Source organism: Bidens hawaiensis, unplaced genomic scaffold, assembly GCF_021521415.1.
Source record: "Bidens hawaiensis isolate Kalapana, Puna unplaced genomic scaffold, B.hawaiensis_p1.1 tig00019670_1, whole genome shotgun sequence".
In the NCBI taxonomy this organism is placed as follows: Eukaryota; Viridiplantae; Streptophyta; class Magnoliopsida; order Asterales; family Asteraceae; genus Bidens; species Bidens hawaiensis.
Window position 1 is genome coordinate 44,116 of NW_027492986.1, and position 72,089 is coordinate 116,204.

The 72,089-nt window shown below is 36.8% G+C and overlaps 2 protein-coding genes and 3 pseudogenes across 2 annotated transcripts; 3 read left to right on the forward strand and 2 right to left on the reverse strand.

Moving 5' to 3' along the window:
- Window positions 1-4,034: 4,034 nt before the first annotated feature.
- On the forward strand, window positions 4,035-4,508 carry LOC143558897 (zinc finger A20 and AN1 domain-containing stress-associated protein 1 pseudogene; annotated as a pseudogene).
- A 2,624-nt stretch (window positions 4,509-7,132) lies between these two features.
- Window positions 7,133-7,631, forward strand: LOC143558898 (zinc finger A20 and AN1 domain-containing stress-associated protein 1 pseudogene; annotated as a pseudogene).
- Window positions 7,632-28,628: 20,997 nt separating this feature from the next.
- On the forward strand, window positions 28,629-47,263 carry LOC143558909 (kinesin-like protein KIN-UA). Its single transcript, XM_077047647.1, has 17 exons — window positions 28,629-28,809; window positions 42,711-42,811; window positions 42,908-43,030; window positions 43,129-43,533; window positions 43,622-43,766; window positions 43,858-44,007; window positions 44,089-44,177; window positions 44,252-44,455; window positions 44,522-44,740; window positions 44,820-44,951; window positions 45,035-45,176; window positions 45,255-45,347; window positions 46,189-46,314; window positions 46,399-46,524; window positions 46,609-46,752; window positions 46,831-46,959; window positions 47,051-47,263. Exons 1-17 carry the CDS (start codon window positions 28,629-28,631, stop codon window positions 47,212-47,214), a joined length of 2,673 nt encoding a protein of 890 aa, XP_076903762.1. The 3' UTR covers window positions 47,215-47,263.
- A 4,404-nt stretch (window positions 47,264-51,667) lies between these two features.
- Window positions 51,668-52,879, reverse strand: LOC143558899 (AT-hook motif nuclear-localized protein 18 pseudogene; annotated as a pseudogene).
- A 7,733-nt stretch (window positions 52,880-60,612) lies between these two features.
- LOC143558900 (ATP-dependent Clp protease ATP-binding subunit CLPT2, chloroplastic-like) lies at window positions 60,613-63,984 on the reverse strand. The gene is made up of 5 exons (XM_077047640.1): window positions 63,843-63,984; window positions 63,733-63,771; window positions 63,005-63,114; window positions 60,950-61,129; window positions 60,613-60,854 (listed from the first exon to the last, which is right to left on the reverse strand). Exons 3-5 carry the CDS (start codon window positions 63,081-63,083, stop codon window positions 60,697-60,699), a joined length of 417 nt encoding a protein of 138 aa, XP_076903755.1. The 5' UTR covers window positions 63,084-63,114; window positions 63,733-63,771; window positions 63,843-63,984; the 3' UTR covers window positions 60,613-60,696.
- Window positions 63,985-72,089: the final 8,105 nt, after the last annotated feature.

Here is a 72,089-nt window from a genome sequence, read left to right on the forward strand (position 1 = left end):
TTTAATATTAAAAAAAATACTAAACAAGTTATTATAGATAATGTTTGAACTTGTAGGCTTTTAAACACTAAAATATAATATGTTATTATCAATTCATCACTAGTTAGATTTGTTCGATAAATGGTCTAACATACGCTACTTAAATCCATTGCTCAACCAATGTTCAATTCAATATTTGAAAAGCTCAATATTCTGATCGACGATCAATTCAATATTTAAATAGTGATCAACTGTATAAGAGATCATATCACTCTCATATAGGGCTGTAAACGAACCGAACGAACACGAACAAGGCTTTGTTCATGTTTGTTCATTAAAAAAATAATGTGTTCATGAACGGTTCACGAACACTTACCGAACGAGATTTTATGTTTGTGTTCGTTCATTAAAGAAATTAATGTGTTCACGAACACAAACGAACACAAAAAAAATCGGCAGAGCCTAGAGATCGAGACCGGCGTATTCATCAATGTGGATAATGAAAGCCTGTAAACAAATCGAATGAACACGAACAAGTTAGGGCATGCTGGTGTTGGATCATTTACTTTAAAAGAACACGAACACTTAATCGAACAAATATTTATGTTCATGCTCGTTTATTTAAAAATGAACATTTGTGTTCGTTTGTTTAAAATCTAAACGAACATAACTTAACAAAGATAAACGAACATGTATGAACAAATGTAAATGAACACAAATATAAACAAACTTAAATAAACACAAATTAACAAATATAAAACCTTTAAGCAGATACCTTTCCATATGGTATTTAATAATTTTCTATTAATACATAAACGAACATAAATAAACAGACATAAATATACGTTCATGAACATAAATGAATGAACGGAACATGTGTTTATGTTCGTTCGTTTAATTAAACAAACACAAATTTTTTGTTCATGTTCGTTCGTTTATTAAATAAACGAACTTCCCGCCGAACGGTTCACGAATAGCTCACCAAACGTTCGGATCATTTACAGGCCTACAGTCTCATAAGGTCACGTAAAGCTCATCATGTGATGAGGGCATCATGGAATTGCTTTGCATGATTAGGGCTATAAACAAGCCAACTTGTTAGTGAGCTACTTAATATACACTCAAAAAAAAAGTTCTCAAATCAGACCAATTAAGCTTAATCGAGCTAACGCCTAAATATAAGCATTCTTAATAAACGAGCCCGAGTCTCACATATCTAACTCAAGCTAACTCACGAATCTAAAAAAGCCTATTAGTTATATACTTTTTATTCAATATATTTAATATGTACTTATTAAATAATAAATACTATATATAAAATTATAATAAAAAACAAATGAAATAAATATTGCATTTTACAGAAAATTATAATTAAAGTATTAGGTTATTTGATTTTAACAATCCCAACTTTTACCAATGCCCGAGATTAATCCCGACTCAGGAAATGTTTACAGGTCGTCTCAACTTTGAACGCGTTATTCTCTGGCAAGCTCTTACTAACTAAAAAGTAACTTTGTTGGCTTTTTGATTACTTGGAAAATATGTATTGGACTACCAAAGTGTAATACGCTTAAAGTCTGAGACTGTCTGTAAATATCTTATGAGTCAAGATTATTCCCGACCAATAGATGAAAATGTTGAGATTATTAAAATAAATAACCCTAAGTTGTAAATTCATTTAACTTTCCTTTACTAAAACCTGATAAGTGATAACTAGCTTAAAAATATTATATTAATAACCCATTTTAGTTAATAAGAAAAAATAAACTAAAGGAAGAGGAAAAGTGCAAAGTAGTTTTAATTTTTAAAAAACACTAAGAATTAAAGAAGATAATTATCTTAAAAGATATGTCTATTGTATAATTATAAAACAACTTAATTATAAACTTAACTACAAAATGTGAATGGGCCGTTTTGGGCAAGTCCACAAAACCATTTTAATAGTTATTGCTCAACATCGATTCGTCTGATTAGATCTTTACATGCGGACCTAGGCCCGTAGATTTTTGTTGTAGATAAATAGATAATGCATATAGGCTTACATGTACCGATGTATATTTGGCCCACAAATCTAAAAGATCTAAAGCCCATCACCCATTCATTTTATGATTCAATCACTGAATCACATATAAGTGTTGTAAAGTAAAGCCCATCACCATATCATTTTATGATCCTGTTACAAATCCTAAATCGGTCTGACACTTTTAAAGAATGGCTTATTTAATAGAACCTACATCACACATACTGTGTTTAATACTAACTACTACGTTGCGTTAGTACAAGTGTTAAATCAAGTGAATCGGTCGCTAGTCTCCTACATATTGAATTGTCGACTTCATTGTTCTACAAATGGTTTCTTAGGTTTCGATTCTGGTTTTAGTCGGGTTCTCAGAGTCCGCACTGGGAATCGGTTATATATAGAGAGAAAACTTGACCATTATGTGTAAATAAATTTGATTCGATATAGGTTCTCATTTATACACATTCTAGACTATGAATTTGCACACCCATAGATATTTTTACACAATACCTTTATTTATGTCTTAAATTAATAGACTTTGAGGAGTGGGTTGTTTCATCACCTTCTTTCTTTGAAAAAAAATAATAATAAAACATGTGTAGCAACTAACAGGACCCATTTTTGGTGAGACAAATAGTTTGTTAACATGAGGTGAAGGTCACAATGCACATGCATTCATGTTATTGAATCTAAGAAAATTTGTTTAGTTTTGAATATGGTTATTAAAAGAGTGAATGTGGTTTCAATTTTTTTTTTTGTTGTTGTTCGAATCGGCGTTGAAACAAAAATCTAAGACATTGGAAATAAACCAAGAAGCTGGGCGAGTTAATAAAGAAGATCGGGGACTTTTCCTTGTTGATTTGGACGATCATTGAAGAGGAAAGTAGATTCCTCTAGGCAGGGCCGGCTCAATGAATGTGAAGACCTAAATCAAAACAAGATTTTGTGCTTTTTCATCATAACTGTTAAGAAAAAAAAGTTGCTTATTACAAATTTTGAACTCATCACCTATAATTTAGTAACAACCAAGGCTGCCCACATACCGATACATTACTTTGAGTTTACTTTATCCATTATAATATATCTATATATAAAGTTTTTTTAGACTTGGAGGCCTTAATTAAGTATGGCCTAAAGCCCTAACTTGTTTTCGCTGTCCCACGAGTCACTCATGCCTCTATGGAGGGTGTTTTCGGTTGAATCACTTACAAAATGTTATGATTGACTCGATCCCTTTAGATCATATCTAAGGGTCAATTGGGTGTCTATAAGTTAATTGTTTTCAATTTGCTTATTTAACTTACAGAAAACTTGAGCAACTCATACTCACCTTGCTCGGTACTCAAAATATAATTTGTATATATTTAGTCTTTTATATATATATATAATACTACACATTATTTAGTGTTTTTATCATAATTTTTTATTTAATAATAATGATTATTATATATGAGCACATCAAAAATCTTAAATTAAAATTATATAAACAATGGGCTTGTTTAATAAGCCGACGCAATCTCAATAATTGAAGCTCGCTTCTACACTCAATTATTAAACTAAATTATTTTTAGGCTTGAACTTATTTTAAGCTCCATTTATATTTTTCTTAAGCCCGTATCAAATAGCTTACGAGTTGCTTGACTCATTTACACCCCTCTGATCATTGATTACATATTTTCTCTCCTTCCGTTTTGATTATCCGTGATATATTCCTATAAAAGTATTAATTTTTTTAGAGCATTATAGATTCTTCTAGGAAGTTTCCTCTGGAATCTCCTTTTGCCTTTAAACAAATAGAAGGCGGCTTTAAGTACTTCAAAAAGACTAAGCTACCCTCGTACTTCCTTGGTTGCTTACTTGCTTAAACTTCTAGTAGGGGCAAAATAGGTTTTTAACTAACTCTCCGCCGTCATTGTGGATAAAGTCAAAACTATTATGTCGCACCCTTGGCTTATAAATACCTTATTATTATTCCAACAAATTTACATCATATCATTATATCATAAGTTTCTGATTATTATTACTACTATTATTATTCGCAAACATGAGTTCTGATGCAAACATGATGAACGATGCTACAAGCCTCCACCCATCCGAGCCGGCTCTCTGCGCCAACGGCTGCGGCTTCTTCGGCTCGGCTTCAACGAATAACCTTTGCTCCAAATGCTACCGTGACTCACAAGTTAACAACGAGCAAGCGGCTTCTGCTAAAGCCATGATGAACCAATTAGTCAACAAAGCCGAATCGTCGTTTTCTTTGGCTTCGGTGGCTGCGGCTGAAGCCGTGGTGGCGGTGGAGGAGGCTCGGGTTCGGGTTTCGAATAGGTGTTTGAGTTGTAACAAGAAGGTTGGTGTGATGGGGTTTAAGTGTAAATGTGGGGAGGTGTTTTGCGGGTCCCATCGGTATCCTGAAGAGCATGGTTGTGAGTTCGATTTTAAGAGCACGGGTAGGGAGGCGATAGCAAAGGCGAACCCGGTTGTGAAAGCGGATAAGGTGAACCGGATTTAAAGTTTTCGGTCGGCTCAGGTTGGATAGATTAGGTAGTTGAATTGTTATTATTATTATTTGCTGGAAAGTTATATTGGATATGTTTGAAAATTGTTATATGATTTTTACATTTGGTGGTAGTTTTTGTTAGTTAAATTTGTTGTTCAATTTCTATTTATTTGATTAATTTTGCTATTAGAAGTTTAGGGATATGGTTTCTATTTGATTAATTTTGTTATTAGAAGCTTAGGGATATGGTTGTTATAAATTAACTTACATCAGAAGACAGTGAATCAATTTATTCAAATTTTATTGTTATTAGAGTATAAATTTGAAAATCTTATTTGAATCCGAACTCGAATTCAAATATGTTGTTTTAGGGCTAATCGAATAAAAAAATTGGAATTTATTCAAATTTTATTGTTATTAGAGTATAAATTTGAAAATCTTATTTGAATCTGAACTCGAATTCAAATTTGTTGTTTTAGGGCTAATCGAATAAAAAATACTAAAAGAATTCAAATTTTTTTAAAATTTTTGAAGAAAAAAAAAGAATCTCAAAAACTAATTCTTAATTAAGATAAGACTTAGGCTAACCCAAAAGTTAATATATTAGATAGAAAAATGTAATAATATCACATATGTAATGCATATTCGGGTTATTCAAGTGTTTAATCAAGTGAATCGGTTGCTAGTTTGCTACATACTGAATTATTGACTTCATTGTTCTACAAAATTGTTGCTTAGATTTAGGTTCCGGCTTATGTGAGGTTTTCAGAGTCTGGGCTTGGAACCAGTTTTGAAAAACAAAATGCATACTGACAACCAGATTGCTATAGTAATGTGTTAATTTTTTTAATTTAGATAAATGTAAATAAATTTTTGAAAAAATATCATGTGGCAACAACTAACAAGACTTATTTTTGGTAAGATAAACAGTGTATTAACATGAAAGTAAACGGCTAAGTGGCTAATTACCCATGCATCTATTTAATGAATCTGAGAAAAATTGTTTAGTGTTGAATATGGTAAATAAAGATAGTAATTTGGCTTCAAGTTTATCTTCGTAGGACGACTTAATAAAGGCTTTGGGGACTTCTCTTTCGTTGATTTAGAGATGGAAAGGGTATGCTTTGGGAGTTTGAGGGTTTTCTCGATTAAATCGGTATTTATTTATTTTAAGTGTAAATAATTAAGAGTTAAATAGTTTATTGGATTACATCGAAACATAAGGCAAGCGGGCAACAAGCTGCGCCGCTACTCCTTTTTGAATCGCAAAACCCAATCTTTTAAAAACTATATTTGCTGGTCTTGGAGTCATAACATTACTATGCATGACCCGCTGAACACGGGTAAGTAGCAAAATAAAATTCGCCGTTGCCGGGGATCGAATCGGTGTGAAAAACTAGGACTGGTTATGGGGTTGTTGGTCCAGTAACAATTACAAAGTCGCTTAAACACGGAAAGATTCTGTATTCGAAACCTACGGATTACAAAGAAATTAGTCTTATAAAAACGACTAGGATTGGTTCGGACCTCTTCAAATAAGATCATATCTGTTTTCTTGTTTTTGTAACGATAACTGACGTGCGCATTTTAACTACTACTAATTGTACTCAACAATCTACTAGTGGATGAAGCACCTTATCGTCCACTAGGATAGCGTTGAACTAAATACCCATTGATTTTATTTGATAATCTTTTGAGTGGAATAGTTGTTTTGTTTTCGACTTGACATTTACACTTCTAACTCATCCATTACATATTTTTATCTTTTGTTTTTCTTTGAAATGCCAATTGTATTAAATCAAAAGAAGAAAGTGTACAGGACCCTAGTAGCCCAAGTCCCAAGACAACAAAAGGCCAAAAACAAGAAACAATAATAAGCATGCAACCTAAATTGAAAATTCACGAAGTTAAACCGACTCCATTTCTCCTGGCTCAATTTCTCTTGTTCCAGGCTCGCTCTTCTACTTCACCAACATGAATGATGTCGATTTAATATCATTCACCAACTTTAATAACATGAATGGAACATTAGTAGAAATACGATTGTTTCTAAATAGTCATATCATCCAACACGTTATTGTCAATATAGATTATACCGCAAGACACATCCCCTTGTTCTGTATATTTTTACTTGGATATTCAAGAATTTATCCCATCGATTAAAACTTGACCCAAATAGATAATTTAACCCATCATCTATTATCTATCATATCACCGTAAACACAGGGTTCAAATATACTTTCGAACATTTTAGATATTAAAATATTAAAAATTTTAGAACATTTTAGATCCTTCTAGAAAGTTGGCACTGGAACTCACCTGTTTCTTCTGAACCAAAATAAAAAGGGCAGATATGTCTGTTTACAACCTATCTAACTAAAGCTAGGCGGTTTAAGTCCTTTAAAAGACCAAACGACCCTCATACTTCTTTACAAACTTAAACTTTTAGTAGGGGCAAAATAGGTTTTTAACCAACTCTCCGCCGTCATTATGGACTCTACTTCTTAAGTCAAACTAATATTTCGCACCCGAGGCTTATAAATACATTATTTATTCAAATTCAACAAATTTATATCATAAGTTTCTTATCGTTAATATAGTTATTATTCGCAGAGTAGATTATAATCAAGTTATCGAACATCAAAATGAGTTCTAATGCAAACAACATGAACGACGCTACAAGCCTCCACCCTTCCGAGCCGGCTCTCTGCGCCAACAGCTGCGGCTTCTTCGGCTCGGCTTCAACGAATAACCTATGCTCCAAATGCTACCGTGACTCACAAGTTAACAACGAGCAAGCGGCTTCAACTAAAGTCATGATGAACAAATTAGTCAACAAAGTCGGCTCGTCGTTTTCTTCGGCTTCGGTGACTACGGCTGAAGCCGTGGTGGCGGTTGAGGAGGTTCAGGTTCGGGTTTCGAATAGATGTTTGAGTTGTAACAAGAAGGTTGGTGTGATGGGGTTTAGGTGTAAATGTGGGGATATGTTTTGTGGGGCCCATCGGTATCCTGAAGAGCATGGTTGTGAGTTCGATTTTAAGAGGACGGGGAGGGAGGCGATAGCGAAGGCGAACCCGGTTGTGAAGGCGGATAAGGTGAACCGGATATGAATTTTGTGGTTGGGTCAGGTCAGGTCGGGTAAAGTAGTTGAATTTAATATTGGATGTGTAGCATAGGGGATTAAGGGTTTGGATTTATAAGTTCTATTTGATGATAAAAGATTAAAAGGGGAATGTATTAGATTTTTTTTTCAATTTTTCAGTTTGTTATATATTTGTTATCTAGATTTATTTGATTAGTTTGGTTATAGATGCTTGTAACTGACATGGTTGTTATTGATTCAAGTTTACATTGGTGGTCTTGTTATTTGAATTATGATCTAACTGAAATTTCGATTGAATTCGGGTTATTTGAATTGGTTTGATATATCAAAAATCAAATTACAAATTCGATTGAAATCAGAGTAAATTTGATTGAATTCGGATTTTTTGAATTGGTTTGATATATAAAAATCAAATTACAAATTCGATTGAAATCAGAGTTTTGATACGAATAACTAAAAGTTCGAACTTGTTATTTGAATTATGATCTAACTGAAATTTGGTTTGAATTTGGATTTTTTGAATTGGTTTGATATATAATAATCAAATTACAAATTCGATTGAAATCAGAGTTCGATACGAATAACCAAAAGTTCGAACTCGTATATGAATTATGACCTAAATTTAAAATTTGACTAAAAAACACAATAAAGTCATCCCCGAATTAAAAAAAATATGCGTGAGAAAAAAACTTGTGAATGTTTTGTGGTATAAGAGAATCGCTTCTCGCCTTGCTTGCAAGAGTATAAGCAGTAGAATTTGCTATATGAGATAGAACTCTTTCAATTCATGAAAAAAAGTGTGAGGGCCAAAAATATAACTTGCACCAGGGGGCACCATATTATCATTTGTCCGCTACAAAATTATTATTATGAAATATTTCATTATTATTTCTTTAGTCATTCATTTATTTTGAATCTTATTTATTCCATTTAAGTAATACACTAAATAAAATCTAACCTCTGTAATAAAGAAAACCAATATATGTCAGGTGTCACTTTAATAATTAGCCAAAAATTTATTTTCCCGCTCAAACTTATTTAGGGTTTACACGGATGAATATTTACCAGCATTCCTATTCTCCAGCCAAGCTTTTTCACAATTAGGGTTCATCGGCTCTGTTCATGTTTATAATCTGATGCGATAAGACTTTCTATTCTACTACACGTTATGAATAACGTCCTCTAACCCTAATATTTATCAGTTCATCGAACATCCAAGCCTGATCTGTTTAAATCCAGCCTATGCCTTCCATCTTTAAGTGTGGTAGCGATTCGATTCCGCTGTTATGATCTCTCAAAGGTTAGTATTTTTCTCTATGGTCACAGTCACACGATTGTTAATGAATCACACTACCGAATCGTTTTTAATGATTTTGTTTGTTCATTGTTACTAGAAGTAGTTGATTTGAGTACTATATGAGATGATAGAGAAGCTTTTTCTAGGCTTTTGTTCATATGGTAAAAAATAAACGGAAATGATAATTGACGATGTATTGATTGAACAATCTAAATCTTTAATTTTCTGTGTTGCAGCCTCCTAATCATAGTTAATTGCCTCAATCAATTGTTTTGTTAAGGTTTAAGATTTCATTTTATTTAACAATTCTGAGATTATATTTTCAATCTAATTAGTAATTTACTAATCATACTACTTCCATACACAGTTTGCAATTGGAAATTGTTAGGCTTGACATTGACCATGATGGTGTATGTAGGTGAAGTAATCAAATGCAATACCTTTGGATTCCTTAATTATTGGAAATTTAGATATAAAGCATTTAATGAATTGGAAGGAATTATATATATATATATAGAGAGAGAGAGAGAGATGGATCAAATACAAATAAAAAATCCGTACTAAACATACAAACTGAACAAAACCACTACACCATATCTCCATCTTCTTCCTCATTCAACCACCAAACCCCATCTCCATCTTCTTCCTCATCCACCACAAAATCACCGGACTCCAATCACTCCACCGCCAACCCCCACCACCTTTCCTTCAACCAAGGCTCCGTTGCCTCGCCGCTGACACCAACCACATCTCTTGTATCTAAAACTGCCGACAAATCCGGCGAAACTTTGACTCTGGTGGCGGCACGCCGTCGTTTTCTGCTGCAGCATACTCGCTCTAATAGGCGGCGGCTGACCACCAAAGCCGATGTATCGTTCCAATCAGAAGTTAAATCCCTACGTCTCCGGCAAGATTGGATTATTATGATGATGTTATAGAAGAATCAGGAGATATATGTTTACGATTTCGTCGATTTGAAGCTTTTTATGGCATATTGAAACAAGAAAGTGTGTGATTTGCCAATCGATTTGTAGTTACAGGTTTTTGAAGCGGACAATTTAAGAAAGAAGAAGAAACAGATTCAATAATTACTCTACTAATAAAATAATTACTCTAGTTGAAACAAATAGAGTAATTTTATTACTCTATTTGTAAACTATAATTACTATATTTGTAAATTGTATAGAGTAATTAAATTACACTACAAACATGATTTCCACTTATTTACAAAAATGTCACCGCCTCCAATTTTATTATAGTTCATACGTTTCGCACACTTTTTCTATTTGTATGTTATCTTTACCCTATATGTGTGTGTGTGTTATAGTAATTTTGCAGACTTAGGAATATTAATTTTTGTATATTTATTTGATGTTATGGTAAATTAGTTACCAACTTATCACTTGAACTCCAATTTTAAATTGATGCTTATACTTTTGCAGACTTTGGGGGGGGGGGGGGAGAGATATTAGTGATAATATGTTTATTGAGTTATAAGAACAAGATAACCAGCTGTTGTGAAACATGTGTGTAGGGGATGGGCTTTGTGTTTGGGTTGTAACAATCATTTTTTATTATGCCTAATGATTTCTGGTTATTTTATGGTGGTAGTAGTAGTAGTTGGCTCATTTATAAATCTATGGCTTACTAGTCTAAATCATGTTTTGTTGTTTTTGTTCTAATGAACTTCTTGAACCAGAGATGGGTTGCTGGTCTCCATCAAATTTCATCAAATGGTTCTACCTATATAACAGATATGTGGGAACCATTAAAAGAATGCCTCCTCATGTAAAAACGAAACAAAAATCTGATGTGAATCTTCATTATCTATTTCATCTAATATATTAATGCCTGGAGAGTAACTTCTGTTGCTTTTAAGCGAGTCGTGTCAACCGGGTATTAATTCTGATCTGATAGTGTCACCTTAAAAATGGTCATGAGTCGGGTCAGCCGGGTATTAATTCTGATCTGATAGTGTCACCTTAAAAGTGGTCCCTATGATTCGGTCGGATTGAATACATGTCAAAACGGGTCATTTTAAATATAGTTCTTTTTTAAAATTAACAAATATAAACACTCCCGTTTTCGTGTTTTTTTGTGTGTGTTTACGTTCGTTTATGCTCCTTTGTTTATGTTCCTTTAGATTTTTTAACGAACAAACATGTTAATTTTCGTGTTCATTTACGTATGTCCACTATTATCCCAACATGGTACCATACTTATTTTCAATTCAATTTTTTATTATTAAAATTGTTAATTTACTTCCACAGTATATAAAATATGGATAAATTTTACTAAACTGCAATCAACTTTCACACCTTTGTTATCAACAAGTTGTTTTTGGGACCTTTAAAATATCAATCAAACTCAAGGAAGAATAAGCACTTTAAATTTCTTGAAATTTAAAATCTTGATTTCGACTCAGTGTAGGTCCTCTAGATGGATCTCACAACTTGACTCGGATCAATCCGTGTTGTTAGTTATTTGAAATCACCAACGACATTCGGATCTTAGTTTGTTATTACAAAAGAGAGAAAATGGAGAAGTGGAGAGAGAAAGACTTTATTTCCTTAAGTTGTTTCTCTTGAGTTGTAGTTGTGGAGAAATGGGTAAAGTGTCCCTTATATAGGGTCCCCATTTCTCCAAAGTTTACATAATAAACCTACAAAATAAATGTACCGAGTACGTAATACACCGACTAAAAGAAAACTAGAACGAAATACACAATCCTAAAAACAATATAGAATATTGGCCCTACAATCTCCCTCTAGGATTGAGTATGTCGAGGAATCTTCGTCAAGTTCTTTTGTAAGGCCCCGAACCCGGTGGCCCTAATTTAGCGTCAGATTTACTCATAAACACAGTTCTTCAAATCAGAGTTTATTAAAACTTTTCGCGGAATATAAAACATAAATCATTTGTTACAAAACATTAAATCTTTTCTTTGATACCATAACACAAAACTTTATATTTAAAACATCTTTACTTCTTTCTTCAGATGCCAGCCGTTCAATCCATGCCGTGTGTCATCCTCATGCTAACTCTATAATCAGCTCACCTGCGTGCATACTAAAAGTCAGCTACGCTGAGTGAGTTCTAGTTAATCGAACGCCATACAATACATACACATACACACATATCCGTAGATACATATCCATACTTCACTAGTTACCCTTCTGTTCTACATACATACTTGCTACCATACATACATACATATCTACAATCACTAACCTCAGTCTACCGAGAGTACGTTCATAGTTCACCGTCTATACCTGTACTCAAGGTCGTGAACACGTACAAGGTTCGCAGTCCTTACATATGTTCACCATTTATGGTACGTACAAGGATCGCGGTCCTTCCCTATACCATAGTACATCCACAACACGTACAAGGTTCGCAGTCCTTCCCTATGTTGCAACCTAATTCATAGCACGTACGAGGTTCGCAGTCCTCCCCTATGCTACAAAATCAGCACGTATAAGGTTCACAGTCCTTTCCTATGCTGAAATACATCCACAACACGTACAAGGTTCGCAGTCCTTCCCTTTGTTGCAACCTAATTCATAGCACGTACGAGGTTCGCAGTCCTCCCCTATGCTACAAATACAGCACGTATAAGGTTCACAGTCCTTTCCTATGCTGACGCCTATCTACATTACGTATAAGGTTCGCAGTCCTTATCTACGTTTACATATATCATCTACTTCACGTATAAGGCTCGCAGTCCTTAACTACGCCATTACTAGCCGAGTCTATGTCCGACAGAAGCTAGAGGGATTTGCCATCCTAACTTACTATGTCGAACGTAGAACTCACATGCCATTCGTGTACCTATATACACATACTTCACATATACAATAATTACATTATAGCATAAGAACACTCTAGGCGTTCTTTACATCATTCATTTAACAACCCTACCCCTTGTCGATATGTGCAATATCCGAAGATCGTTCACGCCCCGACAAGTATTCATTTGTAATGTTCATACATCTTCGATATATAATATTCGTATCTTTATTTTTAACCTGACAGTACGCGCAATATCCGAAGATCGTTCGCGTACCGACAAGTAATCATTCATATCCATCACATATATCACATATGGCATACACTTATCACTTAGGATAAATGTATTAACAACACATCGAGTATGCACACAGCCCCGAAAACATAACAAGGAATGGGGCTAGAAACTCACCTGAACACGGTTACGTTCACCGTTAATCGTAATCCCTTTCTTCAGCTATGCACGGCTGACTGTATAACAAGTACACGTATCAAACAACTATCACTACTCATATCATCTTTCCAGTCTTAACTACTACCCACAACGAACGGGGGTCCGGGGGCAGCGCCCCTGGCAGCGGGGTCTAGGGGCGGCAGCCCCTAGCAGGGTCCAAGGGGCAGAGCCCCTGGCTGGGGTCGAGCTGCCAGGTCAGCTTGGAAAAATTTTATTTCCATTAACTGTCTTAACACATTTTTCATTAGATTTTTAATTTATTTTCTAAACGAACTTGACTTTAGGCGAAGTTAACCCTCGGGCGAACTTAGCTCTAGGCGAAGTTAACCTTAGGCGAACTTAGCTTAAGGCGAAGTTACCAGCTAGGCGAACTTAGCTTTACAGCGAAGTTGCCATCAGGCGAACTTGGCTTCAGGCGAAATTGTCATCAGGCGAACTTGGCCTCAGGCGAAGTTACCAGTTAGGCGAACTTAACTTTACAGCGAAGTTGCCATCAGGCGAACTTAGCTTGCATGCGAAGTTCATCGCTTTGAAGGCGAAGTTGCCCAGTTGCAGGCGAAGTTGTCCAGATCAGCCGCTGTTCGGTTTCTGTCCAGCATTTTGAGCGATTTTAACACCCTTGCTATGGTTCAATATCACCCACTACGCTTCCCGACCATTTTCGGTCGCTTATACACTAAAAAGCTTGGATCTTTAAACTTCAAAGATCAAGAATCATACATTTTTGAGCTTGTTTGGATCTCGTTTAAGTTGTTAACACACTAATCGCTCTCTCTATCTCTCTCGGATCTGCCCGTTCCTCTCCTCGGCCCGGCGGCGGTGTAGATGGTGTGTGTGTTTTTGGAGTGTGTTTGGAATAAGTGGAAATGGAAGATATTTTTGGGTTTAGGGGATATTTATATCCCTGAAATCCCATGGACCTAAGGCCCATTCTCATTTAACCCGTCTCCATTAATCCAACACTAGCCCGACTCATACCAACTCCTACTCTATTATTTATTTCCTGACAACCCGAGTAAACTTTCCCTCTATTAGTAAGTAATATAATTAATATCACTTTGAAATTTCGGGATGTTACATCGTTGCTTCGTCTTTATTTCTTGAAACTTAGTACTTGTCTTGATCCAGGATCTTGAACCAGATTGGATTTTGGACAAATCTTTATTTTCCGTTCTTATCTTATTTTCTGGGAAGGATCGGCAACAGAAAATTTTAGAAACATCAGATGCGCGAGGCTCGACATCTAATTTTCTTTTGTTGACTTTCTTGAGCCGACTGGTTTCTTTCCTTGTCTTCAGATACAATTAGTTCCTTTTTAGGTTCAACCACCACCTTTCATGTTCTCATTTTCTTTTAAGCGCTTCAGCACCTGCAACTCCAAGCAGACTTGCTCTTGATCTACCTGTCCATGTACACCTACACAAAACTTAGAACGAATAAGATCCATTCACAGACCCTTTAGAGGGTCAAGGAAGAATTCGTTCACAGGCCCTCCCAATTTCAGTCTCTCAACTTGTAAATGATTTGTTTAAGTCCCAGATTTTCAACGAACTTTGCATGAACGACCTTGACAACAAAACACATGATTTTGAATGAAACAAAGTTTAACAAAATATGTACGAACATAATAAAAACTTAAAATCTTTTTGGCATTTTCATATATTTTAAAATAACGAAAATATATATAACATTTTGAAGTTGAAACTAAAATAAAACAAAATCAAAATAAACAATAAAAGATAGGAGTAAAGATGAAATTAATATTATATATCAATAATATTTACAAAATTTTCTAAATGATTTTAATATTTTTGTGAGAAAGATCACAACATGGAATCATATTGATTTGCAAAGCCCTAGATCGCGTTTCCATTTTGATATTATTATGTCACAATTTCATCACCGACTGTAGATATTGTCCGTTTGTTTAACTTGACAAGTGTTTTGATGCCAAAGTGATACGTTTAAAGTACAATTAGGCACGGTGCTTATGTGGTCCCCACTTAATCAGACATGTTACTTATTCCATCATATCTCGGGCTTACTTTGTGTTAACATATCACCTCAACTTGACTTAAACCTTTCTTATTTGATCACAATATACTTATTAACATACTTGACACTTTATTCTTTATTTTTGCACACTTGACTCGATCTAGAAAGATTAAAATAAAGCAGAAGATTCATGGCCTTAACAATCAGATCTTGTATAACTACAAACAGAGAAAGTCCAAGGCTTGAATCAAAATAAATGAAGAAATAAAGCAGAATTAAAATCCATAAGATTGACTTTTTTTTTACTCTTTTTCTTGATTTTTCTTTTTCTTTTCTGACTCTTTTTGTTTTTCTTTTCTTGACACTTTACTTGACTCAATAGAAATTAAAAATTGGCACTTATTTCATAAGACAACTGTGATTAGGTAAAGAGAGGCTTGGGTATGACATGTATAATTACATTTCTGTCTTCATGAATATGACTTCACGGAATCATGCAACCGCTTCATAATCGTATATTCACTAGTACCGGCAGGAATTTAGGTTTATATCACCCGACATTTACTTGTTTGTCAAGCCTATCTACACATCTGTGAGTGATTTTGTAGACTTTTGATCTACTCTTTTCATGCGCTAGGATCATTGCATATCAATGTACTATCATTTTCCAATGGTCGGATTAATTTCTCAAAATTTGAAAATTTTAATTATCCGACTCCCTCTAAGCATGAGCTCCCTCTAAACAGGACAATTCCTTTTAGATTTTCTTAAAAGTAATATAAAATATTTTTGGTAAATCAAATGATTTGTTTTTGCTTTTCTTAAGATGAATTGAAAATATTTTTGGTGAGTTAAACTTAACTCATTTTCTCCCTCTAAAATTGTGACATATTTGAAAAATATTTACAATTTTATATACAAAAAGATAGATAGGTTGTTTTAATCAAAATTGATCATGCCGAACGATTCGACCATAAATTCAAAACGAGCATGATCGATGGTTTTAGTAAAAAGGTCAGCAAAGTTGTTGTCAGATGGACTATCTTAAGCATGCATTATCACATTGTATAACAAATTTGAAGAGATTCAAACCGAGATCCAACAGCTGATGCTGGATCTATCACTTGAGAAAAGCAGTTGGACGAGGTTGGTTTGAGAAACGCTCGAAAAGTTGTTGTTGAACTATTTAAACAAGGCTTCCCTTCCTTGAAGTTTGTCCTCCCATGTCGCTTATGAAAGACTCGAATCCGCCATCGAATGGTTTAGCATCAAATAGCAAGGGTTCGTCTCCCATCATATGCCTGGTGCAATCACTATCTAAGTACCTAATACTATTGATAGTCCTCTTTGATTGACCCTGCATGCACTAAGCGTTCAAATGGACATGGGTTCCCGGGATACCTTTGTCCCAGGAAGGTCAACCGTAAACCAACCAAATTTGATTTTATTTCCTGAAAACCATTTATTTCTTGGTGGAGCCTCACTTGATGAAAAACAGTCCTTAGGAATCCAAGAAAAAACTTGTTCCTTGGTTTTGTCAGTTTTGGACTTTTCTTTTCTTGATTTTGAAACTATTTTTGGTGAATCCTCAGACTTTACAGTCTTAGGATCCTTTTTTATTTTATCCTTCTTGGTTTTCCAAAAAGGTTTCTTTTTGTGTTTTACTTTATTTACTTTGGATCTCACATCCATTTCACTGGGTTCACTATCAGCTTGATCAGTCCTTGAATCAGGGCTATTAAAAGCTCCTTTTGGGGACTGACTAAGCCGCCTTTGAATATCAAGCTGTTGCTTGAACCAGTGCTTGCAATGTCTTGCAAGGTGAGAAGAGTGACCACACACAAAACAGCACTTTCTCCTAGGAGTGCCATAGAACTCATCTGAACTATAATGTGGTTGGTGCGATGGGAAAGGTGATCCTTGGAAAGGAACATGATTATAAAACACATTTGTGTAATATGGATTAACAAAATTTTGTTGATAATGACCATAGTAGTTGTTGTCATAGAAGTTGTATGGCTGAGGATTTCTAAATTGATTGGTTGTTTGAGAAAATGATCGTTTATTTGGTGGAACATATTTACACGAAGTACTTGCTTTTTCATTTTCAAAAACTTTACTTTCACTTGAATTATCCTCAGTCTCACAACTTAATGATGAACAACTTGATATGTTCACCTCAACAGGCCTACTTTCATTGACACATTTTTCAACAAAAGTTTCATCACAAACGGTTTCATAATCACAACTCGTGTCCGTTACCACCGACCCACTTTCTTCTACACAACCAGCTTCAAAAGATACATTGATGTTAGATTTATCAGATGATGGGACTGGAGCAGCAGTTTGAGAAACCGGAGGGACAAATTTCACAGGTGTTGGTATTCTACCAACCCCATATGACATTTCTTCCTCGGGAGCAGTATTATAGCTTAAGTGGGGTAAGTGGTATAATTATCATTTAAAGGTGGAGGTACAACAATATAATCATACCCCAGCCCCGCTTTCAGCTTAGTACTTCTCTGGGCTCCAATGATATCATCCAACTTCTTAGATGATGTTTCAAATCTTTCGACTATCGCTTCGTGTTTCTTTTTCTCAGAAGCATCAAGTTTCAATTTTTCAATTTCATCTTTCAATTCATTCACTATGTTTTTATAATATATAACATCATGCTCCTTTTGAAAAATTTTAAGTTTTAAGATTTGCCACATCATTACGATGAGTATCAATCTTCTCAACGTAAATCTTGTCAGCTTTTACATATTCAGCATTTAATTGTCAAAGTTTTGCATTTTCTTTCAAAACTTTGTTTTGATGATATCTATAATATGTAACCTTATCAATGCAAGCCTGCGTGCATAAGTTGTGGTTTACTTCATCGCAAGGTGATGTGTCGGGAATGATAGGACATGCATGACTGCTTTCACATGCAGCACTTGTCCCAACTTTATTTTCTTTGGACTGATTGTTCATTTGGAGCTTATCTTCCATTATTTCAAAAGACTTGATGGTAGAAGCCAACTCTGAGAGTGTCATGGTATACAGGTCTGTGGTTTTTTTAATGGTAACCACATTGATGTTCCATATGTAAGGTAGTGAATTCAACAACTTCATGTTGATCTCAAACAAACCATAGATGATACCGGCACTACTCATTTTGGTGACGAGTGACTCAAATCTGTTGATAAGAGAGGCAACCGATTCTCCTTTAATATGTGTAAACATGTTGAATTCTCCTTTTAATATTTTCTTTCGGCTTTCTCCCATATCCAGATTTCCTTCAAGCTCAGATTCGTAAGACATTTTTTTTTAACTCGGTTAGATTTTTTTTTTTTTGAAAGAGAAAAAAAAATTTAAGGTTTTTTTTTTTTTTTTTTTGCTATAGTGCCGAGTCACTACAGTGTTTCGCATGAGTCGCTACAATGTTTCGCATGAGTTGCTACAGTACCCGTGCGAAAGCGAAACGATTTGCTACAGTACCCGTGCGAAGCGATTGCTACAGTACCTCGGCGATGCAATTGCTACAGTACCCGTGCGAAACGAAACGATTGCTACGGTACCCCCGTGCGAAGCGAAACGATTTGCTACAGTACCCGTGCAAAGCGATTGTTACAGTACCTTGGCGATGCGATTGCTACAGTACCCCCCTGCGATTGCTACAGTACCTCAGAAGCGACTGTTACAGTACCCGATGCGAATTTTTTGTTTTTTTTTTTAGAATATAACACCCAAACTTCCAAAAAGTCAAAAAGACTTTAGTCTAAAAATCAATAAATCGGCCTAGATCTGAGTTTTTAAGCCGAATTTGAGCTCGGACACTAAAACTTAAAACACTAAAAACTTAGATTTAGTGATTATCGTGTATTTCCATGGTGTAAGGGACTCCAAAAGAGGTGAGTAACACGAAATCAACCTCAAATCCAACAAAAACTAAGATCAAAACCACGAAAAGTTTGACCCGAAAACCACAAAAAATCAAGCCGAAAGCTCTGATACCACATGTAGGTCCTCTAGATGGATCTCACAACTTGACTCGGATCAATCCGTGTTGTTGGTTAGCGAAAATCACCAACGACACTCGAATCTCGGATCTTAGTTTGTTATTACAAAAGAGAGAAAATGGAGAAGTGGAGAGAGAAAGACTTTATTTCCTTAAGTTGTTTCTCTTGAGTTGTAGTTGTGAAGAAATGGGTAAAGTGTCCTTTATATAGGCTCCCCATGACTTTCATTTCATATGGCGATTTATACTTCTTCGCTTCATTTCGTCGAAGTTGACGCTAAGTATTGTTTCTTTGACCGTTTTTATCACATATGCATATGTCTTTGCTTAATAATGTTATAGCACAGGGTTGAATTGTGCTTTAGTGCAGCTCTCATGATATAAGTACTTATTTACTAAGGGGTTTTAGGCTGTATTTTGATGATTATGGGTAAATTGTATAGTTTTTTCATTCAATATAATGGACTTTTAGTGATCAGCATGTTTGAGGTTTGTGCTTTTCGGGAAATTTTATTGAATTTTAAGAATTTTGTTGTGATGGGTGGTGGACATGGAAGACAATTTCTTTCTTTCTGTGGTGTATACTATTCTATTCATTTAAATTCAACTTCATATTTGTAATATCTTTCACATGTATTGCAAGGTAATATAAGGGATCTCCTGCAAATGTTGTGTGGATGAACTTGCATATGTTGTTGTAGAGCATTTTCGTTCAGCATTACACTTGGGACGAGTTTTTTTTATTTTATTATTGATGACTTTGATTTGTATTTCGTATTGACTAAATTTTCAATTTATATCACACTAGGGATGAGCAAAAATTGGTATGGTACCGATTGGTACCGGTACCGAAGTACCGAAATCAGTACCGATTTGGTACCGTCGGTATCGAATCGGTACCAAGGTTTTGAGTTTTCGGGACCGGTACGGTACCGGTATTTCCCGAATTTTACCTTAAATACCGGTACCGTACCGGTACCGAACTGAACATTTCGGTACCGGTACCGGTACAAAAAAATTGCGATTTTCGAGATCGGAATTTTCGGTACCGGTACGGTACCGAGCTCATCCCTATATCACACATTGTAGTATAACGAAGCTAATTTCTATCCCACATTATCGATTATTATACATGTCTTGCATGTAAAGTTTGTTTTCATATTTCTTGATACATACGTTTATCATCCTTAATTAGTATTTTTCTATGTAAACATTCAAACTAAAATAATTAAATTTTTCAATCATGTGTGGTACACGGGTTAATAACCTAGTGACTGTATAAAGAATATAATACGAGCATTTGTAAAATAGATTAAAAAAGAACTCTAGTTTATAAGTTGAAATACAAGTTATAACCCCTCAAAAATGCTTGAATGAAATTTGAGATTAAGTATTAGGCAAGTAAATACTTCACATGTCTCCGATTTCTAAAAGTTTCAAGTGGGTATGCCAAAGGTACTGAAACCGTATTTTGTTTACCTTTTGCACACAGAGTTTATGTTTCGTATAACAATGGATGATAAACATATTTTGCAAAAAGTTTTATGTAAACCTTTAGTTTAAATTTCTACTTTGGCATTATGATATTTGAGATTTTTTTTTATAGGAGAGTTGTTCTAGTCTTTTTGAAATAGTCGAAAAAATGTTTATGAAAATACCTATGTTGTAATGAGATCAATTATTTAATTTGTTTTGAACAACATTAATGAGGTGAGATCAAACATATAAGGTTTTATCTTCCTAAACAGATGATAAGCTAATGATTGAGGTTCATAAGTTGAATGAGAATTTACCATGAAATGGAATTATTATTATTATTATTATGAACGACCAACGAATAAAGTTCGGCCACCCGGGGTAACACAATGGCAAAAGGTGGCCCCATAGCCGTTAGGTAGTCCAAGTCAACCATCTCCTGTTCCTGAAAAAACATGTCGTCCGAAAGCCCACTATATTAAGACCTGGTTAAACTCGGATTCGAACTTAAGATGATGCGGTCTTTAGCCAAACATCACCTCTATGTCAATAAAACCTTTTTCTGCACCAATAATGAAAAAGAAGAAGATAGTACTTCAAGGGCTCAATCTATGATGTGGCCCAAATCCCATCACACATGCCATATAGTCGTATATATGTACCACATGCATGTCTGTGTGTATTCAGGACCACTCAAAAAGGAAGCTTAGGTTGTGGTAAATCTTTGTCACACTAGTAATTTCAAAGAAATAATGTTATGTACATTTATGAGTTATGACCATGTAATAAAAGTTATATTTAATAACAACTGAAAAAAATGAGTAACACTAGTAGGGCCAATTTGACATCATCTTAATTGAAAACAAGACTATGATGCACAAGTCCTTTTTATGAGGCATCTAGCTAAGGGCCATCCTAGTGACTTTATGACGATCGTCCTTTCGACATTAACAAGTGGTATCCTAATTAGTGGAAGTCGAACGAGAACTAGCAAAAAAGTTGTAGTATGCAACCTACACCCTTATAATATGACTCAACATAAAAGTTTGAAAAACACAGGTGAACGAACTACTTGTTGGTTTACTTTATAAGTTCGGAATTTGTATACTATAAAGCAAGAAGAAATCATTGTAAGCATGGTGATGAAAATGATATATAGATAAGAATCACAAGGTAGAAGCTTAATTTAAGTCTTTTTTTGATTGAGACATGTTACTTTAGAAGTTCTTACAAAGTCTTCGGTGTTGAATAAATCGTTAGTAGACCAGGCATTACGTTACTATAAAACCATGTATTTCAGAATGAAATCATCAATTATATAGATTATTCTGTGAGACTTGATATGAATTATGGAAAATACATATATATATAATTATTATGGGAAACAAAAAGAAAGAAAAATCTTAGGAGATCAAATCTTTTTTAAAAAGAGTAAAGATATCACCCTTTTCTACGGAGAGAGCACACAAAGCAAACTATGCATGAATAGATGGGGAGAGTCATAGAGATGGGTTCACTTTTTAATTTTGATAAAGATGTTTCAACTGCCCAACATGTGATTTTGGTTTAAGTACCTTGCTAGTCGCTAACGGTGGTCTATTTGTACCGATTAATATTTAATCGGGACAGCAAGAAGATTATATAAAAAGACGATGGTTAGAAAAAGCTAACCGAACGTCAAAGACACACAGTTACATGAAAAAAAGTAGGTTTTGAATTCACTCGGTGTTCTGATTAATTTTGATAGATATAAGATAAGAAGATGAAGTATATGATATGGTTTTCATGTAACCTATTTTTTATACAGTAAAGATAATACAAGAAGATAAATACTAACAAACTTGTGATAAATAAAACATGGAAGAGGTAACATTCTATTTAATAACTATACTATATAAACTCTTGTACAGATACTCTCTGAAATATATATAAAGATGTATCGGTGATGTAGTAATATGCTCCCCAAACGTCGGTTTTCATTCAATGATGCTTAAAACATATAAAGTGAAAGAAGGATCAAATTTAAAATTAAAGACGCTAACAATGATTCTCATTGTTGTGATTGTAAGGTCTTCTATCTTTACCTCGATATTGTGTTTTTGATTCTTCATCGTTATTGTTCATCTTTACTGTAACTTTTACTATAGCGTTGAAAATTCACGGACGGTGTCTAATTTATAATTTTATCTGGTTTTTAATATTCATGTTTGGTGCCTTATTTGAAAGAAAAGAAATGGTCAAAATGAAAAAAAAATGGGAAACAAAAATGGTGTTGAATATTTTTTGTACTTAGATATCTATATATACCATGATTAAATTTATAAGGGAACAAAGTATACAATATTGTTATATTGGTGTTGTTTATTTTATTGGTATTGTTTATATAAAAGAGATCTACAAGAAGATAAATGATAAGGAAGTTGTAACACATAAGTATCCATAAAACAAGAAACATGTAAGAATTTTATATGATAAACTCTAAATAATATCTGAAAAAAGATACATTGTTAATATCTATTAATTATATTTTATATAATATATATATATATATATATATATATATATATATATATATATATATATTGTTACATTTCAAAGTAACAAAAGGTCAAAAATAATGTCATAAAATCAATCATGACTTGTATAAAGAAGAATCCCAAGTAAAGGAAGAAAAAACTTTTGTAAAAAAATGGAGACAACATGGGAATGGGGGTGGGTTCTTTTATTTTGAAGAAAACTATTTAATGTTGCTAGACAAAATGTTGATATTCAATTTAGCAACACCTCTTGGAACTATTACATGATGTATCTAATAATGCATACAAAAGATCAAAATAATTATAATTCACATATGTAGGACACTACAATTTAATCACAAATTTGCATTGTGATCTTATTAGGAAAGAAAAGGTTTTCAACTTCTATGGTGTATACTAAGATATAAGTATAGCTTTTAGGCATACTCTCATCGTTAATTATGGCTCCCATAACGTTTTCTAGAGTTAATCGTGACTTCCAAGATGTATTTTAGGGCCAATTATGGCTTTTAATGTGTATCTCAGGGCTAACTAAGGTTTGTAGAACATATTCTTAGGACTAACACGTTCATAAACAAACCTTGGTATATCTTCCCAACAAACTATCTTTCCTTCGAATGTACACGAACATATCACCAATTGTCTCCTCTTAGACTAGCTTCCCTTCCCCATTACATGTCCTCAAGAAAACCCACTTTCTCCGGTCATGTTTCAAGGGCAAACCTTCCCTGCTGTGCATGTGCACTTCCTCCTTCCCCACGTGTTTTAGTTAATCATTTACTTTCCGAACAACAAATGATTATTCTTGAAACAAAAACAAGAAGAAATAAACAATACAAACAACAACTGTTATTAATATCAATCGTCAGAAAAACAGCTGAAAGCAGAAAAGCCGTATCACAATTTAGAAACACAAACATGCGAACACAGGTTATTGTTAGAGCTTTATAAACCTTGTTAGTTATTATTACGATTTCCATATAGATAATAACATGAATCCAAATTATTTGTTTGCCATGCCCCTCCTTTACAACTTAATAAGTAGTTAAGAAAAATGCATCCTCATGTGATCAAGCTCATCAAAGTAGGTAATAGACATAATAGACAGGATCATTGTGAATGAATGAAAATATGGGTGCTTAGTTGGTCAATAAAATGAAACCAGCGATTACACAAGGGATTTCATTCCCTCCAAACACATAAAAACTATTCCTTTACGCCTCCTATTTTCACCCCCATTTCATTTCCTATTTCAACCTACTTTTTTGATAGCACCGCTTGACCACACCACCACCATCGTTGTCGCTGCCACTACCACTACTGTCACACTTGATTACCGCCCTCGTGACCACAACCACCACATAAAATAATGATTCATTCCATTTCATATAGTAACTAAACAAGATAATGAATTAGTAAAGATTCATTTCATTCTCTCGTTCATTTCATTATCCCGCATCAAACCGACCCTTAAAAATTAGAGTGGGCAACCGCATCTCTACTATTGGGTTGCACCTTTTTTTTATATTATATTTGAATTTTGATTGCGAAAAGTTAGAGATGGCACAAATTCAATACTTTCTCATATAATACATCCGAAGTTTTTATTTTCTCTTAATCATACCATTTATTGATAGAGGAATTGATATATGTAACTCATGTAAGCATCCTTGTAATACCCATGTACATAATAAAACTAGATATTACAAGGAATTATTAAAAATCTAGATATTATTATAAAACTAGCTTTTCTAAGTAGGAAAGAAAAAAGGTTAGTCATAATCGATAACGATGTCCCGTCTCATTATTAGCACATCATGACTATCTTAAGGAGTCATCTTAACACATGGTTTTGGAGTTGATATGATTATTTATACTTGTTAGTATTGATGTATACATGTTTCTGTATATACGTATAAACCATATGTTTGTTTTAAGTACATCAAGATACGTTTAGATCATATGTATTTAAATACAACAACCAACATATGTCATTTCTTTTTTGTTCAAAATGTTCAATCATTTATATTTTAGATTAATTTAAAGAAATCACAAGTTGAACTTAAAGTTTATAGCACTATTAATAACCAGTCAAAAACAAATTACTGATGTCATGAAATAAGATATTACGGCATAGCATGAGACCATGAGTTTAATTTAAAGTTTATAAAACATGAAAGTGGGGTGCTCCTTTTAAAAAGAATATTAAAGCCTTTTGATTAATTAATATTAAATATGATTTGTTTGATATCCTTTTTGTCATGTTTCATTTCTGTAGGCCATTCTTGACATAATAGCCATCATAACATAAGTCCTTTATTCATTTTAAAAACATTAAGGCCGAGGGGTGTGGGGGGTGCGAGAGGGAGCGCGAGTGGGGGCTCCAGCCAATAATATTGTGACGTGTGGCAGAGAGAGAAACTTGATAAGATGGGTGTTGGAGCCCCCGCTCGCGCCCCTGGCCCTGGTGTGGAGGGGCGCGAGAGGGGGCGCGTGCGGTTTTTTTTTACATTCCCAACGGCTCCGGAGAGGGTTCCTCAAATCCCCCAAAATCAGCACACACCCAAACAACCAACAAACGTTCCTCAAATCCCAAAACCCTAAACCTCGTATTTCACAAACCCACTGTCTTATTTCATATTTCAACCCATTAATGGACCATCGAAGAAACACCCACATGATGCAATTTCCGACCCACCAGAACTACGCCGGAAACGGCGTTCCATTCCCGTCTTTTCCGCCGGAGTTTAGTTCCGACGGCCCGTATTTATCGGAAAACAACCATCTCCTTTTTCCGGTCAAATCGGTTCTTTCTCCGGCTCCGGAGAGGGTTTTGGTCACCCGATGAACAGCCCTAGAATAATGCAGTCTGATTTGGGCGTTCAACGGTGGTCCGACGAGATTGAAGCTCGCCGGCGGCACTGTTCTTTAGGGTTTGAAGACGTCTTTGACTTTGGCCGATAGTCTCGCCGGCGGCACTGTATTTTTAACAAAATTTTTTTTTTTTTTAATCAATTATGAGCCCAACGGCTATATTTAACATTCCCAAGCTCCCTTCAGGCGTATTCCCAGCCGCGAGGCCTCTTGCGCCCGCCTTGAAAGCCGTGCTCGCGCCCCTCTCGCGCCTCGGTGGTGTGGTGCTCGCGCCCCGGGGCGCGAGCGGATGGGCTCACGCGCCCAGGCTAGCGCTCCACACCCCTCAGCCTAACTATTATCCTTATCCACTACAAGGTTTTAAAAACACTGATTCTATCAAAGTGACGTAACTAAATTCTTGAACATAAGTTTAATAGATTTTTTCATATTTTTTAGACTATTTTACCTATAAAAAATTGAATGATAAACTATATTATATAATACATTCAAGGGGCACAACGGTAATTTCACATGTACAAACGTCCACCATGTCACTCTTCTTGGGTCATTACAGAACACAAATCTGGTAATTGTACTGCAGTGTTTCTAAGTGGTTGTGGGCCTGTGGCCCATTGAGTCCCTTAAGATGTAGCATTAGCTCATTTTGAACACCAAGGTTCTAAAAACTATAGTTCACCCCCTAACTTTATTAATGTTCGGCTTACTACATGAGAATTCTACACTCCGGCAACCAAAAACAAATTTATGAGCTAGTTGTAGGTATAGTGGACAGTATTGGTTGGTATAAGTAAGCGAATAGCACTAAAGGCGTTAGATCCACTCTATGTCGTTCATGACGACGGGACAAGTCTTATGTGAAACGTTGAGTTTCTAAGTGTGTTTTTTAGGCGAATCGCACATCTTATAGGATTGTGGGACCACCTACTAAAGCATATATTAGACTTCTAACAACTACTAACATGTTTGGTCATATAACGAATATTATTAAAATCTAAATTCAAAACAAAAATAATTGAATACAACGAATATAACTAAAATCTAAATTAAAAACAGAAATAGAAGAAAATTACAAATATTGATCTAAGACCGAATACCGCTACATATTTTTTTACTAAAATAAAATGTTGAATCTAATTCAAGAAAAAGCTCTCTCTTATTCACACACACTTCAATTCTAAAGGTTGTATACAAGGCTACAAGCAATGCAAATCGATAGTGGATGATAACTTTTTATCCTCCAGAGTCTAGACATGTAATAATATTTTGACAACTAATAAACGTTTGACACGTTTTCCAAAGTACAATAGGCTTGGAATCTAGTGATCTAAATAAACCATACACCAATTGATCAAATTTTAGCGATTCAAAAAGTGGTAGCGGCGCAATTTGTTGCCCGCTTGCCTTCTGTTTCGATGTAACATATTAAAATTTGAATAAAACAGCTAAATCTTTTATATCTGATTGGAATATATAATTTTAGCCCCTTCTTGGCTCTCCTTAAGTAAGATAATAATAAGATAATGGGTTCGAATATTGTTTATAATATAACAATATCATTCAAAAGCCAAGGATTTTACCAATAGAGACGTAAACAAGATGAGTTGCTCACGAGATACTCGAAATTGACTCGTGAAAAAAACTCGATTGAGCTGAGCTCAAACCCGAGCTCGAGCCTAAAAGTAAGCTCGCTTGATAAACAAGTCCGAGCTCCGGCTTCATCTATCGAGCTCAAGTCGGCCTGCGAGCCTATAGGAGTCTGTCATTTTCATGAAATTTATAATATATATATATATATTATATTTAAAATTATAATTGAAATAAATATATATATAAATAGTTATTAATATATAAAAAATAATTAATAAATGATAATTGAGCCGAGCCAAAACCGAGTTCAAGCTTGGAAAACTACTCACCAGTCGAGCTAGAGCTTTAGAAATAGAGATCGGAACGAGTCGAGCCCGAACTCGAAGTTTAGAAATAGAAATCTAAATGAGTCGACCTAGAGCTCTGTTGTAAGTTAAGCGAGCTAAGCTCGAGCCTAGTTGAACTTGAGCTTGACTCGGCTCCCTATTTACCACAGTAGGCTTCGAACAATAGGTTTTCCATGGATTTGGTGGCACACGTGACGTGGGTAATAGACGCCTATGACCCCCTCGTTTTCCGCTTCGTAAGGTGAACTTTCGTGATTTAATCCGGAAATTTTTATAACTATTGAGCCGGTCACCCATCACTGACTTCAATCACCCCTGTAATCTAACCCAAGCTTTACCACTAACCGGCATCTGGGTGGCCAAACGTTTGTTAAATCATTAGAAAATAAAATAAGAAGAAAAAGTGATGTAAATAATAAAACAATTAAACAGGAAGGACCTCATCTCAACATTCATTTTCTTCAACCCATTTACATAACAATACCGAAATTAAAGTGCAAGAAAGCAAGCCATGACGGACCCCACGTTACCCCACGAACATTGCTTCAAAATTCAACTCCCTCACACACCTTCACTGTGTGAACAACAACAACAACAACTACTGCTTTTACTTGACTTCATCCTCAACTCTAATTATTATTATTATTATTATTATTATTATTATAAAATGTCTACTAATTATAGTTACAAAAATGGAGGTGGAGTGAAGACGAAATCAGTTTCATCTTCTTCATCTTCTTATTCGTCCGGTTACAAATCTAAGCCGGCGGTTACGTCGAATCTCCGCCGTAACAGTACCGGTTCCAGTGCTAATTCTGCTGCCGGAGCTCATAAGGATGCTCCTGGAGGTTAGGTTTTGTTTTGTTATTGTATTTTGATGTGTGCGTGTGTGATCTGGTTACTGTGTGATTGCGTATATGTAATTGTGAAGAATTTGAATGGATTTGTGGTTGATGCGTAGAAATTGAGTAGAATTTTGAGAGTATGTTGACCTAATTAGTGAAATTGAAGAGGTATGCACCCGCCTTAATATCGAGCGGGGCGGGTCAACCCACAAGATATAGACAAGAGGCTTGAAATCAGGATGTCATGAAGACACAAAGCCAAAACCTATGCGCGTGGCGCATATCACATATACTCACGCATATCACATATGTTCATGCATCACATATGCTCACGCGTATCACATATGCTCATGCTTCATATATGCTCACGCATATCACATCTGCGTGTGGCGCGTATCACATATGCTCACGCATATCACATATGCTCACGCATATCACATATGCTCACGCATATCACATATGCTTGCACATATCACATCTGCGCATGAAACATCTGCGCGTGAGAATAAAGAGAAGACCTCGCGCATCCCCAGGATAGGCGCATATCACACATGCACATAATCAACCACGTCCTTATCCAAATCAGGATAAGGACAACCATGATTGTGCTCATCAGACAACCTTCCAGAAGGTATCCTTTAAGGAATAAAGAATATGCTGATGTTGACAGCTGCCAATGAAGGGTGGACAACTCAGCAAAACCCATGTGCTACCACGTGATTGCACATGGGTCAGGTGAAATACCTTGGTCAGAGAATAATCAATGAAAAAGCACCAGGTGTCCTAAGGACACGTGGCGCGAAGCAATAGGAGGAGGCCAAAAAGGCCCTGATTGGGTCTGAGCCCAATCATTGAAAACCCTAACACAATAAATACCACACCACCTCCACAAGGGGAGGTAAGCAAGAAAATACATTCTAAATCCTTACTCACTTTCAGATTATTATTATCTTCTCCTACAATATCTTATTCTCACACCGGAGGGTTACCCCAAAGAGGACCCCTCTGTCCCTTTCTGAGGGGTAAGTTCACGGTGCTGCTCGTTTTGTAGGTGGAAGAATTCATACTCCGGAAAACCATCGGTGATATAGCATACTCATACCCGAGGAAAGTTGATCGTCTACTAGTAAGTCGATCCACGTTTCTTCATTGGCGCCATCACCTGTTACAACGGCAACAAAACCACTATCTCATCAGTTCTCTCTGAAAATCTTCACCATGGTTTCCTGTGTTCGAAACAGCGATCAAGTTCTGGAGGATAATGAGCTTGAGGATGTTAATGAGGGACATCAGTTTCTGAGGGCGCCGCGTGAAACTGCGCGCACCACCAGTAACCATCCCTTCATCACAACACCTCATAGCCAGACTGAAACTCCTCCAGACGATCTCACGTTCCAAAATCTGACTTGTGCAAAACAAAAAGGACCAATGGGTCCGGAAGTTGAAACCAATGACCCTAAAGAATGGCTCATAAACGAACAACGGCGTTTAATGGACAAATACAATGAGCTGGTCAAACACAAAAAGTTAGCTGACTTAACACAAAGGCTCGCATTTGATAAACAAACCATTCAGGGAACAACAAAAAGGGCGCGCGCGCCGGAAGATGGTCACTCTGTTCACACCGAACACGCTGATGTTAGTGATGAAGAAGAGGTGCACAGCATGAGGAAGACGCGAGATACTCATGCAGGAGTGTCACAGCTCCGCGCGCACATGAACATAGCACCTGGAGCCAAAGCCGATATGGATCTATACACACCGTACAACCCACAAGCGAAAGGGCAAGTGGACGTAACCACACCATATAGGCCAGCCATCTTGGTGAAGCATTCAAAATTCACTGAGCGCATTGCGAAGGCTCTCATTCAACACAAAACCAAGATGCCAAGTGGTCTAGGCAAGTACGATGGTACAACAGATCCAGATGATTTCTTACAAGGTTTTTACAACACTGGAAACCTAGAAAGCTGGACGATGCCAACATGGTGTCACATGTTTGCTTGCTGCCTCACGGGCGCAGCGCGTGTCTGGTTCGAAAGCTTGCCGACAAGACAAATCGATGGGTTCGAAGAGCTATTGGAGAAGTTCCAGGCTCACTTTGTACAGCAGCGCAGACACACGCGCGACCCCGATGACATCATGCACTGCATGCGCAGGAATGATGAAACCATTGAAGACTACATAACTCGTTTCAATCAGGAATCTCTTGCAATTGGAGGTATCACTGAACAACTCTTGCGCGTGGCCTTTATACAAGGTGCGCGCAATGATCAACTCCGCAGAGCTCTCGTGAGCAGAGATGGCATGCCAACCACTTGGGCTAAGCTTATGGAAGCATCGCGAGTCTTCGCGCGAAATGAAAAACAAATTGCCCAAGACAGAGCAAGAGATAGAGGGCATCAAACAGAAGCACCACGCAACAATGAAAGGAGGGGCAAACAAAACTCCGTATGGTCCAGGTTGCAACAAACCAGTTATTCTCCCGCAGAAAAGCAAGCGCAACCAAGTTCACCCCAGCCCCAAAAAGACATTCGTAATCGCGGAGAAGGTGACAAGAGGGAAGGCGGCAGAGAGCCTAACAGACCTCTACCAAGAATATGGACTCCCCTCACCAAAACGCCTTCGCAAGTGTTAAGCACAGAGAATGTCTAGTTTAAAAGCCCCAAGCCATTACTCCATAAGGGACCACCAAACAGTGGCAAGTATTGTGAGTTTCACAAGTCCACAGGGCACAACACCGATGCATGCCACCATTTGAAGGATGCGATTGAAAGAGATGTGAAATCAGGCAAGTTGGCTCACCTGGTGAAAAACCCAAGACCAGAGAATGAACAACCAGACGGAGCCTCAGCCAGTAAAAAATTCAAAAGAATCTGTGTAGCTGAAGGAGGAATGCAAGGGCAAAGTTCGAGGAAGAGAAGCGCCCAAGTCCAAGGGGATTGGCGCGAGCAACAAGTAATCTTCCCAAGAATCAGAGGAGGCCCGTCTATCAGCAGTCCTCTAGTCATCACTGCACACATCGCTCATTATGAGGTGTCAAAAGTCCTGGTGGACACCGGCAGTGAATCAGACATCATGTATGAGCAATGTTTCAGGAAGTTGGATCCAGCAGACCAAGCAAGGCTTGAAATTGTGAATGCACCAATCTCGGGTGTCTCAAACGAAATTATTCACCCCCTAGGTCAGATACAATTCGAACTAACTATGGGGGATGAGAAACACAAGCGAGCTGAAATTGTCAACTTCTTGGTCTTGCCCACCACTTCATGCCATAATATGATCTTGGGTAGAGGAACGATTGCCCAATTCAAGGCCATACCGTCACCAGCGCACGGCGCGTTGGGGTTCCCAACACCGACAGGAGTAACATTTGTATACCGAGATCATTTGTGCGCAGTAACAAGTATACCGCGAGAAGGGAGAATGAAGCTTCCAATGGCAAACAACGCGTCAGAGGAATGGATTCTCAACCCAAAATTCCCAGAGCAAACAATCACAATTGGAGCTACGATATCAGATGACACAAGGGTGAGAATGAAAAGATTGCTCACAACGTATATATCGGTCTTCGCGTGGCAACATTCTGATATGACTGGGGTTCCGCGAGACCTGGCTCAGCATTCTCTCAACACATTCAAGTCTGTAGAGCCAATTGCTCAAAAGAAAAGAGTCATGGGGGATGAGAAGGCAAGGGCCATGAATGAGCAAGTAGAAGATCTACTGCGCGCAAATATCATCCGCCCAATACGATACCAAACATGGGTAGCCAATCCTGTGATGGTAAAGAAGAGCAATGGGTCATGGAGAATGTGCATTGATTTCAAGGACCTCAACAAAGCGTGTCCAAAAGATTGTTACCCCCTCCCAAACATTGACGCGAAGGTGGACTCTGTGGCGCCATTTAAGCTCAAATGTTTCCTGGATGCCTATAAGGGCTATCACCAAATTCAAATGGCACCACAAGATGAGGACAAGACTGCCTTCAGAACTGACAAGGGTGTTTTCTGTTACACAAAAATGCCCTTTGGTTTGAAGAATGCAGGAGCCACTTACCAAAGACTCATGGATGCGGTTTTCAACGAGCAAATTGGAAGAAACTTAGAAGTCTACGTGGATGATTTGGTGATTAAAAGCAGGGAGGAAAAACAAATGCTCAAAGACATCGAAGAAACCCTTTGGCGCCTAAAGGAAGTAAACATGAAGCTCAACCCGAGCAAATGCACATTCGGCGTAGAAGAAGGGAAATTTCTCGGTGTAATGGTCACCAAGGATAGTTTCAAGGTGAACCCAGAGAAGGTGGAGGCTATCCTTGACATGCCCTCGCCATCCACCATGAAGGAAGTCCGAAAGTTGAATGGTAGATTGGTATCAATTAACAGGTTCCTAGCGAACCATGGAAGCAAATCCACCCCATTCGTTAACACATTGAGAAATTGCTTAAAGAAAAGCCAATTCAAGTGGACGCCTGAGGCCGAGCAAGCTTTCAGTGAGATAAAAGAATGTCTGATAAATCTGCCTGCGCTCACAGCTCCACTACCTGGCGAAACTCTAACGTTGTACCTGTCAGCAGGAGAGCGCGCCATTGGCTCAGTGTTGGTGGATCGCAAGGGAATCCAAACACCAATCTATTATGTAAGTCGGGTGCTGACAGATCCTGAGACGCGCTATACCATCATAGAAAAGTTAGTTTTATCACCAACACACGCGTCGCGCAAGCTTCATAGATATTTCAATGGTCATCCCATTGAAGTCCTGACTGATTACAACATCCAGCAAGTCTTGCGACGTCCCGCGCTCTCAGGAAGGCTGACAAAATGGGCGCTGGAATTAGGGGAGCACACGATCACCTACAAACCTCGTCCAGCAATCAAGGGACAAGTCTTAGCTGATTTCATTGCAGAAATCCCTGAAGGAAAAGTCGAAGAGGCTCAGCGCGAAGTAGACCCTCCGCAAGCCAATAATGAAGAAAATGTTTGGAGATTATTCACTGATGGAGCTTCAAACAACGAAGGGTCCGGCGCAGGCCTCAAACTGGTGGATCCAGAAAGTCACGAGTATACTTACGCAATCAGGTTGGATTTCAAGAGCACCAACAATGAAACTGAGTATGAAGCCCTGCTGGCTGGTCTGCGCATCGCGCACAAGTTCGGAGTTAAAAAGCTAGAGGCTCATGTCGATTCATACTTGGTAGCAGCACAGGTCAATGGCCTTTATGATGCCAAGGAGAACACTATGCCTCTGTATTTAGAGCAGGCGAAGAAACTCACCGAGCAATTTGACTTCTTCAGAATCATACATATTCCGCGCAGTGAAAACAAGTCTACCGACGCGCTGAGCAAGATGGCATCAACCAGCTTCGATCACTTTGGCAAAGATGTCAGGGTGGAAGTAATGAGCAACCCGTCGGTGGGAGCGAAGTCTGTCCTTGTAATTCATACAACGCCTTCATCATGGATAACTCCCTTAATGGAATTCTTGAAGGAGGGAAAGGTACCGGTCGATCGCGCACAGGCGAGGAAGATAAGACACAAGTCGCAGAACTACGAACTGCTTGATGGTACGTTATATCGACGCTCTTATCTTGGACCGCTCATGAAATGCCTGGATGCCGAGGAAGCAAGCTACGTGATCAGAGAGATACACGAAGGAATCTGTGGAATACATGCTGGCCCGCGCATGGTGGTTGCCAAGGCAATGAACGCAGGTTACTATTGGCCAGGCATGTACTTGGACGCGTTAAAAGAGATCCAAAAATGCAAAGCGTGTCAGAGCTATGCGCCAAACACCATGCGGCCAAAGAACAACTTGATTCCGGTGACCTCCGCATGGCCTTTCCACAAATGGGCAATCGATATTGTGGGTCCCTTACCACAAGCGCAAGGGCGGGTAAAGTTTTTGGTAGTGGCAGTAGACTATTTCACAAAATGGGTTGAAGCCAAGCCACTAGCAAAAATCACAGCCGAGGCAATGAAGCAATTTATTTGGAGCCACATCATATGCCGTTTTGGCCTGCCAATGGAAATTGTGAGCGACAATGGCAAACAATTCACTGACAGGAAGATATCCAGTTGGCTCAAGGAATTGCGCATCAACCAAGCATTCACTTCAGTATACCACCCTCAAGGGAATGGCCAAGTGGAGCGCGCGAACCAAAGCTTGCTGAATGGGCTGAAGAAAAGGTTGGAGGGAGAATCCCATGCATGGGTCGAGGAGTTACCTAATGTCCTGTGGGCGCACAGGACATTAAGCAAAACCAGCAATGGCGAATCCCCGTTCAGCCTAACCTATGGAACGGAGGCTATGATTCCAGCAGAGATTGGATGCCCATCCTATAGAGTGCTCATGATGAGTAAGACGGATAACGAGCGCGAAAGGAGGTTGGATCTCAACTTACTTGAAGGGCGCAGAGAGGCGGCTATCATCAGTGAAGCCAAATACAAGAAAAAACTAGAAAAATATTACAATCAGCGCGTGAAAGAATGCCACTTCAAGAAGAATGATTTTGTCCTTCGGAACAATGAAGCTAGTCGCGCAATACCCCCAGGAAAGATGTCTCCCAACTGGGAGGGACCTTATCAAGTCTCGGAAGAATTGGGAAAAGGCGCATACGCTTTAAAAGATTTGAATGGAAAGAAGATCCCGCGCACATGGAACGCAGCACAACTTAGAAAATGTTTCATGTAAAAGTTGTCAAGTTTGTAATCAAGGCCCTTTAAGCCATTATGAATAATGATGCGCGCTATTTTCTCTTAATGTGTGTTCTATTACCTTTTGCATACATGTTTCACACTTCCCTTTATTAATTTTGAGCAATATGACAACATTGTATTGACATCAAACTAAAAATAAAACGAAGTAAAACATACATGCGCGAGCTTCAAGCTTAAACGCGTTAACGAGTTTTAACTCTAAAACGTCAGGGCCTTAGCCCAATAATATGAGCCTTAGCTCAGGGCCTTAGCCCAATAATATGAGCCTTAGCTCAAATTACTCACAACATCCATCTTACATGCTGCGCAGCTAAACCATAAAAATACCTAAGCACAGCTAAGGCAAAGCACATGCCAAAACATAGTTGTTAAGGTCTCAGGTCGAGGTCGCGCATGGGATTGTAATGGATATCAGAGTAACACATACTGACACGTAAAGGCTAAAAAACTCATTCATAATTCCCTATAATAAATGCGCGATAACGTCGCGCAAAAGAGGAATAATGAAATGCCAAGGCACGTGTCAGCATATTCAGAATATTGCAAAATAACTTGAAATATGACAAGGATTAAGTAAAATAATTTCCTTACAACCTTGTTCAGGTTTCAATATGCAAGCATATCTTATATTCAACAAGCAAACACATGCAATATAAAGAGATGAATTGGGAATGCGCAAGATGCGAATAAGGGGAAAACAAAATTTCATTCAAAAACATAGAAGTTTACAAATTTACAAAATGATGAGATAAAAACTACAAACAAAAAAAAACATGAAGGGCTTTTCAAGTCTCTATATCAACATCAGCCTCTTCATCGCCCTCATCATTACCTCCTCCCTCAGCATCTGGCGCAGCCCGCTCCTCGTCATCTCCAAACTTACCATAATCAAGCTGTTCGTCTTGAATGGAGTCGTCTTCTATCACGATAGTGTCAGGAGTAGGTCCTTTGGCCACGCCAGAGCCGCTAGCAGAGGCAGCATTGCCCGCGCCATCATCGCTGCCACCAGTCCCTTCACATTCGTCAAGTAATTTCTTTAGCGCGCCAAGATCGGGCTGGTCAGCAAGCGCGGCTATCTGCAAGTCACAAGGAAAAGTATGAGTACAAAAGATTAGGAAAATAAGTCAAGGTAAACTCATTAAGGTTAAAATACCTGCTCAAGGATGGGAATCGGAGTATTCAAGTACTTCTCCCCCACCTCGGCCATGTCAGCGCAGACAACGTCGAGCTGATAAGGGTAGTCGGATGGATTCTTCTTCAGCATGCTATATTCATAGCCATCCTTAAACCCTTCAGCTCGACCCACCAAGCGCGACGCAGCATTGCAATCCATCACAAGGGTCTGAAACTCGTCTGAGTATTTCATCGCATAAGCGCAACGAGTCACACCCTGTGAAACTAGCCATTGACGATCCCGCGCGAGGGAAGAAACAGACGTCTCAAGAGCAGGAATCTGAGAGTTAACAACTCAACAGTTTCCTTGATTTGTTTTAGCTCTTCTCTGTCAGACGCTGCTGCCGCCAAGGCTTCATTCCTTTCTGCTCGCGCAGCATCGAGCTCTTCTCTCTCAGACGCTGCCGCCGCCAAGGCTTCATCCTTTTCTGCTCGCGCAGCGTCGAGCTCTTTCTTCAGGCGCGCAACCTCACTCTCTGATAAAGATTTGTCAATGTTAGCCTGCGCAAGAGTTTGATCACGCGCCTCTGCCTCCAACTCCAAGTCACGCGCCCGACGCGCGTACCTGGCCGCATCCGCTTCTGCCGCTTGCAGCTTCTCCCGCGCAGCCTGCAGCTCATGCCCGCGCTTCACAAAGGCAGCGTTGGCACTTGCTCGGTTCTCGCTAAGTTCTGCTTGGAGTTTCTCAGCTCTCTCTCGAGCGTCAGAAAGATTCCAAGCAGAAATCTTAGCCTCTTGCTTGGCCTCCACAAGGGCATCACGCACTTTTATATAATCATTGCGAAGCTCTTGGGAGGCAGCAAAGAACGCAGACCCAGCAAAAAGGTGGTCGTTGAGCAAGTCCACGCGAGCGCGGTCCTCCTGAAACCTCCTTTCAGCCGGAGGAACAGAGTGAGCCCAGAAGTCTTCACACACGCCCATGGATTGAAATGAGCTATCTTCAGTAATATTCCAGCTCGGGCGGTATATGTGATCGGCTTCCTGCAAACACAAAGCAACGCAAAAGAAACGTTTGTCATCTAAACACTAATCTGGAAGTCCGCACAGCGGAGCAAAACAAACTTATACCTTCGGAAAGCCGGTAGAAAAGTCAGCGCCAGCCCCACGAGAAGAAGGCTGCGCCACGAAATCTCGTGGCGCTACAGGGCTTGCGCGGCCACCATCGAAATCTTCAAAATTGACCTCCTCATCATCCTCTGTAACAGGTCTTTTCTCCTGCGACTTGGAAAAATCAAAAACAGTCTCACGAGGAGGGCTGCGCGCAGGAGGAGGTGAGGGAGGTCTTGACGCCGTTAGATCAGCGCGTAAAATAGTCTCCTGCTCCTTAGTAATCCCAATGAGAGGAGATTCAGTGCTTGTTGGAGCAGGAGCAGAACTAACGGCGCCGGCGCCAGCAGTGCCACCAGCAGCTTGTGTGCCAGCTATAATTCCTATGAAAAAACCAAAGAGAAATGATTCATGACTTGATCTAAAGGAAAAAAGTCAGAAAATCAAAGCGCAATAAATACCTTGGCGCACCGCCATCCGCGAATTGAGCATCGCCATGAAGTCCATTTTCCCCCTTTTCGAGGGTAAAACAGGGGACTTCAAAGCAACCTTCGGCGCAGCCTCGGTACCTTGCTGCGCCTGAGGTTGAGCCACCAAAGTCGCCGGCTCTACAAACATTTGAGTGAACAAAGCTTCATTAATAACTCTATCGGAATCACGCTCATAAAACCACAAAATATGAACAAAGTATACCTGTTGGAGAAGATGAAACAGCAGGCGCAGCGCCGCTTTCCTTGTCCGCCGCGCGAAGAGATGAGGTGGCAGCACCATACCTCGTGTGGACAGGAGGATTGCCCACACCTCGAGGCAAAGAAGACGAGGAAAACTTGGAGGTAAATCCCTTGGTTTTCTCAAGTCCCTTCGCTTGGGTAGGAGGATCCTGGGCAACAGGGGCATCATTTTTCTTCTGTTTTTTACTGGCCCCTGCGCCAGTTTTGCCTTTAGCTTTGCGCTTGAGTTGGGGCGCCTCAGCTTTTTCCTCCTTCACCTCCTCTTCCGCAAGCTCCAACTCATAGTTCTCGAGCGCATCTACAATACGTGCGACAGAAATGTTAACCAAATTTGGTATTCTAAAGGCATAAGCATAAGTACAAAGGCTTACCAGGCGCATCGCTGTCAAAGCAAAATTCTAAATCGACAGGGATGAACATATCATCGAAGCGATCGGGGAAAGCAACTTCCCCAGCACTCAGCGCGACAGAGCCGCCCTCCATATGCTCGTCATAGGCGGCATGGACGTATTCCTTGCTTACTGCATAAAACAAGACAAATGATATCAGCAAAGCGAATTATATTCGCGCAGAAATAATGCAATGAGCTAATAACTCACCTAAGCCATCAACTTGGACGACAGGCTCAGTCGCGCTGTCGGTCCACCTCTTGCTCATACCAACCCCCACCAGCGCCTCCTCGCAAATATTCTTGGCGGGGGATGGTTCAGCAGTTAACTTGTTAACTCATGTGCCCGTTGGGTTCTTAAGAACATTCTCATCCGCGGGCGCAGAAGTGATCGTGCGCATGGTCATGCGGATGGGAATCACACCAGCCTTAATATAAAAAAATTTCTCAGACCAGTCATGAAGGCTTTTGAAGGAAACAGTGCAACACTTAACCTTCTGACTGCGCGGTATGAATGAGAACCAAGAATCTTGGATTTTTGGCTTGTAAAAATATTGAAAGCGCCGAGGGGTGGGCTCCTCGCGCTGAGCTTTGCACATGAACTCAAAATGAGTCATGCGCACTAGTCCACAAGGATGGACTTGGGATATGTGAATCCCATAAAACTGAAGGAGCGCACCCATAAACCTTGTCATCGGGAGACGAAGGTTACAGTGAGTGAAAAAGTGAGAGTATAAAGAGATATAGCCGGAGGGCGGATCTGCCGCCGTTTGCCCGGCCGCCGAGAGCAGACAGCTGTACTCAGGGAGAAAACCCTGAGAGGCGACGAGATTGTCGAAGTCAGACTGTTTCAATTTGCAGGGAATCTCATCCCATCTCTTCATTGTTTTGTTCTTCCCCACCTCCTCCGACGAGGCCTCGGCAGCCCGTTTACCCTTGCCGGTCTTCTTCAAAGTGGACATAACTAATGATTTTACACGGCGTTTGCTGGGGGAAATTGTGGTGTCTGGGTTATCAGACATACAATTATGAATCAAACAGCGGTTACTTTAAGCACGGAAATCTGGAAGCAAAAGATAAAAGCTCTTAATCGGAATGAAAATTGAAGGAGAAAGAGCTCTGAAAATAACAATGAAGATGAAGAAAAAACCACTCAAAAGGCTTGCTTTTATAGGCCCAGGAGAGAGAAAGAAACAGGTACTGATCAGAGTTACGCTCACGCGCCCCCACTCGCAGGTGCAGGCCAACATGAGCGCGACACGTGTTCCTGACACTGTATGAGGAGACATGAAAGGCCACTGTAGCACCTCGAGCACACGAAAAGTCCGACACATAACGTCTCCATCTCTGACGCATGTCAGCACCAACCAACCACGTACATGGACGATTCATTTCAACCAAAAGGATAGAATTTCGCGCAACGCACATATGAGAAATAAAAAAGTAAAGACAAACCCTATTAAAAGAGCAAACTATTAAGTCTAATATCTATCTTACCTCGCTCGCGCGAGACAAGACACACATTAGACTGGGGGGGCTTGAAGAGGTATGCACCCGCCTTAACATCGAGCGGGGCGGGTCAACCCACAAGATATAGACAAGAGGCTTGAAATCAGGATGTCATGAAGACACAAAGCCAAAACCTATGCGCGTGGCGCATATCACATATGCTCACGCATATCACATATGTTCACGCATCACATATGCTCACGCATCATATATGCTCACGCATATCACATCTGCGCGTGGCGCATCTGCGTGTGGCGCGTATCACATATGCTCACGCATATTACATATGCTTGCGCATATCACATCTGCGCATGAAACATCTGCGCGTGAGAATAAAAAGAAGACCTCGCGCATCCCCAGGATAGGCGCTTATCACACATGCACATAATCAACCACGTCCTTATCCAAATCAGGATAAGGACAACCATGATTGTGCTCATCAGACAACCTTCCAGAAGGTATCCTTTAAGGAATAAAGAATATGCTGATGTTGACAGCTGCCAATGAAGGGTGGACAACTCAGCAAAACCCATGTGCTACCACGTGATTGCACATGGATCAGGTGAAATACCTTGGTCAGAGAATAATCAATGAAAAAGCACCAGGTGTCCTAAGGACACGTGGCGCGAAGCAATAGGAGGAGGCCAAAAAGGCCCTGATTGGGTCTGAGCCCAATCATTGGAAACCCTAACACTATAAATACCACGCCACCTCCACAAGGGGAGGTAAGCAAGAAAATACATTCTAAATCCTTACTCACTTTCAGATTATTATTATCTTCTCCTACAATATCTTATTCTCACACCGGAGGGTTACCCCAAAGAGGACCCCTCTGTCCCTTTCTGAGGGGTAAGTTCACGGTGCTGCTCGTTTTGTAGGTGGAAGAATTCATACTCCGGAAAACCATCGGTGATATAGCATACTCATACCCGAGGAAAGTTGATCGTCTACTAGTAAGTCGATCTACGTTTCTTCAGAAATTAACGATGATTTGTAGTTAATGAGTTGAAATTGTGTGGAATTTATAGAGTATGTTGACCTATTAGTGAAATTAATGATGATTTGTGGTTAATGAGTTGGAATTTTGAGGATATGTTGACTTAATTAGCTATTTGCTGTAACGGTACCGGTTCTAGTGGTAATTTTGCTACTGGAGCTCATAAGGATGCTCGTGGAGGTTAGGTTTTGTTTCGTAGTTGCAATTTGATATATACGTGTGTGATCTGGTTATTGTGTGATTACGTATCTATAATTGCGAAGAATTGCGATGGATTTAGGCTTGCGAGAGTTTTAACGATGATTTGTGGCTAATGAGTTGAAACTGTGTGGAATTTTGAGAGTATGTTGACCTAATTAGTAAAATTAGCTATGATTTGTGGTTACTGAGTTGGAATTTTGTGGACTTTGGAGAGTATGTTGACTTAGTTAGCAATTTGCTGTATGATCTGGTTATTGTGTGATACATGTTTATAATTGTGAAGAATTGTAATGGATTTAGGTTTGTGATGTCGTTTTAATGGAGACTTGTGGTTAACGAGTTGAAATTTTGTGGAATGTTGAGACTTGAGAATATGTTGATCTAATTAGCAATTTGCTGTATGTGTGATCTGGTTATTGTTATGCGTTTATCGTGTGGTTACGTATCTATATTTTGAAGAATTGTGATGGATTTAGATTTGTGCTATCGTTCTAATGATGATATGTGGTTATGAGTGATCTTTTTGAATTTTTAGAATATGTTGACTTAATTAGCAAAATTAACGATGATTTGTGGTTAAAGAGTTGGAATTTTGAGAATATGTTGAGATAATTAGCAAAATTAATGATTATATGTGGTTAATGAGTTGGAATTTTGATGATATGATGATTTGTGGTTATTGAGTTGGAATTGTGTAGAATTTTGATGACATGTTGTTATAATTAGAAAAATTAATGATGATTTTTGGCTAATGAGTTAAAACTGTGTAGGCTTTTGAGAATATGTTGAGCTGGTTAATGAGTTGGAATTTTGAGATTATGTTGACTTAATTAGCCATTTACACGTGTATGATCTGGTTATTGTTATGTGTTTATTCTATGGTTATGTATCTATAATTGTGAAGAATGGAATGGATTTAGGTTTGTGTTATCGTTTTAACGATGATTTTTGTGGTTAATTTGTAGAATTTTGGGGATATGTTGACCTGATTAGCAAAGTTAACGATGATTTGTGATTAATGAGTTGAATTTGTGTAGAATTTTGAGAATATGTTGACCTAATTAGCAAAATTGAGGGCTTCTGTTAATAATCGCGGAAATTGTTCGCATCTTGATAATTTTCTGATATTTGTTTTCACACATTAGTTTCTGGGAGAGTTAGAGTGGCTGTAAGATTGAGACCTAAAAACAGTGAGGAGCTCTCAACGGATGCTGATTTTGCTGATTGTGTGGAATTGCAACCAGAGGTAACCTAATTGCATGTTTTGAGCTTCTGTTAAACTGTTATTCTGCAATTAAGAAATTTATGAAATTCATTTTACATTCTTATTGTGTCATTTCAGCTTAAACGGTTGAAACTCAGAAAGAATAACTGGGATTCAGATACGTTTGAATTTGATGAAGTTCTTACTGAATTTGCATCACAAAAGCGTGTTTATGAAGTTGTAGCAAAGCCTGTAGTGGAGGTTTATAACTTTATCTTAAGCTCTTAACTTATAAACTAACAAAAAATGAATTATGAGAAAATGCAATTATGCAAATGTTTTCTGTTATTGTTGTGCAGAGTGTTCTAGAGGGATATAATGGAACAGTCATGGCATATGGTCAAACTGGTACCGGGAAAACGTACACACTTGGAAAACTTGGAGATGAAGATACTTCTGCACGTGGAATTATGGTTCGTGCAATGGAAGATATATTTGCTGAAGCAACTGAAACAGATTCTATATCTGTCTCATATATACAGCTATACATGGAGACAATACAGGATCTTCTTGAGCCAGCTAATGATAACTTAAGCATAGTGGAAGATCCAAAAAGTGGAGATATTACACTTCCAGGTACTAGCTTGATTGAGGTTAAAGACCAACAAAGTTTTGTTGAGCTGTTACGGTTAGGGGAAGCACATCGATTTGCCACAAACACCAAACTTAATACTGAATCTTCGCGTAGTCATGCAATTTTAATGGTGAAAATATTTATATTCTATCAATTAATATTCATTGTTCTGTATCAGGAAATGGTTGTTATTGACCAAAACTCCACTCTTGCTGCAGGTGCATGTTAAGAAGTCTGTGGGTGTATCAGGTGATAATGTTGGCAGCAAGTCTCATATGAATAGAACAATGAAGCCACCGGTTGTACGCAAAGGCAAGCTTATTGTTGTGGATCTTGCAGGCTCTGAGCGTATTGATAAGTCAGGTATCAAATCATAACTATCTGTATTTAATATCCATAAATATGTTGCAGTGGTTACTAACTATATAATATCCACTTTGGTGTTATTTTGCAGGTAGTGAAGGGCATACGCTAGAGGAAGCTAAATCGATAAATCTTTCTTTAAGCGCGCTTGGAAAATGTATAAACGCATTGGCGGAAAACAGTTCTCATGTTCCCGTTCGTGACTCCAAGCTTACAAGATTGCTTCGAGATTCATTTGGAGGTGAGATTTATCAACATTGACTTCATTTGATATACGCTTGACTTTCTTTTAATGTAAAAAACTTGTAAACATCGATTGCAGGCACTGCAAGAACTTCTCTTGTTATAACCATTGGTCCGTCTCCTCGTCATAGAGGAGAGACATCAAGTACCATAATGTTTGGACAAAGAGTAAGCTTAAACTTGTTAATATATATTTTGTAATGATTTTCGCCCAATTATTTACTAAATAACTGTTATGATAGGCTATGAAGGTGGAAAACATGCTGAAGATAAAGGAAGAGTTTGATTACAAAAGTTTGGCTAGAAAGCTTGATGTACAAGTGGAATCTCTCATTGCACAGCACGAACGACAACAAAAAGCGTATCAAGATGAGATTGAAAAAATCTCACTTGAAGCAAAAAAACAAATATCTCAAGCCGAAAAAAGTTTTGCAGATTCTTTGGAGGTAACTAATTATATGAATATAAATTATACCCTTCTTTCTTATCTTATTAATTGTTTATTTATGTAGAAGGAAAGATTGAAATATCAAAGAGACTGTATGGAGTCAATAAAGAAGCTCGAGGCACAACTGGCAGTAAATGAGCTTAAAGAAGAAAGCCTTAATAAACCTAATGAAGAACTCAATGAAGTTAAGAAGTTACTGCAGAATGAAATACGCTTAAGGAAAACTGCAGAAGAAGAGGTTAAAAATCTTCAAAATCAAGTAGCCCAATGGAAAAGATCAGAGGTACAGTTATTTTAAATGATGTAAATCCATTTTATTCTTTTATTATATGACTGTGGATAATATATTTCCGGTTTGCCAGGTGGCGGGAAATGCTGAAATTTTAAAGCTTCGGAAGATGCTGGAAGACGAGGTTCATCAGAGAGAGAAGCTTGAGGAGGAAATATCGGTGTTGCAAAATCAGCTGCTGCAGTTAAGCTTTGATGCCAATGAGGTATTTGATGTTGATAATGATGTATGTGCATATGCATAAGAATGAAGTATGATTTGTTAACGTGTATATCTTTTACTTGTTAGACAAGAAAACTGCTGGAGAGTGGTGATCGTAGTGTGGATATGACTGGAGATATGGGTTCCCTCATCTCTCCGGTCAGGCAGCCACAGATGAGATATTCAGGGGAGCAAGAAAAGGGATCCGTGGCCACATTATTTGAGCAAGGTGATTATTAAATTTTCTTTACGAAGGGTAATTAATGCGTGTGCATATCGGTTATCAATGAAATATATTTTGTGACAGTTGGGCTGCAAAAAATCTTATCATTACTGGAAGCGGAAGATCCCGATGTACGAATCCATGCTGTTAAAGTTATTGCAAATTTAGCAGCTGAAGGTATACTTTTGTTTAAAGCTATTCTCAAAATGATTGTGTTGCTAAATAATCAGATCAGTTAATTAACTATAAAAAATCATGGAAGATAGGGTCAGCATGCGCTCTACTGCTTCCAACTTTAATAATTAGATTATCATATTTTGAGTGTTTTGCGTTATTTAAGAAATTGATAGATGAAATGACCAAATACGTCGTATTTGGTGTTAAAAAACTGTTTTTCTTTGGTGAAACGGAATCAAAATTTTTCTTAAAACTAGGAGTGTAAAGTGTAAACAGGTAGAGCGGAACCGAGCTTGGTTCGAGCTTGGCTTGTTTCGATCTCTATTTCTAAAGCCGAAGCTCGGCTCGAGTACTTTTTCAAGCTTGATCTCTGGTCACGTTATTATTTTTCACTTAGTTTATATACATTTGTAATTATTTCATGTATATTAAATAATTATAACTTTTATATATTATAACAATAATATGTTATTTAACTATTTTTAACACAATTTTATATGTAATAATAATTATAATAAAACTTATATTTGATATAATAAACTTATATACATAATAGGCTCGTTTAGACTCATGAGACAACTCAAGCTTGGGCTCGTTTATTGAACAAGCTTATCTTTAGGCTCGAGCTCGGCTTGGGTTGAGCTTTTAGCAAATCAATCTTGAGTAGCTCATGAGCGGTTTGGCTCGTTTACACCCCTACTTAAAACACAGGTAAATTAGTAACTTTAGTCCACCCTTGATTTCATTATATAACCATAAACATAATTAGATAAAAAGAAGCGTTATATGTTTTTATCAAGTACTCAAAACACTGACTATTAAATCTGTTATTTTTGAGCAGCAAACAACCAGGAAAAGATTGTAGAAGCCGGTGGTCTTGCATCCTTGTTAGACCTTCTTTCAAGCTCTGATGACGAAAACATCCACAGAGTCGCTGCGGGCGCAATTGCAAACCTAGCAATGAATGGTAATCTTTTCTTTTCTTAATAATATTTTATGTTACAACTTAACTTATATATCTCATAAGTTCAATAATGAATCACATTTGCAGAAGCCAACCAAGAGCTTATTATGTCACAAGGGGGTATTAGTTTGCTAGCAATGACCGCGCAAAATGCTGACGATCCTCAAACTCTTCGTATGGTGGCTGGGGCCATTGCTAACCTTTGCGGCAATGGTAATTACAAACTTTATAATATAAATTTATGTAACAAACCAATTATTTCCTTTCCAAAATACTAATGTTTTTGTTAAAATTCAGATAAATTGCAGCTAGTGTTACGAGCGGAAGGTGGTATTAAGGCCTTGTTAAGTATGGTGAGATGTAAGCATCCCGATGTTCTCGCTCAAGTCGCGCGTGGGATTGCTAATTTTGCTAAATGTGAGTCGAGAGCTTCCACTCAAGGTATTTTCTTGCCATGTCAGCAAGTTTTAATCTAGACCACATACTTATAAGGTTAAATCGGTCTTTTTCATATTAAAGGTATTAAAAGCGGGAAGTCTCTTCTTATCGAGGACGGTGCACTTGCGTGGATTGTGAAAAACGCTAGCAACGAAGCTTCACCGATTAGGCGGCATATCGAGCTTGCTCTTTGCCACCTGGCACAGCATGGTATATCTATAGTTTATTAGTAACTTAAAAGTTAAAGCAATCACATTTCATTTTACTTGATTCTTACTATATTTATGTTTTGGAATTTTAGAAGTGAATGCTAAAGATATGATATCCGGTGGTGCGTTATGGGAGCTTGTTCGGATATCACGGGATTGTTCACGAGAGGACATTAGGATTCTTGCACGGCGTACATTATCTTCCAGTCCTAGTTTTCAGGTTGAGTTAAAACGGTTAAGATTAAACTCTGGTTAAGACGAGACAGAGAAACGCCCGGTTAATATTATTTGGAAACTAATTTTGTGATTTTTTGTCGTTGGATTGTTGTGGCGAGAATAGAAGGTTTTCGGTTTGGTTGTAGCTAAGGTTTTCTTGTTTTTGTAAGTTGTAATTAAGTGAGTTATATGATGGAAGCTTGAATGTATCAACTCCTAACTGTTACAAACTTAGACTGATATTGTTTAAGATAATTGAGTGGAGTCGGTAGCTCTGAAGGATCGGTTCGTTACTGGAGCTTTGAGTTTCAAGCTTAAAGATTCGTGTTTTAGTCGAGTTGATATGTTTATCAAATGCCGTCTTAATTAACCAAAGAAAAGTGTCAGCTTAATTTCTTTTATTATGTCTTTAACATATGTAATATTTTGTTGGTTAAAAGATCAATGTTTATATACATTTATTTTGAAGTAAACTTAAAACAGTGTTAAATAGATAATGAAGTGTTATTTTGAGAACTTTTTAGCTCTTTATATGAAGATGGATGATTGTATTTACCAGGTACTAGTTGATTTGTTTACCATGTGTAAATGGTGGGTTGATTTGTTCGGGTTAACATGTTAAACTTCAACCCAAACCCGATGAATATCTAATGGGCGGGTAGAAAAGTTTAGTGTTGTGCTGGCTCTCCTTAATCATTGTGCGTTTAGGTTAATCCTTACAGTTTTTGTTAAGTTGAAACAACCATTCACTCCTCAAGTGAAACATATGATGTTCATTTAATCGTCGTTATTTATCTTTCATTCCAAATTAATAAACAGCACTTTTATATATTTAGCTCAAGATAGAAGGCGCGAATGTCAATAATTAGATGGTTGATAGTTGGAACTAATGCACAAAGTTTTTGGAAAATCAGAGGTGATAAATTATACATTTCAATTTCGAAAACTAATACTACAGAAAATTATATAGAAAATCAACAAATAAAATTTCAACACTATATAAATAACCTCTTTTATATCTAAATATAAACTTTTTTAAAAACTAACATGTTAACCCACTTATTAAAAGAGTCTTGTTCGTGTTATCCCATTTATTAAACATACATGTTGTGTGTTCATACTCACCTTTTTAGGAAACAAGTAATGTTGGCTAACCAAAACCTTTTCCCGTGTCGTATTTGAATTGCCTCAACAATTAACACCTAATATAAACAAGGGTTCTGGTATATGTACACCCTGAAAAGGGTCTTCTTTTTTTTTTTTTTTTAACCGAATGCATCTTTTCATTTGTCAAATCAGTCATTCTATATGGTATACATGCGTACATATGGATGTGTACAAATTTGGTATACCGACATATAGTGTCAAACTTAAGACCCAAAACACAGAAAGTCATGGACCATGTATACATTTGTCCCCCATGAGTTTCATACTCACTTAAAATATTATGAATTGAAAATAAAATTAAAAAAATAATTTAATTAATATATTGTTGTTGTTAGTAGGATAATATAAAAAAATGGTCATGCCTCCAACTGACTTAAAACATAAACTACACATAATATAATAAATACATATATTTGGCATTTTAGCATACTCAACGACTAAAACTTCTTTCATACATAAAAGTAAGTAGTATTTTCCAAATCATATTATACACAATAAACAGATAGTCAGATAATATTATATTGCTTAGAGGTATCCGAATACATGAAAACAAAGAAAAAAAAATTATATTGATTTTGCACTTCGTCATGAAAATTGAGGGGTATCTCGAACACCCCCTCAACCCCCTTAAATCCGCCCCGGGTTGATATTATTTATAGTCTTTTACCCTAACGCTGATCTATATATCAGGGAATTTTGTATTACAAAACTGTTTCGTATAATTAACATATGTTTCGCTAAATTATTATGTTCCGAATAAGGATAGAGATTGTTAACTTGTCAAAAGACTAGCTAGGACATCTGAAAATCAACAGCATATTTAATGTAATATTGTTGACATGGTACAAACATTAAGAAGAAAGATACTTGCAAGTATTTTAAGTGTTTTCTTATGTTAAGGAAGTATAGTATATCTAAAGGAATGCAAGTGTTTATAACATGGAAACATGATTTATAGGTGGTTATCATTAGGATATGATGTATCTTGGATGACAAAAAAGTGCAATATGAGATCGACCAAAACCTATGGCTAACACATAAGTCATCCGTCAATTGTGCTCTCGTATATGTATATGTCGAAATAACCACAAGAAAGACATTGCTAACACATAAGGCATCATGATACTCGTTGAAAAAGATCTGAGACAACACAATCCTCCTAATACTGGCACTAAATTGCATATATATCTAACCTTTTATGCAAGCATCATCAATACTCGCAACAGTGGCCTTGCAACATTCGTTGTCTTGTCTTTTGATAAGTATAAGTTAACAACGTTTCATATCGCTCACAAATGTAGTTGGTCTATGCATCACTAACCAACCAAAAGCAATGATAGATCTTATGGTTCTAATTAAGACCTTCAAAACATCATCATTAGTATCTAAAAATAAAATAAAATAAAATAAAAAGCCCTTGTATACTTCATTTTCTCTCTTCTCACCCCTCGAACTTTAATTGATACTCGTTATAGAATAAAATTGTCTATAAACACTAACGTTGAAGTATTGTGTTATCATTTATGTATGCATCTACTATATATAGATGCATGGAGAAAATGAGTATTATGTTGCTGCACTCGCATATATGTTGAATCAAGTCATCAACATAAGCAAACCGCTACCGAAGGGGCATGCAAAGAGGATATGCGAGCGAAAAGCTCATACACGATGCCAGTTAACATAACCAAATCTACCATCCCAACAAAATTAGATTCACACTAACATTTTATGTATTTCATTACTATCAGAGTAAGAGTAAAGTTAAGTTTTATAAATGTATATAAATATATATGTATTATTTTTTTCATAAATTTACTAGGAGATAAACATAAGCCGACAGTAAATGAGGTGTCTCCTTAAAGCATAACAAAGGGTGTGTGCTTGCTTCAGTTCGAAGCATCTAACTGACTTCTCATTCAAATGAACAACAAGTGCATTCAAAGTACGTACAACTGCTAATGCACCTTACACAACTCATGTCTCATATGATCATGCAAGCTGTGTTTTGGGGAATGACATATTCAGTTGTCTGTGTTGCATGTACGCATCATCAAAGAGACTATAATTGTGTCTTTTATACGTCATCGAGAAGAAATTTGCAGTTTCAAAATCTTCATACGTTTTCTAGGATTCTTGTACAAAAAATAATATATCGTTTTAACTCATTTGTGTGTTGCCGTATTGGATATAGATATAGATATAAATGCGTCTAATGTTTTTATTAATTTGGAATCACTATTTTATAGTTAGTTAATTTAAAAGTGATTAGTTCACGGCTAAATATTAGCAGAAAATTAATCTCAAAACAGTATTTCTAAAAACAGGCCGTCTCAAGCTCTAATTTGGAGGCTAAAGCGTATAATAATATTTGGGACCTGTTTCAAAAGAAAAAATATTTTGAAAGTGTGACCACCATGTCATCTATGCATGTTGCAAAGTATCACAAAATATATCGTCAAACAATCTCAAGTAAAACTAAATGCTATGGATACACATCTTCGCTCAAATGATATGAACAATATTAACACAATTAGTGAGATATTAACCTAGAGTAAATGCCATACCAAAATTTGTAACTTTTAATGTTATACCATTAAGAAGCTACGCTACATCTGAACCGTTCAGGGGTAGAATGTGCTTGATTCACTTAATTAAAAGACATCTCTTAATTGTTAGTGAAGCCGCTAATTAACGGGTAAGTTTTATAATCATGTTGAACGATTCAGAGACTACATCTTCATGATTCAGCACAAGATTGTCAAACAGGCCCTAATAAATCTATTATATATGTTTGTTCTTCATACACACTATTATAAGTAAATACACGATTGTTGGTTTAAATGAGCAAATGTATAACACTAAGTATACTTCCCTATTTTCTCAAAAAAAAAAAAAGGAAAAAAAAGGTAGTTCACAAATTTTTATTAAGCTAGCTTCATAACTTAAATATATCATATATGTGCAAGTAATGACTTAAAAAAATAAAGAACCCAAGTTTACTTAAAGACTCAAAAGAAAAAAAGCTTAAGTTTATCCAAAACTAATTAGAAACTTGGCAGAGTAGAGAAGTATTAGGTTCTATTCACTTTCATCGTTCAACAAAATCAAACTCATGATTAATAATTTATGTGAAAATATTAATCAACCTCATGATTATTGATTAATTACCACATAAACAACAATTTACATAGCTGTTTCAATCCAACTTTATATTATTCCATAAGTTATTAACCGCCAATAATAATATCAAACTCTCACAACAATTAACAAAGTTTCTATCTAATTAACTAATACATTAAGAAGCAAAAGAGTTGACACAAATTAGGAATATTACACCAAGGGTAGTAAAAGAATGAAACCTGATAAAATCTTGCTCAACACTTCAAATCCTCAGCAATTACAACCCTAATTCTTGTTCATAAGTATCGAAATTCGACCAATTCTCGTTTAAAGTTAGAATGGATGACGCGCACCACCGCCGCCACCATTGTTGCTCCAATAACCATCATTTGGTAATTGAATTTGATTGAGCATGTTTTGAGACACCCCATGAAATAATGAAGGATCTGCTAATAATTGTTGCGGTTGGGGAGTAACGGCTCCCGGAGATCCTCCGTGGATCGGTAAACCACTGTCTTCCTCTTCGAGAGGAAGACGTTCATAGGCAGCGTTGCTAAATGACGCCGCCATAATAACCACTGGGCCCGCGGCTAGAAGGGCCGCGACCACTGTCCCACCAACCACCTGGCCTTGACCACCGGCTAGATAAATAGTCAAGCCGGTGGCAGCAGGTGGAGCTGGTGGGGGGCAGAAAAGAACCCGACAATGATAAAATCTCGAACCGACCGTGCAACGTCACAACTGCGGTTGGTGACGAGGGTTGTCGGAGCGTGACGTTTGTGACGGTACCAGTACCGCTCATAATGCATACGCCACGTTGGCGCCTACGCGCGAACGTGGCTATGCTTTCCATAACGTCACATCCGTCCGCAACCTCCATGACATGGGTTCGAAGCGCGTTTGCGCTATCTCTAGTGATAATAATTGGGGGTTTGGGTTTGTTTTTGGAACCCACTGGCCGTCCTCTTGGCCGGCGGGATATCTCTCCTTCTTTACCTTCACCGTCGTTGTTGTTGTCGTTGTCGTCACGGTCTCTCTTTTGACCACCTCCCATGTTGAGACCAGTTGTACCACTTTGTTCATCTTCAGAATTTGGCTGTTGATGTTGAAACTGATGGGGATTAAAGTTTCTTGTGTGAAAAGGTGGTGGGAGAGATGTTGGTGTTATCTGATCCATAAAAATCTTGATTGATGTTTAGATTAAAGATTTAACAAGAAGAAAAAAGTTGTGAAATTTAGGGTTTTGACTCAAGATTTTTTGTGGGATATTGACTTTAACCTAACAAGATCATTAAGTGGATTGTTTAAAGATCTAAAAACAAACCAATTAATGAACTGATGAGTGGATGATGAAGTTGAAGATGAAGAGGAGGGAATCTAGGTTATGAAAGAGATTGGATGTGGTAGAGAGTTAGGAAGAAAATGATGTGGGGTTTTTGTGCTCTCTCTCTCTCTCTCTCTCTCTCTTGGTTGAATGTTGATAAAGATTAGAGGATTTATGGGTTAAGGTTAGATTTGGATTTAGATAGGGGGGATGAATGGAGGGGGTGGATTGGATCCTCAACTCACATCATTCATGTTTGACAACACATGTTCTAATTTGGACCAATATTTTGTCATTCTCTAGTCATGATTACCCTTGTATTATTCGGGTGTTAGGCCGACTTGATCCTAGGACTGTAAACGAATCAAACGTTTATAAGTTGTTGAACTGTTTGGCAAGTAATTTACTTATGTTTGTTAATTTTATAAATGAACAAATATGAACAGAGTTTTTTGTTTTATTTAGTTAAAACAAACTTACATGAACATATATTTTATTCGTTTATTTATTATTAACGGTCGTTAATATTAGCTTTATATACGTTTGTTTATGTTTGTGAACGTTCGATTATATGCTCGTGTTCTTTAAAGTTAAATGAACGACACATGCCCTTGTTTTCGTTCGGTTCCTTTATATATAGACCTACTTGGTACGCATTCTTAGTTTCCTATCCTGCTTCCGCAAAAGATTGTTGTAACAACTTGAACCTGTGAATTTGTGATCATGACAACAACTTTACTGATGCTTAAATGTTCCCTTAATTTGTTCACAATGATTGTATATTTATAAATCTTAATGGTGTATTGGTAAATGCAATTGAAGGCATGGTTTGTAAGCTACCGGTTCTACTCGGCTCGTCTCCACATGCTATATACTTTTATATGTTTGTTTGTAACCAACCGGAAACAAAGAAATCGAAGATAGATAGCAATGCTTTACTTAAGTAGACTAGTATATAGTGTTAGTCATGCATAACAAAATAAAAAATAAGTGGATGAAGCACTCATATAATTGGTTCTATATCACAGTTCAAATTACATGTATCAGTATAAATTATATGTTTGGTTCTTTCTTAAAATTATTTTGTATTTGGAATCTTAAAAAGATAATGAACAGAAAGTATGCAGAGTCATTAATCATACAAACACGACATGCAAGTTGCTTGACCCATCTGTCAACAAGTGGTGAACGTCTTTTCCATCTACTTTGGGTGGGTGTGATATATAATACTATAGGGTGTCCGCACACGGGATTCACAAACCATGATAGTTCAACGTGTGTTAGAACTAGCTAGGGGTATAAACGAACCGAACGAACACGAACAAGGCCTTGTTCATATTCGTTCGTTAAGAAAATAATGTGTTCACGAACAGTTCATGAACACTTACCGAACGAGATTTTATGTTCGTGTTCGTTCATTAAGGAAATTAATGTGTTCTCGAACGGTTCACGAACACAAAACAAACACAAATAAAATCGTCAGAGCCTAGAGATTTAGACCGATGTATTCATCAATGTGAATAATGAAAGCCTGTAAAAGAATCGAATGAACACGAACAAGGGAATGTTCGTGTTCGCTCATTTAACTTTAAAGAACACGGACACTTAATCGAACAAATATTTATGTTCATGTTCGTTTATTAAAAAATGGACATTTGTGTTCGTTTGTTTAAGATCTAAACGAACATAACTGAACAAAGATAAACAAACATACATGAACAAATGTAAATGAACACAAATAAAAATAAACAAACTTAAATGAAAAAACTTTAATGAACACAAATTAATAAATATAAAAACCTTCATGCAGATGACCTATCTAGATAATATTTAATTATTTTTTATTAATACATAAACGAACATAAATAAACAGATATAAACGAACATAAATAAACAGATATAAACGAACATAAACAAATATTCATGAACATAAATGAACGAACGGAACATGTGTTCGTGTTTGTTCATTTAATTAAACGAACATAAATTTTTTGTTCATGTTCGTTCGTTTATTAAATAAACGAACTTCCTGTCGAACGATTCACAAATAGTTCACCGAACGTTCGGTTCGTTTGCAGGCCTAGTTAGAACAAAAGGCAAACAAAAAAACAACTCGAAATCAAATAAAATAAACGAAATAAGAACCGACGGTTTTGTTTTGTGTAAAAAACTAACAACGGAAAACATATACCATGGTAATTAGGTGTCATGAAGTCTTTTTCCATCTAGTTTGGGTGGGTGGTATATAATTATATAAGAAAAGTTAACATACAAATTATATTAACGTGATAATTGTGAAAATAAAGCAGAGTAATTATATATACAAAGTAGAGTAATTATATATATACAAAGTAAAGTAATTATATGATTATAATTACTCTACTTTGTATATATAATTACTCTACTTTATATGATTATAAATTACTCTACTTTGTATATATAATTATATGATTATAATTATAATTACTCTACTTTGTATATATAATTACTCTGCTTGATTCTCACAATTAACACGTTAATTTCATTTGTATTTGATTTAAACTCTAATTATATAAGAATGCTATTACGAAGATATGATGTCATCCCGTTTTTTAGTTTAGTTTAAGTTATAGTCTAAAACTAGTAATATCTATTTATGTTAAATCCTCACTTGTTTATTTGAGTGATTCAAAATAAGTATTAAGATGATTTCCCTTATTTGTTTATATTCATGACTTACATATATGGATAAGGTTTATGAAGGCAACATATTATCGGACTATTATATGTTTTTCTTTTATGTTATCAAGATGTCATTCACATGCACCACTACCCTTCCATATTTAACAACCTTGGATAGGACCCGATACACTTATTTCTTATTGACACGTGTCACTACCCCACCCACAAGAAAAAAGGAGAAGAAGTTAATGATGAGGACAAAGAAGCAGAAACTGGTCACTTCTCTTCCATGAAACATTGATCAAATTAAATGTCGTTGGTTAACTGAGTTTCTCAAAATGTTCATCTCAGTTATTCAGTTAACCCATTTATTTAATAATCATCACTTGATTAAAATTTTTAAATAAATCATGTCACGACACATATCAATATCTTGTCAAGATTTATTTTGATTTTCGCCCGATATATTTTTGGACACATGGCCAAATGTTGTTGGTTGAAAGTCTCGTCGAGTGATGATTATTAAGTTGACGGGTCCGACTGGTTTTTAAGTAAACATTTTGGGAAAACAGTGGTTAAATAAACATTTTATTTACTTTACTAGTAAGTTGGACATTTTGATCATTTTCCTCTTATTTTAACCCCTATACCGTTTTTTTCTCTAACAACAAAAGCCCATACACCCAAGATCGCCTTGACAAATAGATCATCATTTTGCCCGAAGAACAAAACATGATGACCCAGCCTACTCATCTAGTAAGAAACCCACAACTAAAAGAACTCACTTGTTAACATAAAACAAATTGCTCCATACACAAGACTTAAACCGTGATGTCTTATAAGAAAAGTCATAAAGTAACCGTTAGACCAATTGGCAATGGGGCCTTGTTGACCCTTTCCCCTTTATGTTAGCGATATAAGTTAAAAGTGGGTTTTACTAAATTTAAATAGTAACTAACTAAAAAAGAACACAGAAAAGAAAAAAAAAGAGAGATGTATTTGAAGATGTATTATTATTATTATTATTATTATTATTATTATTATTATTATTATTGATAAAAAGTGAAGTTAGCATGAGGATGCAGCCACCACCCTAACCGGCGGACTCTCCTCTGACCACCACCACCATCACCACTCCTCATTTGGTGGCTTTGGGCTTTGGTCATAGCATGCAGTTCCCACTAATTACCAAGATGGACCACAACTATAATATAATCCACTATTATTATGTTATTAATTAAAAAACATGGGTTTATGATGATCTTTCTTTAGATAAATTAATCTTTTAAACATTAACACTTCCATTAAGGGCAAATCAACTTTATTTGGGACATAATTGGTTATGGGTTTAGGGTATTCTATGGAACAATTGGATACTTGGATACGTCTTAAAGTTAATTAATTACTTTGTATGACGAGCGGAACAAGGAAGATTTTCGTCAAACGATGCTTTAAATTGGCAAGTTATGTCAATCGCTAATATACCTAAATTGTGATTTCGGACAAGAATCGGCAAAATCATGTGTTGGTGTGTTGTTTGTTGGCGAGATTAGCTTTGTGGCAAATATGTGTTTGGTTAAAAATATCAATCCAACAAACACTAAATTCGGTTAAACATCTGATTATGTTTGTGGCATACATGGGAGAATTTAAAGACCGTAAGAAGTTCATTCAAGCAATTATGTTTATAACGTGTTGGTACTATGAAAAACGAGAAACGATTGGGTGTTCAATAATAAGAGTATATCATGCATAAATTGGTGGAAGAGATGGAAGGCTCATTCATGTGTTTAACGTGTAGATCAAATAACTTATATATAGATTGGGTAAAATGAATAAATAACTTAACATGAAATGACAAATCTTAATGGTAAGTATATAATAATAATAATAAGGTTTATTTGACTTAGGGGTTGTTTGACAATCTTGTGCTGAATCAATAAGAGATCTGACGATTACGAAGTCGTCTTTAAACCATTCAACATGACACGATGTAAACAAGCGCTTGGTTGGTTAAATGATATTCTATAGGTTATATTATATATTTCTCATACCCCGACCAACAATCATATGATAAAATTGAATAAATAAAGTATTTCATTTTTTAATTATCATAAACTAAAATTCAATTTCTTTGTGCTACCTTATAAAATGATGTGTTCATAATAAATCTACCACATTGTTCACATTTGACTAACGCCAAAAATATTAGTTAAACAAGTGTTGTAGTTTATTTAACTACTTGACTTATCATTTAACTAAGTGAATAAATGATATTAAAAGGAAGTTAATTAACATGTTTAGCCCTCTATTGATTTTAACTATTTCAAACTTTGAAAATGAAAATTAAAGATTTTTATGGATGGCTTGAATAATAATAATAATAATAATATTCAAATATCAAAGTCGTTTTTCATTATTATTTTTTAATTAAAAGGAAGTTAATTAACATGTTCTGTCTATATTTAATTCGTTAATGACATTAATTAAACAATAGCCATGTGATTAGCATCATGGAATCCATTCCACCCTTCACGCTGTAACTCCATTTTTTTGAGACTTTAAATTAATTTAATTCCATTTAATTTGTATCTTTTAGGTATTATTATATTATAAACCGTAGAGAATATTAATTATTTTGTTAACGTGGTTAATCACAAGTATATTACAAACCCCATGTGAAGGATAATGGTGACAAAAACTTTGGTTATCGCGTGCAGCCGATTAATAGTGTCTTAGTTTCACGTTAGATTTCAGTATACGATAAGCTCGCATGATGCTATGTAGGTTTTTTATAGTTGAAGTTGAATTCTCGGGATAATTCTTTTGAATCGTTTAATAATCACTTGACAATACTTTAGTTCTTTAATCGGATAACTGGAAGTAATCCAAGAATGAGTATGCAAGTTATGTTTTAAAAGCGTACCATGGAATCCATTCCACCCTTCACGCTGTAACTCCATTTTTTTGAGACTTTAAATTAATTTAATTCCATTTAATTTTTATCTTTTAGGTATTATTATATTAATTATTATATTAATATATTATGCTAAAGACCGTTCTTATATGGGTGTGAGAACCAACACAATGAGGCGTTGCTACTCTTAGTGAAATATTGTGATAGTTGTCGTTTATAATTGTTAATTAACAGTTCGATAATTATAAGAGTGGAGGAAACTATCAAAAGGTTTTTCTTATATGTTTTTCTTTTTGAAACATGTATCAAGATACATGTGTTTGATCAAAAGGTTTGAAACTATCAAAAAGATTTCACATCTGAATTTGTCATCCATTGACCTATGAATATTTGGTCATCAGTTGAAGTTTCTTGTGTTTAGATTGCATGTAAATTGTAAAGTATGTCTGATATGAAAATATTTTATATATTATAAAAGTTTTAATTTTGATACAAATTTGATAAGACATATCAAATTTCAGTTTTAAATAAATGAAGTATAAAATAATATTGATAATAAACTGTTAACTGCTAGTAATTAAGTAATAGCACTTGTTACACATTGTAATATTATATTGTATGCATAATAGTTAATAATAAGTGTTTAATTTTATACAATTTATTTTGTCACATGTTTTTGGGATTTAAGTTTAAACAGCAAACAATTGAAAACTTAATTAAGGAAAATATATAAATACGGCGATATATATTTGAGTTTATACTAGATTGAATTGGATCAACATGATAGTTGATAATGATTGGTTAACAGTTGTTTAATTCTTTAATCATTTTTTTAATTTGCTGTTCCAATCATTCATCTAAATACAACCAAGTCCACCTCATATTAAACTTATGTTCAATCATTTGTTGGAAAGTCTAAATGCTAATAGATTAGATAATATTGTTTTATTTATTAATAAGATATATTAATTTATTGACAAACATTTTATAATTATGTTATATTTTATAGACATGATATATGTCTGTAAGTAACTGTAACATATTTGGTCAGTTCGATTCAATTTGGCTCAATTGTTTGAAGGTGTATTAAAGAGGTTGTGGTCATGAAGGGTTAATGGTAACCCGACATAGACCTATAAAAATACATGAAGCACATGAATGCGAACACAACACACATATTCACAAAACCAATTTGAGTTGTATGGTTTCGCATAGAGGTGTACAAAATCAACTTTTTGCCCAAACCAGACCCGTTTTTCAAACTTGTTCAAATCAAGTAAAAGGTTGTTAAAAAGTGGATTGCCCAAACTGGTTTGTAGAAGGAAAGACCAGTTTGTTTTGAAACCGATTTCAAATTAGTTTGGATCGGTTAAACCGGTCTCAAGCATGTTTCTATGGGGATGTTCTCAAACACGTTTCATAATCGGTTTTGGATAGGATCTGGGAACCGGGTTTTTTTATCATGAATCAGTTCGGGTTTTTGGCTTTAGCTTGACACAAATTACATGGTAAATAGTCTAAATACAAGTTTTGTATCTGCTCATTTTGTATAACAAAAGTACGAGGCCCAATCATTTTGGGCTTCTTTGAACTTAAATGGGTATTTTGGAAATTTGATTAGTCCAAGTGTCCAACCACTCTGATATGATCTTTTAGGCCATTAATCCAATGTCCATGACCCGACCCATAATAAGGATCTATCAAAGAGTCTACAGCCCGGTTAAAATGGTTTCTGAATTCAAGAATAAGTCAAGTCAAAGATGCATAATTCAAGGGTTCAACATTTGACTCCGTAAATATTTCCCGTGACATTAGTCTTTAATGCTCTTCTTTGTTATTAGTAATTTTCATTAGTGTTTAAGTCTTTTAATATGAACTAGAGAGAGCATGGATGAATAAAACTCGGTAAACGACTTTGGTTAGATGCCACTTCCCAGGCTCTCGGTGTTTTAGAGATGTACCAAACCGAGTTTATTGACAACTGGAAACGCATGCATCCAACTTTAGTTGTTACCCCAAGTGATGGACCCAAGATTCTTTTTATGAGGGGTGATCAAGGGGCTCACCCAAAAATTTATCAAGGGCGATTAGAATTTTAGCGTATAAATAACACTAAAGGTTAGAAAATTGTCCCTAGCTCAATAAATCTATCATAAATAGTATGCAATTTGGACTCTTAAAAAGTCAAAATGATAACTTTGAACAAAGAAACAACAACAATAGGATTCTAATTATTCAAGAATCAAATTATCACAACATTTACCAGATAATTTAAACGGTTTGGAACGAAAAGAGTTAACGACCAATAACAATGTATGTCAACGAACTTATTAATCTTCCACAAACCCCGGTTTTGAAACCAAAGAGTGAAGTTGTTGGGCTTTTTCGTCATCAAAACCGAGCATCGCCATTATTTTGTATCCTGCTCCTTCCTTTTGAGACCATACTCCAAGAAGCAAGTGAGATGTCGTAATTTCCCCATCATCGCCTACATTTATATCGTTGTAAATTATTAATAATTAAAATATTTGGATTTATTAGCGTTGCGGTTGAGTTTGAATAGCAAAATCTATAGAAAGTTACCTGCTTTGAGTTTTTCATCAACAGCCCAATCAAGGGCTTTTTGAGCTGATTCAGTTAGAGGAGGATGCTCGGGACTGAAGTAGAAATAGTCGGGTTTGCCAATCAATTTGATGGCCTCTTCGCGCACTTTGGTAAGTGTAAACCCGTTTGCACGCAACAGTTTTGAAGCCCTGTTTGTTCCTGCAGATTAACAGAAAATAAAAACGATTTTAAGAAGCTAATAACAAAATAAGGGTAGATAAGTAACTTTAATACTCCCTATGGTGTTGTTTGGTATTTGTTGAATAAAATTCAGATTTATTTCACTAGTTTATTATTAGGATTTTCCGTCTATGGCCCACGGGCCCGTTAGGTTTGTTTCCTTTTTACTGAGGGTTCCTCCTGCATTGTAATTATAGCTATCAGATATATTATGCCAGCCTCTTTTACAGGATTGATATTTAAACAAATTATCTGCTTATTGCAGTTTTTTAAAAGCAAATAAAGGCTTATGAGTGGTTAGATGAAGAAGAAAAATATCTATGTTTATTTTAAGGGGAAATAAGTTGTTCCCAATAATCAGATTGAGATTGAACACTTCGACGATCATTTTTGGTGTGTAAATAAGCAATCTCAAACACCCCGGGTCCCTAAGTTAGAATCCTAGAAATTAAAGCGTTATGGTCCCAGAAACCACGGTCGGAAGTCAAACGCACCCATTCTTATAAACTAATTATACACATAGTAGCCACAGTCGCAAGGTGTACTCAATGCGCAAAGGGTGAGCCTTGGGCCTAGGTGCAAGGTGCTTAAAATGAGCACCCAAGATAAGCAAGGCGCATAGCATAAACATACCTTTTCTTTAAGGATTTTAGATATGTTTTAGGCTTGCTTTAGGCGTGTTTAGGGCTACTTTAGGTTGGTTACAGGCCACTTTAAGATGTTTCAGACCATTTTGGCCGGAAATTACAAGATTTGGCCTTACTCTAGCTGGAATGTCTCAGAAACGCCTGGATGCCCAAAAGGCGCTTTTCATGCTCCTCGCCCCTCAGCGCCTAGGCGTACATAGATTATACATGATATTCTTTACCATGTTAATATTTAAATATAGAAATCCTTAACTTAGATGCCCAAATAGCCTAAACTCTAAAATCAAATAAGTGCTAAGCAATCATGAAGGTGATAAAGTTGTAGTCTCTAATCTAAATCCTAGTACCCTACCAATCTTCATCATAATCAATGTTTTCCGGACGCCTTACCGGGTCAAAGGTCGGACCGACCCGGGAGGTCGGACCGGTGTTTGACCCGGATGACGTCATAAATAATTTAGATATATATTTACATATATATATAATTCATATGCATATATAAAATAATAATAACCAAAAATAATAATAATAACAAACTTTAATGTTTGTTTATGTTTTATACATTGCTTTTTAAATATATATGATTTATGTTTGATCAATAGAGACATCAATGAAGCTTGGTTGGTTGGCTCATGGGGTAATTATTAAAGCTTCGATCTATGAAATGACCCAAGTTCGAATCCCGACATACACATTTCATTTTGGATTTAATTAAAAATGGGTTTTCCTAACCGAGCACGAATTCATCGATATCTAACTATTTCACCTTCACTCACATAAACCACTAATTGATGCCATCTATGTCAAGCAAAATGACTTTTTAGAAAAGCCTATACGTACATTCAAGGAGTTACTAATATACTTCTCTCACCACTTTATGTCTAGGTAGTGTTCTACTAATATTATTAGCACTCGCCGTATTTTGTCATTAAGTTTTTTTATTCTCGCCTAGCCGCACTTTATGCTACCTGGATTTACTACACTTTACATTTTGAAAAAAACGGTCCGTTTAGAGTCAGGGGTTTCGGTGGGAGCAGTCATTCCATCCTACTAGTATCTTTTGCTATTACTCGGATTTTACTTAGTATGTTTGTTTCTGTTTAGTGCACAATTAAATTTCACATACAACTATGAATAAACACAAAATGCATCAAATAAACACGACAATTTCATAATTCATTAACAAAAAGGGAGAAATTGAACTAACCCTCAACCAAAATCCCCATGAGAATCGCTTCGGTACCCGTATTCGAAAACTTTAGCTTTCTCGCCTCCAATTCGCCCATTGCAAACGACTTTATTCCTTTCAACGACCATCTAAAACAATTCAAATTTACGCCCAAATCATTCATAATACAAGTAGGGGTGAAAACAAGCCGAGCCGCTCACTAGCTACTCGAGATTGATCGATAAAAAGTTCAAAACGAGCCGAGCTTTTTCAAGCTTGAGCCTTGTATGGATTAGACTCATTGAGCCTTATGTATTTTTAAGTTTACTTCTTTTGTACTTCTATGTATTGATTTCACACCACACAACCGAACCCAAGCTTAGCTTTGGCTCGTTTAACGTACCACACGAGCTCCAGCCAAGCTTAGGCTCGTTTAAGGTTTTTTCTCAAATTATATAAACACAACTAAACATGTATTTAAATCATGGCTGCAGAACGGGCCTAGGCGCCGAAGTTCCAATACCGTTCATCCCTGTGTATTTTTATATAAATGATTAATAAATAGTAAACGAGCCGGGCCCAAAGCCCGAGCTTGGGAAAACGACTTACTAGCCGAGCCGAACTAGCTTGAGCTCTCGTAAGTCAAAACCAGTCGAGCTCGGCTCATTTACACCCCTAAAAAAGGCCCTAATTTTCAATATCACAGTTACAATTAAAATAAATAAAAAAATACTAAAATATTAATAAATAAACTAAAAAAAACATACTTTGGAACTTTATCAGCTGAATCAACCCTCTCTGGATTCCTGCAGCCCCCAAAAAAAAAAAACTCAATTTCACCAAAATAATAATAACAACAACAACAACAACAACTAACGCAGTAGGGAGACTGAAAGAAACGGTGGCTGATACGGGTCGGGTCTTGGGTCGGATATGGGAGAATTTAAGGGATAATTTGGTAATACCTAACCACTGGGAGTGTAATTTGGGTATGGGTATATGGGTATTTGAGGAAAACGGGACGGGTTTGTTTATGGATTGATGATGATGGGTACATATAGTGGAAGAAGATGAAGAAAAGAGAGTATGAGAAGAAGCCATTTTGGCTGATGAGAACACTGTGAGGTTTTTGGGTAAGAAAAAAATGAGTAGATATGGAAATTTGGTTAATAGTTTTGATCCGCTTTCTCGTACCGTTAATATTATCCGCTTTACTCACAAAGAGCTTACGGATTTGTTTTTGATCGCCCGTCCTGTTACTACATCACCCTGAGCACGCTTAATTGTAGAGCTCTCATCTCGTTCACTAGCATTAAGACCAAAACGTGTTGGTGATTTAAGAGGTGGGGCATCTACTTATAAACCAAGGATCACTTTTGTTGATGGACGATGTGGGATTTGTATAGATGTTACATTACCGGTGTCTACAACTCGGTTTAAAATTGGCACTTTCCTAAACTGAAAAAAAAGTTGTGTAACAAGTCAGACACGGCATGATAAGGACACAAAAACGACACGATAATTAATTGTGTAGTTTTTGTCAAGCATGAACTAGTTTTCGGACACGATGAATATCACGTGTGTATGGTGAAACAAGAGTTGTCATAAGTCCATAAAAGTCTTGAATAATAGATGATTCTTAACATATTTGAAACGGAAATCCATAAAAGTCTAAAATCAAATAGTAGCATCCATTTAAAACAATTATGGGATAACCAAGGGTTATTAACACATACTTTATTTTTTAAAAGTGAAAAATAAACATGTTTAAACCGTTTATTGTGTTGACCAATTTATTCATACATGTTTAAAAGAACTATATAGACATCTTAAACATGATGAAAACTCTATACCGTGATGAAGGCGAAAGATAGGTTTAGATAATAGTTACGGACGTCTGTGAACGAACATTATATTATATATATTGAAGAGGAAGATGAGTGCCTGTGCCGATGATGAAGACTAATCGATATCTGATGTCAGACTCGAGAGGCTAAAACATCCATCATATTTCCTCTTCATAACACATGAATTGAATTGAAGATATAAGCATACAACAGCCCATTAATCTCCAGCCCACAAACACTACTACAAGCCCATCTCTCTTTTACTTGCACCGAAGCCCATTAATTAACTATCAAACAAGGCCATGCAAAACAAACATACAAGTTAAGGTGTATAAAAAAACTGATTTGGGACTGGTTCATGGCAAACTGATCCGAACCGGTTTGATAACGAAATCGGTTTCACCCAAAATGCTGATGTTGATACCGGTTCCCCTTTTTGAACAACTAAACCGGTTTGAGGAAACTGGTTAAAACCGGTTAACTCGGTTCTAGACCAGACCAAACCGACCTAGACCAGGCCGGCCTATCTTGCTTCTAAACCGATTTATAAACCGAATAGGTTTAAGTCATACCAGTTTTGACTAGCCGTTAACCAAACCTGTTTGTTTTATAAACCGGTTCGATTAGGATTAAAACCGGTTTTGTACACCTCCACACACAAGCACAACCATATTTTGGATACAAATCAAAAGAATAACACTTCACACTTTCAACATGAAACTTAAACAAAACTTAGGTTTCTCATTGTGATATAATACATATTTAATTCCTAAATAAGAGCATTCTTATTCATTTTTCTATCTTTGAATCCAAAATTAAATAAAAAAACACTATATTTTCTCTTTTATTTTCAATTAAATAATATTTTTTATACTTTAATCATTACTTTTTCTTTCTCTTTCACTCACAACCACTTTCAACAAATATTAAAAAATTATATGAAGTGAGCGGTAATTTTTCAAATATACAAACAAATCCACTGCATGCTCTATCTCATCCACGCACAACACCTAAATCACTCTATACATTACTAATACAACACTAACAAAATATGACATGGTATGTGAATGCTCTAATAATAATAATAACACTTACAATAATAATAATAATAATAATAATAATAATAATAATCCAGATAGAGAAATACACCAAGCATATAGTAGTCTTTTTAAAAAATATTGAACTTGCAATATGAAAATATATGGATTAATATTTGAGGGATATATGGGCCCGTACCAGTGGATGAAATCTCAAAAGACTGAAAATAATCTTCAAGAAGATGTCACTTTCTTTTATTTTTTGAGTTTGCCGCCAACAAACCAGCGGCTGGTCAAAAAGTAAAAAAATCCATACCATATATGGTTATGTTACTCCGGCCACCAGGTAAAACAGGATGTCACCATTACACATATCTGAGCTGTCATCCACATTCCTTTCTTTGTGGGTCCCACATCTTGTGTTTTCGCGGGAAATTCATTGGTATAACTTGAACCTGTCAACGTCGATTATCCACTTAAGTTTGAAACATAAAACTAATTGTAATGTTTAATTTACTATATATAATAAATTTTGTTGTCATTAGATATAATATCACTGTGTTTTTTACTTGTTAGACCATAGATAGTGGTGGCCTCTCCACCTTGTTCTTCATTGCTTCGAAACAAAGTTAACCTTTACTAGGCGCTTTGCACAAAACGCTCAAGCCATTTTTGCCCTTAACAAGGGCGGTGTGCCGACGTGTTGAGCCCAGTATGTTTGGTCTTAGTAGATTATGTGATATTATTAGCCTTTGACTGCTATCTAAAAGAAATATAGAAGGGGTCGGTGGTTTGTAGATTATGTGAAAATTGAGGAAATGAGTGATCATCTTCTTAGTTCTTGTTACTTTGCCACGTTGGTTTGCTTTCTCGGTGATTGATTTACTTAAAATTAACGAAACAAGTAATTTTGACTGCCACAAGAACAAAAGAATTTTGTTATACGAGGTCATTTTGTATATGGAAGACAAGAAATGAGCTTGTTTTTTCGAAACAACCCAATTTTGCTTGCTCAAAACAATGGACACAAAGTCGTTGGGGGGTGGTGGATCAAACACCGTTCCTCTTTTAAAGTAATTCGATGATATGGGTTTGGTGTAATTTCTTTCTATAAATTTTTTATTTGTTCGGTTCTAACGTCTTTCTAAGTGTTTTAAAGAAATCTGCCCTCCCATTAAACACTAATTTATATTGTATATGTTGTAAAAATTGAAATACTCAAAGTCAAGAGGAAAGAAAGAATATTTCTATTGCGTCACTTTTTACTTGAATTACATGAAGGTTTCTCGTACGATGCCATGAAAGAGAACACTAGAAAATCTCAATAGAATTTTCAAGCAAATTCATCTTTAACGATATAACTATCTATGCACCGTGGCATCAAATGTGATGATTCTTCTTTGAGGCTTGACGCTATGGGCGGTAAAGGGGACAATTTTGGGGCGCTATTGGAGGGGGCGGCCTTCGGACAACCGGTGATAAAGGAGTAGATGGTGTGGACCCTCATGCTTTTTACTCTCTCTCTCTCTCTCATACACACACATACCGATATATATGTATACATATATATTGTGGCAGTAAAAGGGCATTATGGAGAAGGGTTTCGAAGCCCCGTTTCTTATATGGCGATGGCGTGAAGGGCTTTAAGAAAACTCTTTAAAGGTCTCATAGTTAGAGAGATATTCCAAATATGTCTCTTCAAAGTTCAAATTCTCTCGTTGTCCCCTTACTAACCCGTCGTCTCCCCACAATGGTAGCTTAGAACTCGTCGCTTCACCGCCATGTTAGCTCAAAACTCGTTACCTCCGAGCCGTATTAGCTGAAAACCCATCGTCTCCCTGCTATGATAGCTTAAAATTTTAATATAATAAAGCTTGTTATTTAAAAAATTATATCTAAACAATATACACATAAACTGATTTTGATGGTATGCATGAGTTTTCTTAATCATATTATTATCCAAAATCTTATATACAAGAACTTAAAACCAATAAAAATAAAAATATTAAAATATTTTTTAAATTAGTTTATGATCCATACTTTTAGTAAAGATAAGGTATAATTTTTTTTAGTTAACATGACGGGGACGACAGGTTTAGAAACATGTCATCTCAAACTTCTAGCATAGCGACAACGACATGTTAGTAAAGGGACGATGAAGGAATTGAAATGTTAAGGGAATATATTTGGAATCTTTCTTACCGATCGAACATTTCAGGAATTTTCCCTAAGACTATTGGGCATCCAAACAATTTCGAAAATGAAAAACATTAGTAATGAATATATACAAATATAAAGACTATATAATATTTCCGAAAGGAAGGATCTATGAAGAAAAGCGGTTAATACAGTTGTCATATGAAGGGGTTTAAGGTTAGTATACCGCGTTAAGAATATTAATATTAATTAATCATCAGCAGAGACAGCGTGGAACGTGTTTTACGATACGATGTCACGTGATCGAACACACCAACCGTAAATAGAGGCGGGTATAGAATAACGAGTGTGACCCACAAAGGATGGTTTGGTGACAACATTAAAGAGAAAGCTGTTTGCCTGACTCTTGCCTTTTGTGGTCACGTGGGTAGTCTTATGGTAGTAAACAATTGTATTGATAAATATAGTTATATATTTGTATATAACATATATATTTGTATATAACAATGTTATAATAAAGAATTTAATTTAAATTTTCTTAACAACCGACGACGAATATTTTAAATAGGTTGCGGGCTAAGAAGGTGGGATTCGACTCCAAAATCATCCCATGAGTTTCTGATAGCCATGTTCAGTAAAAACAAAATTACACAGTCGTTGTTTACCCCGTTCAGTGAAAAAAGAAACTACAGTTTTCAAACGAACAAATAAAGCCCAAACAAACAAATGAAAACCACAAAAAGTAAAAGAAGACCATAAGGTGGGATTCGACTCCAAAATCATCCCATCCCATGAGTTCCTGACAGATCCGTTAAGTAAAATCAAAGTCACACGGGTCGTTGTTAGCCCCGTTTAGTGAAAAAATAAGCTACAGTTTTCAAACGAACAAATGAAAGTCCAAACGAACAAATAAAAACCACAAAGAGTAAAATAAGACAAGAAGGTGGGATTCGACTCCAAAATCATCCCATGAGTTCCATAGCTTATGGGGGTCTCACCGGAAGCAGCCTCTCTATCCCTATAGGGTAGAGGTAAGGCTGCCTACATCTTACCCTTCTCAGACCCTACCATAGCTTTGCTATTGGTTGGATATACTGAGTACGATGATGATGATGATGATGATGATGATGATGATGATGAACTCTAGGTAGGGGTGTTCAAAATCGGATATCCGGAGTTTCGGATATCCGAACATTTCGGATAGTGAATTTCACTATCCGAATCCGTATCCGAAATTTCGGATATCCAACATTCAGATATCCGAAATTTCGGATATCCGTTCGGATAGTGAAACGGATATCCGAAATTCTAAAAAAAAACAATTTAATCTAATGATTTTATTTAGTCAACAAAATAAGGATCCAGCAAATTACAAGCATGAAAATACCTCATTTCAAACTTTCAATAACAAAGATTGCAAATTTACTCTGGAGACAACCACTGACAACCGTCAGCCACCAACCACCATCATTCTCCGTCTCTGTCTTCATTTCAGATCTGTACCAGTGAAGGCGGTACAGACCTGTTACTAGAGTAACTCCTTGTGACGGCTATTTCATGGAGGTGATGGTGAACTAAGTTTGGGGCTTGTGAACGGAGATGATGCGTTGATGGCCGGATTCCAGTGTTTGGATTTTGAATGTTGAGTAAGAAAATAGTTGGTAAGAGAGAAGATTAGAAATTGGAATTGAGAATGCAAGCAGTTTACAACTCTTAAATCATATAAATATAATTATATATAATAAATAATATGAAAAATATAACCAAATTTTCGGATATCCGATATCCGAACTATCCGAAATATCCCAAAAATACTATCCGAATCCGAATTTTCGGATATCCGGGTTTCGGATATCCGAAATTTCGGATAGTTCGGATACGGATAATCGGATAATTTGGATACGGATTCGGATTCGGATACTTTTGAACACCCCTAACTCTAGGGATAAACAGTTTGGGCCAAAAGCAAACAGATAGGTGATGTTTTTGTATTTAAAATTTCATATTGGTTACAAACAGTTTGGTTTTTCGGTTATAAGAGAAAGTGATTCACTTAACAGTGAAGGGCTACTGTTAAGGCTAAGGCCCTAAAACAAATCTAAAGACAGCATCCCCCAATGACTCCTATCTCCGATCATGTACTAAGAGTGGTGCAAGTGTAACAAATATTCACACATCCCATGTTAGTTACTGGTTGCCTCTAGGTTTAAATAGAGGTGCACAAAAAACCCGAACCCGGAACCGGACCCGTAAAAAAAACCCGGAACCAGTTTTTTTAATACCCGGGTTTTTGATACCCGAACCCGTACCCGACCCTACCCGTTGGGTACGGATAGGGTATGCATTTTAGTACCAAAACCCGTACCCGAAAACCGGAACCGGTTCATACCCGGAACCAGGTTTCTCCAATACCCGAAACCGGGTTTTTTAAAATAGCCGATTTATATCCGAAATTACCCGAAAATACCCGAAAAGTACCTAAAAATACCCGAAATACCTGAAAAATACCTAAAAAGTACCCGAAAATACCCCTAAAAAGTGCAACCTTTTAAAAACTCCAATCTATACCCGATAAATACCCGAAAAAACCTAAAAATAAGGTTTATTCAATACCCGGAAATAGGGTATTGAAATACCCGATTTTAGAATACCCGGTTCTATACCCGACCCGAACCCAAACCCGATGCATAGGGTATGGTTTTTAGAGACAATACCCGGACCCGAACCCGACCCGGTTATTGCCAATACCCGATTTTCTAATACCCGAACCCGGTTCCATACCCGAACCCGGGTATTTGAAAAACCCGATTTGTGCACCTCTAGGTTTAAAAGTGACTTATCTTTAAACCTTCACGCTCTAAGGTTGTTCGCCACTCCTTATGCGAAACTTATCTTTAAACCTTTACGCTCTAAACAGTATCATTTACGAATAACATTCACCAAGAGATTACTTTTTGGCCGGATTGGCTTGGACAACTCATCAGGAGATTCCTTTTTGAGTTGAAAGAATTAAATGGGCCAAACTACATGAACCAAGTAGTAATTTACTCTAATAACTTAATATAAACTACTTTGTTCGCCACCTTTATATGAATCTGAAGAAACACTAGGTGACCCGGTACAGATTATAGATGATCTGGGGGTTAAGTAATGTTTCCCACGGATGAGGTCTAGCTGAGAAGGCTGTTCTTCAGGCGACCTGCAAAACAAACACCGTAAGCTCGTCACTGAGAAGGGGGGGGGTTCCTCCTTGTGACCACCCTCCGGCGTGAGAATCAGACTAGGTTGCTCTGAATATAAGTGTATATTAAGAGATTGCTAGATAACTGGATAGCAGATGATCTTACCATTCCGAGATGTTGGAGTATTTATAGCCGAAGGTAGGTTTCCAAGCAGGTACAGCCGGCTGAATAGTATTCCTGTTCTACCAACAGTGGACTATGCACAGGCCATACTGGTTGGTGGGTAGGTTACGGCCAACAGTGACAAAGTCGGCTGCACTATTCCACCAACTGTAGATTATGCACGTCCCACCTACTGTGGATTGTACGCAGGCCATGCTGGTTGGTGAAAAGGTTACGGCCAATAGTAACACTATTCCACCAACTGTAGGCTGCGCATGTCCCACAGTAAGGGTTGGTGAGTAGGCAGCGGCTAATAGTGACAAACAGTACTAGAGGGTGCTCCTCCTCGCACTGTTGTCGGTGAGCTGTCACCCTGTGATTGGCTCATGGGTTGTTCTGGTCAGATCGTCTGTCCTATCCATACCTTGGTAGGTATAGTACAAAAGATCTTTCAGAATCATACAGACTGGCTCATTTAGGCGGGATTGTTCCTGCCTTGCTCATTCCTTCATGTGACTACTGAAGTATCTATTGTCTTGTGCGTGTAGCCCTGCTGTCTGCGGGTAGCCTTCCCTGATGGCTTGTATCCGCAACTGCGGGAACAGGCGGGGTACTTCACCATTGGGAGGCTTTTCCTGCGTGTACAGCTTGCGTACTGCGCGTAAGGTTCTATGAGCATGGTGGGTCCTGCGGGAGCAGATGGTCTTTGTGCCGACGTCCCTGTTCAAGGTGAGTCTTG

Excerpts from the sequence above, each read along its gene's own strand:
- LOC143558900 (XM_077047640.1), bottom strand. The coding sequence starts at position 63,083 with ATGGGCGAATTGGAGGCGAGAAAGCTAAAGTTTTCGAATACGGGTACC. Across the intron at positions 61,130-63,004 it reads CATGGGGATTTTGGTTGAGG|GAACAAACAGGGCTTCAAAA; the intron begins GTTAGTTCAATT and ends GTTAATCTGCAG. Across the intron at positions 60,855-60,949 it reads TGATGAAAAACTCAAAGCAG|GCGATGATGGGGAAATTACG; the intron begins GTAACTTTCTAT and ends ATATAAATGTAG.
- LOC143558909 (XM_077047647.1), top strand. The coding sequence starts at position 28,629 with ATGTCTACTAATTATAGTTACAAAAATGGAGGTGGAGTGAAGACGAAA. Across the intron at positions 45,177-45,254 it reads GGCCACATTATTTGAGCAAG|TTGGGCTGCAAAAAATCTTA; the intron begins GTGATTATTAAA and ends ATTTTGTGACAG. Across the intron at positions 46,525-46,608 it reads TGCTAACCTTTGCGGCAATG|ATAAATTGCAGCTAGTGTTA; the intron begins GTAATTACAAAC and ends GTTAAAATTCAG.